The following is a 72,089-nucleotide window of genomic DNA, read 5'->3' on the forward strand; positions in this document are numbered from 1 at the left end:
ACTAAAGGGGTTAACTAGTGGGACAGTTTTATAGGTCAGGTCGTTCTGGACGCAGCGATACCAAATATGTACGTTTATTGTGGGTTTTTTTTTCTATAATATTTATGGGTACAGTATATATTTTTGGGGATTTAAATTGTTTTGTAAATATTTTTACAATTTTGGATTTTTTCCCCACTTTGATACTTTTTTTTTTCCCCCTTTTACACTTTGTCCCACTATGGGACTTTCACTTTTTGCAGTCTGATCGGCTGTATAGCATAGGGATGCAGCAGCATCTCTATGCTATACAGTCTGTCAGCGCTGCAGATGGAGAAGTTACTTTGATCGCGCAATGCGCATGATCAAATTAACTTCCTGCTGTCTGGTAACCCGGATGTCGTCATGACGACATCGGGTCACCATGACCACTTCAGGGACCCAGCACAGACAGAGCAGGACGCCGGAGAGGATGTAATTAAGCGGCGCTTTCCTCCCCTTGCTCCCGGAATGCGGCAGTCGACTTAAATCGCAGCATTTCGGGGGTTAATGTGCAGGGAGCGGTGCGGCACTGTTCTCTGCACATTGTTACAGCTGGCGGCGATCGCGCCCGCACAGCTTCTGTGAGGGCGCAATCGCCAGGGCGTATTAATACGTATCTGGTCCAATAGGCCCAGATACGTATTAATACTCCCCACGTCAGAAAGGGTTTGAAAAAAAAAAAAAATCACTTATCTGCACGGAGTTGTTAAATAACATTAGTTTGAGTGCTGCCCCTTATTTTTTTCAGAGATAGCATTTGGACCAAAAATACAGTCATGTGAATGAGCCCTTACTCTGATGGGCCTTGCCATAAGCAGAGTCTAACAGAACTCCTAACAGGCCAAATTTTCACTCGGAGGTCCTTGTTAGACCTCAGCTTGCCATGACAACCACTGGCAAACTGCGACTGCATTGCAGTTAAGCCATTGTGATGAGAGAAGGAGCCCCCCTCACTAACAATCATCTAAACGTCAGTTGCTACTACTCATGGCATTTAGAGGGATAAACAACCAGTAATGGTGCTCTGGACCGTGCTGTTGCTAGAAGAGCTTGGCTTTCAGTTAAACCGAACTCCAGCAGTGATCACGCTGGGCACAGCCCCTGTACCACACACGACCCCGAGGACATAATACATACATTAATGGCAATTACTTAGAAAACATGATTTACCAGTATGTCCAATGTTGGGAAGGTGTTACTTTAGGATCTTGGGGTATACATTATGTTAAATGAGGTCTATGATTACCCACATAATGTGATATCCATGTTGCCAAGACTCGGATGACCTCAGCTACCCACAATAAAATGCAATGAGCATTCCAAGAATGAACTGGAGAGAAACGACTTCCTACTTGTGATGAGCGAACGTGCTGGCATAACGTGTTATCTGAGCATGCTCAGGTGTTACCCGAGTATCTTGGGCGTGATCGGATAATATGATAGAGCCCCGGCAGCTGCATGGTTTGCGGCGGTAGACAGCCACTACACATGCTGGGATTGCCTGTTGGGAATCACCGCATGTGTTGTGGCTGACTAACAACCACAAACCATGTAGCAGCAGGGACTCGAACATATGATCCGAGCACGCCCAAGATACTCGGATAACACGTTATCTGAGCATGTTTGCTCATCACTACTTCCTACATTTCAACTAAATGTAGATTTCAGAGAATGAGGTCATCTTGTAGTGAGACGTACAGTCGTGTGCCATGTAGCTAACTTGCAAAAACCTGTTTGGAAAAAGTGCAAACGAGGCATATGAAAATCAAATGTTTTGCCTTACTTGTCCCAGATCTGCAGTAAACCACATCTTTTGAGATGGAGGCAATAGTTCCCAGTGGATTGTATGACAGCCCTTATTCATCGCCTTTGTGCCTTTCTCCATATTCATTATTCTAATTTGTGCCTTTTTTAAAGTCTATTTTATATGTACTCACCTTTTTGTTTTCCACTTCGTGGACAGAGTCTAGTGATTCCAGGTGTTTGCACCTAATTCGTTCATAAAAAGTCACAAAATGTGGCCCAATTCCGTTCCTGTCCACCCCTAGTATATTTTCTAGTGCAAAGTTTGGGAGAAATTTTTGCACCAAAAGTTACAAAAATAGTTCAAGAAAGGAAGAAATCCCATTTTTTCACTTTGCACCAAATTCATGCATCAAAAGGGCCATTTTGATTAATTTGGTGCCAAAATCGCAACTAATACCGCAAGATAAAAAAGGAAAAGGGACTTACAAATGAAACCTTGTGCACAGATAGGGCCCGATTCATAATTTGCAGATTTTTTTTTTTGTATGTTAAGGGCATGTTCTCATTCAGTATTTGGTTAGATTTTTACCTCAGTATTTGTAAACTGAAACCAGGAGAGGAACAATCAGAGGAAGTATAATAGAAACACGTCACCACTTCTGTATTTATCACCCACTCCTGGTTTTGGCTTAGAAATCCTGAGGTAAAATACTGACCAAATTCTCAACTTGTGAATGTGGCCTAACCCTTAGATTCAGCCTTTTTTCTATGACATTTTAGCGTTCAATATCATCCAGTGATTATCAGAGACATGAATACTTGCTGTAATATGGTTTAAACTGGTTAATGGAGAAAAGCAGCGGAATGTGGGTGGAAGAAGGAAAAAATAATGACATAAGCCTATACTTGTTACTGCCACGTCCCAATATTTTATCAGATGCTTTATCTCAATTTATGGGCAGGGGCAGGGATGTGTGGTCTTTCTAATGTTTTGGAAGTTAAAAGAGTTATTCGGTCTTAAGGCCCCGTCACACTTAGGTCATATCGTTGTCGGGATCGTTGCTGCGTCGCTATGTGGTCGCTGGTGAGCTGTCAAACAGGCAGGCTCACCAACGATCAGGGGAGCAGCGACATCGTGGAAAGAATCTTTCCACGATGTCCTGCTCCTGGTTACCAGCCTGCTGAAGCAGGAGCAGACTGGTAACCATGATAAACATCGGGTTACTAGGGGCACACGCGCACCTAGTAACCCGTTGTTTATCATGGTTACCAGCCTGATCGCTGCTCCCGCTGGTCACACACAGCGATGTGTGCTGACCAGAGGGAGGGCAACGACCAAAAAATGGTCCAGGACACTCTGCAGCGATCAGCGACCTCACAGCAGGGGCCTGATCGCTGCAAAGTATCACACATAGTGACATCGCTGGTGAGGTCGCTGTTGCGTCACCAAAACCGTGACACAGCAGCGATCTCGCTAGCGATCTCGCTATGTGAGACCGGGGCTTTAAACTACAAGTCTGCAGTCACTACATTGCTGCAGTTTTGTGAATCGGAACGGTGCACTGTGGAGGATTCTCCAGCACAGGGATTGGGGCGGTCATGTGACCACAAGTATGTAATATGCATACTCTTGGCCACATTCAGACCACACCGTTTCTGACCTCGCTCAATACACTTGCATTGGAGCGAGGCCACCCCATCTAGTTGGAATGTGGCCAGGTGTATGCATATCACATACTTAAGGTCACATGACCACCATTCCCCGCACTGACACTGTACAATCCATACAGCGCACACAATGTGAGGGATTCACTGATCAGCAGTTACAGAGTGACTGCATATTTGTAGCTCGAAACAGGACAACCCATTTAATCATGATGCATCTTTCCTGCTGTTCAGAATGTTTTGAGGACCCATATATTGGCTTAGGCTGCAGCTTATATTCTGGTGTCCTCCCTCCAAGTCAATTATGAGTTCAGGTAAATCAGGGCCGGCTCCAGGTTTTTGTGGGCCCCGGGCGAAAGAGTCTCAGCGGCCCCTTTAACACTTACCACGATTCATGATGCAGAGATACGGTGTAGAAATAGAAATATATATATATATATATATATATATATATATATATATATAGTACAATGCAAAGATTTCACTTCTTACATTACATGAGTGATAACTATTGTAAATTTCACATTAGCTCAGAAACCGGCGAATCGCTCCACACATACTGGCCCCCTTATAACGCTCCATACAGAATACTGGCCCCCATATAACGCTACATACAGAATACTGGCCCCCATAAAATGCCCCATACAGAATACTGGCCCCCATAAAATGCCCCATACAGAATACTGGCCCCCATATAACGCTCCACACAGAATACTGGCCCCCTTATAACGTTCCACACAGAATACTGGCCCCCATATAACGCTCCATACAGAATAGTGGCCCCCATATAACGCTCCACACAGAATACTGGCCCCCATATAACGCTCCACACAGAATACTGGCCCCCATATAACGCTCCACACAGAATACTGGCCCCCATATAACGCTCCACACAGAATACTGGCCCCCATATAACGCTCCACACAGAATACTGGCCCCCATATAACGCTCCACACAGAATACTGGCCCCCATATAACGCTCCACACAGAATACTGGCCCCCTTATAACGCTCCACACAGAATACTGGCCCCCTTATAACGCTCCACACAGAATACTGGCCCCCTTATAACGCTCCACACAGAATACTGGCCCCCTTATAACGCTCCACACAGAATACTGGCCCCCATATAACGCTCCACACAGAATACTGGCCCCCATAAAACGCTCCACACGGAATACTGGCCCCAATATAACGCTCCATACGGAATACTGGCCCCCATATAACGCTCCATACGGAATACTGGCCCCCATATAACGCTCCATACGGAATACTGGCCCCCATATAACGCTCCATACGGAATACTGGCCCCCATATAACGATCCATACGGAATACTGGCCCCCATATAACGCTCCATACGGAATACTGGCCCCCATATAACGCTCCATGCAGGATACTGGCCCCCATATAACGCTCCATGCAGGCTGTTCCCCCCAAATAATGCCCCACGCAGGCTGTTCCCCCCACATAACGCCCCATGCAGGCTGTTCCCCCCCCCCATAACGCCCCATGCAGGCTGTTCCCCCCCCCCATATAGGATGTCACCCCCCCCTTATAATGCCCCATGCAGGATGACACACACACACCCCCTTCCTTATAATGCCCCATGCAGGATGTCACACCCCCCCCCCCTTATAATGCCCCATGCAGGATGTCACACACCCCCACCCCCTCCCTTATACTGCCACATGCCTCCATACAATTAAAAAAAAAAAAAAAAAAAAAAATGAAATACTCACCTCACGTCTCACCTGCTGCCGCTGCTCCGGACTCTAGCGTCGCCGGCCTCATCCCGCTCTGTGGTGTGACTGCTCAGGAGAGAGAGCGGTGTAAAGATGTCACCGCGCCCTATGACCTGAGACGTCACAGTGCAGCAGCCGCAGAGGATGCAGGAGCTGCTGCGGAGGCACAGGGAGGGGTAAGTATGACGCCGGGTGCCTGAGCACTGACACCGCTCTCCTCCGCTCACGGGTCCCATAGCGCGCGGGGTGCCTGACGGTGAGGCCCCCCCCACCTGCTCAAGGCCCCGGCATTTGCCCGTGTGCTGACGCCGGCCCGGAGGTAAATCATACCAGCTATTGTGAGCACAGGTGAGGTAACAGAATGGAATTTTTTTCTTTAATTGAATTCTCTAATAGAAAGCTTTAATACACACACAGAAAGTCACAGCTAAGGTATCTGCAGCATAGATTTCGGTAAAACGCCAACCTTAATCTCCTAAGGCATGTATCTGCCATTTATGCTGAGTGCAAGCGTTGTGCTCGGACACATTACCCGCAAGCAAAAATGGGAGCCCCAGTAGCTCAGTATTTAAGAAAAATAGCAAATAGATAGTTATAATTAAATACTTATCTTTCAAGGAGGTCAAGAGTCAATATTCAAGACCAACAAATTGTAAAAAAAAAAAAAGAAAAAAAAATTAAAAATGCCTTTTTCTCAATTATCCTAGCAAATGAAGTTTAGTAATTATGGGTAGAGTAATAACATTCTGTAGGTCAGCAATAAAATACAAGAGCATATGAATATGCACTGCAAATAGATGTAATACCTATTACTAGAATATAACGCATGGAAATGGTAAGAACAGTTGACAAAAAATACTGATGAACCTGGAATACAAACATCACTTGCATGACTATGCGTTTTGGGTGAAGCAGCCTTTCCTATTGCTTGTAGGCATCGCTCACGGGTTGAAGCCATGTGCTCACATAACAGAAACCACATTTAGTGGAGAAATACTGTTTCCCTCTGTGTGAGTTTTCTGATGTTTTAGAAGTTCCGAGTTGGTGAGGAAACATGTTGAACACTCCGGGCAGGAATACAACTTCTCTATTGTGTGAGTCTTTTGGTGACTGAGCAGGTTGGAATGACGCCTGAAGCACTTGCCACATTCCAAGCAGCAGTGCGGCTTTTCACCAGTGTGTATTTTATTGTGATCAATAAGATTTGATACTCTTGAAAACCGTCTTCCACATTGCAAGCAAGAGTACGGCTTTTCCCCTGTGTGAATTCGATCATGTTTAACAAGTTCGGACTTGCTGATAAAACACTTCCCACACTGACAGCAGGAGAAGGGCTTCTGTCCTGTGTGGATTCGCTGATGGCTTATAAGATTGGAATTTAACTTAAAGCTTTTTCCACATTCAAGACAAGAATACGGCCTCTCTTCCATGTGAATCTTCTGATGCCGCAGGAGATGTGACTTGTATGGAAAATTCTTCCCACATTCAACACATATGAAACACATGGGATCTTTCTTTTTAAACTTGCGGTCACTTTTAGTATAAATCCATGAAGGACAGTCCACGATATTTTCTTCATCACCTGAAACAGGTTCATCTTTAACATGTGAAAACAAACCTTTACGAACACTATGTATAGGTGCACATGTGTCAGTGTACTGTTGGGGATCTGTACATATTTCTGAGCTGGTAAGATTCGCCGCTGCATCCAAAATAGACTCTTCCTTAGTATGCAAATATTTATTAGGGGATTGATCGGTGCGCACGTTGAGCCCAGTATTTGAAGCGTTTCCTCCACCACCTAAGACAGATTCCTCCTTAACATGAGAAGGTGAGTAATGTGTGTATTGTGCCAATTTATACATTTTAGTCTTGGTGATAGATGGTTCCTTGCATACAGCTGGTGTCTCCATAGTGTTCTGTGGACTGTCAACAATATCTGGGACATCAGATGCGTACTTTCCAGTTCCTATGGTAATATGGTTGTCAATCATATCATCCCGAGATGAAAGAGGGGAAGGAGACCCTCCTGATATTTCTGTATCAGTGAAATCTGTTAGGAAATGAATATATCATGTTAAGAGGTTAGAATCACTGTCACGCATTTGTAAGGAGTAAAAGGCTTCTTGCTATGACAAGCACTGTCAATCAATGGAACATCTGCAAGGCATAATGCATCTCCATACAAGCACAACTACTGAGCGCACAGATCGGTAATTGATCTAGTTATAGTCATCTTATAGAATATGAATAGAAACCTAATTCAGATACGTAGCTAGAGTTCCTAATTTATTTTCTCTTTGTTGCTCAGAAAAGTCACAGATTTGAACACTTTAAAGATCATTCTGCACACTGGAGCTAGTTTTAGAAATCTTCTCTTACCAGGTGATGTGCAGCTTTGGCCAGTTTCCATCTTGACGTCCATGTTACGATTCTTGCATCTTTCTAAATCTTCCCAATCCTCCATTGAAGAATCGTCTTCATCTTGAAAATGGTCTGGGGCCTGAGAAGGACAATGATACATACAGGTGAATGATGACTAACTGTATAATGTTTTTCAACCACAAATTTAGCTGTATACTAATACTGCTTTGCCCATAATGAACCATTCAGAAGAAATAATGACATGCTTAAGGTTGTATTAAATGGGTTATTGGGTATATATTATAGATGGCCTATTCTTAGTATGGGTCATTGATATCTAATCACTGGGGGTCCGATACTCGGTACCCCAACCCATCAGTTATTAGAAACGAAAGCAGATAGATGTAAAAAAAATAAATAAAAAAAATACAGATTTGTTCAAGCTGTAGCAGCCACTGTAGATCATTTTCAGACCAGATATATTATATCAGTGCTAGATATATATAGTAAACTAATTAGATCTCTAGTTTCACCCTATATAGCAGCACTATAAACAAGTGTGGGGGATGCAGAAGAGCGCACCGGCTCTATATGCCCCTCCTTCCTTCTCAGTACTCCTGCCGAGCTTCACAGAAGAATGCCAAACACCAGAATTTGAATTTCAATGTTACTACACCAGCCTGAAAAAAAACAAAACAAACAAAAAAAAAAAAAACAAACTGTTTGGCCAGATATATTTGGGCATTGATCGAATCTTCAGGATTTGGACTCTGCACGTCACAATTTACATTTTAATATCAAACAATTGAGAATCAACTGACGTGTAGACTTTCGGGCTTAATTAAAGGGATTGAACAAAAATATCCTGTGAAACATTTAGGAATTGCCACCATTTTTCTACAAAGCCTCCTCATTTCAGGGGCTCAAAAGTAATCGGACAAATTATCTTTACCATAAATAAAATCTTTATTTTTAATACTTTGTAGAGAATCCTTTCCAGGTAATGACTGCCTGAAGTCTGGAAGCCATGGACGTCACCAAACACTCTGTTTCCTCCTTTGTGAAGCTTAGCGGGACTTTCCTGCAGCTGATTTCAGTTGTTGCCTGATTGTGGGTCTTTCTGCCTCACGTTTTGTCTTAAGAATGTGAAATGCTGCTCGATGGGGTTAAGATCTGATGATTGACTCGGCTATTGCAGAATATTTAGTGCTTTTGCCTTAAAAAAAAACTCCTGTATTCCTTTCGCAGTATGTTTTGGTCATTGTCCATCTGTACGGTGAAGAGCCGTCCAATCAACCTTGCTGCATTTGGTTGAATTGAGCAGAAAGTATCTCCCTGTACACACAGAATTCATCCGGCTGCTTCTGTCTTCAGTCACATCATCTATAAACACTAGTGACCCAGTGCCATTAGTAGCCATGCATGCCCAAGCCATCACACTGCCTCCACCATGTGTTACAGAGGATGTGTTGTGCTTTGGATCATGAGTTGTTCCAAGCATTCACCACACTTTCTTCTTCCCATCATTCTGGTACAGCTGGATCTTCGTTTCATCTGTCTAAAGAATGCTTTCCCCGAACTGGGCTGGCTTCTTTAGATGTTTTTTTTTGGCAAAGTCTAATCTTTTTTTTATTTATTTTTATAAATGATGATTAGTTGTTTGCCCCTTGTGGTGAATCCTCTGCATTTGCTCTCATGAAGTCTTCTCTTTATGGTAGACTTAGATACTGAAAGACCTACTTCCTGGAGAGTGTTCTTCACTTGAACAGATGTTAAGGGGTTTGATCCACCTTGGAAAGGATTCTACAATCAATCATCCACCATTGTTTGTCTTCCGTTGACGTCCAGGCCTTTTTGAGTTCCCAAGCTCAGCAGTGCGCTATTTTTTTATTTTATTTTTTTTTTGCAGAATATACCAAACTGTTCATTTGGCCATGCCTAATATTTCTGCTCTCTCTCTCTGATGAATATCTTTTTTTTTTTTTTTTTCAGCCTAATGATGGTCTGTTTCTCTTCCATTGAGAGCTACTTTTAGTGCATGTTGTGGGTTCACAGCAACAGCTTCCAAATGAAAATCCCACACCTTGAATCAGCTCAAGACTTTTTAACTGCTTAATTGAAGACGGATTAGTACGTTAATAGCCTATGCAGCCCATTAAAGAGTTTTTGAAATAAATGTTCAATTACTTTTGGTCCCTTTTAAAAGAGGCAGCTACATATTAAAAGAACTGTAATTATTAAACCCTTACTCCAATTAGGATGTGAATATCCTCAAATTAAAGCCCATATTGATTACCAAAACATTCAAGATACAATTCTATAAACAGCTTAAATGGCTAAAGTTGTGTCCCTCATATACAGTGGTTATGGAAAGTATTGAGACCCCTTTAAATTTTTCACTTTGTTTCATTGCTGCCATTTGGTAAAATCTAAAAAGTTAATTTTTTTCTCATTAAAGTACACTCTGCACAACATCTTGACAAAAAAAAAAAAAACAAATGTAGAAATTTTTGCAAATTTATTAAAAAAGAAACTGAAATATCACTTGGTCATAAGTATTCAGACCCTTTGCTCAGTATTAAGTAGAAGCACCCTTTTGAGCTAGTACAGCCATATGTCTTCTTGGGAATGATGCAACAAGTTTTTCACACCTGGATTTGGGGTTCCTCTGCCATTTTTCCATGCAGATCCTCTCCAGTTCCGTCAGGTTGGATAGTGAACGTTGGTGGACAGCCATTTTCAGGTCTCTCTAGAGATGCTCAATTGGGTTTAGGTCAGGGCTCTGTCTGGGCCAGTCAAGAATGGTCACAGAGTTGTTCTGAAGCCACTCCTTTGTTATTTTAGCTGTGTGCTTAGGGTCATTGTCTTGTTGGAAGGTGAACCTTCGGCCAAGTCTGAGGTCCAGAGCACTCTGGAAGAGGTTTTCATCCAGGACATCTCTATACTTGGCTGCATTCACGTTTCCTTCAATTGCAACCAGTCGTTCTGTCCCTGCAGCTGAAAAACACCCCCATAACATGATGCTGCCACCACCATGTTTCACTGTTGGGATTGTATTGGGCAGGTGATGAGCAGTGCCTGGTTTCCTCCACACATACCGCTTAGAATTATCACCAAAAAGTTCTATCTTCGTCTCATCAGACCAGAGAATATTATTTCTCATAGTCTGGGAGTCCTTCATGTGTTTTTGAGCAAACTATGCGGGCCTTCATATGTCTTGCACTGAGGAGAGGCTTCCGTCGGGCCACTATGCCATAAAGGCCCGACTGGTGGAGGGCTGCAGTGATAGTTGACTTTGTGGAACTTTCTCCCATCTCCATACTGCTTCTCTGGAGCTCAGCCACAGTGATCTTGGGGTTCTTCTTCACCTCTCTCATCAAGCCTCTTCTCCCAAGATTGCTCAGTTTGGCTGGATGGTCAGGTCTAGGAAAACTTCTGGTGGTCCCAAACTTCTCTATTTAAGGACTATGGAGGCCAATGTGCTCATAGGAACCTTGAGTAATGTAGAAATTCTTTTGCAATCTTGGCCAGATCTGTGACTTGCCACAATTCTGTCTTTGAGCTCCTTGGGTAGTTCCTTTGAGCTCATGATTCTCATTTGGTCTGACATGCACTGTGAGCTGTGAGGTCTTATATAGACAGGTGTGTGCCTTTGCAAATCAAGTCCTATCAGTTTAATTAAACACAGCTGAACTCCAATGAAGGAGTAGAACCATCTCAAGGAAGATCACAAGGAAATGGACAGCATGTGACTTAAATATGAGTGTCTGAGCAAAGGGTCTGAATACTTATGACCATGTGATAGTTCAGTTTTTCTTTTTTAATAAATTTGCAAAAATTTCAACATTTTTTTTTTTTTTCAGTCAAGATGTTGTGCAGAGTGTACTTTATTGAGAAAAAAAAAAGAACTTTTTATAATTTATCAAATGGCTGCAATGAAACAGAGTGAAAAATTTAAAGGGGTCGGAATACTTTTCCGTACCCACTGTACTGTAGCACTATAAAAAAAAAAAAAATAAAAAACACAACCCACACTATAGAAGTTGGGTATCACCTTATTCGTACCAACCTGATTAATCATATAGGTTATTTTTACAGTACAAAGTATGCTGTACAAAAATGCAAAAGCAGAAAAAAAAATAATGAATTTTGTCACCATTTTCATCCCACATGGAATTTTTTTTTAACCGGCTTTCAGTATACTGCAGTTTTCAATGACACCGTTCATTTTGTCATAACTTTTTACGCAAAAAAAAAAAAATTAAGCCCTCATACAGTTGTCACTGAAAAAAGAACAAACACACACAGTTTAACATTATTAAAGACCATGTAATTTGACATTTATAGTTTACTGGGGATTTTTGGGCTTGTTTGTTTTTTTACTATAAATGGCTTGTTTTGTTCATTTCTATCTGGAAGAATAAGAGTGGAGTTTTAATTTTTAATTTAAGAGCAGAATAAAAATATCCTTGAAGTAAAAAAAATAACAATTGTCACACTCACCACTCTGCTCAGCAACTCAATGATCTTGTTGGCGAGTTCCAGAATCTTCTGATCATTGCTGTTTTCATGCATCAGTAAGTGAGACTGAGGTTCTGAGATCAGACGCTGGGTCCTGCTCCAACCTCCTGACATGTTGGTGTTAATGCTAGAGGTCAAATGCTTCCTGGACTTCTTTGTTGGACCATAATACTAAACATGAGAAATAAATGTTAAATATTCCACTTATCTGCGATCCAAGGTTAAGAACGGAGAATCTGCAATGTGATGTCATCTAACTCCTTGTATCTCACCTCTCCAGTCAGCAGATATATGATCTCCAAGGTAAATTTTAATATGTCTTTAGTCATGTGTCTTCTGTCCTTGTCCATGTCCACTTAGGTTCACAGACTGGAACTATTGAATGTATTGTCAAGTTTTTCCAGATTTCATATAAAGTTCTATTTAAAAAAAAAAAAATATATATATATATATATATATTAGTTGAAATCATTACTATCAGAAGAAATAAAAAATGAAAGCATAAAAAAAAAAAAAAAAAAAAAAGGCACCTTATCTCCCGGACCCATTCTGTTCTTACTCTTCGAGCATAGTGTCCCTCAGCGATCTTGTGACATTGTCCAACTTAATGTGAAAGCTGTGCACTCACGTGACAAACACTGTCATGAGATCATGGGGGAGACTGTGCTTATAGGAGAAGCAGTGTTGGTCCTGGAGGTAAGCATGCAGTGTTTCGATTTTATGATCAGCATTAACGTTATTAAAAAGGGGATGTCCACTTGTGAACAATCCCTTAAAAACTACAAAGGCAAGACAATAGGTTACTGTGCAAGTTTTAGGCATATGTGGAAAAGATTCTGCAATGTAAGAATGCAGGAAAAATACAAGTGATAATAGATTTTTATTTATTAACAAGACGTAACGTTTCCTTTGCCGACCATTGTCGGTCTTCAATGTTGCCTATTAATTGCCTGTATTTTATCATCATTGAAAATACCAGACACTTATTCAGCAATACCATCAGGGAAACTTCTGCTTGCCTCCAAATGGTTTCTGCAGCTGAACAATGATCCCAAACAGTGGTGTATATAGAAATCTCAGGGACCAATAGCAAAAGTTACATAGAAGGAGCCCACGTAACCTTCAGGATTTAAAGAGTGTTTGTGTGGACGAATGGGCCAAAATCACACCTGAGCAATGCATGCAACTAGTTTCTCCATACAAGAGGTGTCTTGAAGCTGTCATCACCAACAAAGGCTTTTGTACAAAGTATTAACTTACAGAAAGCATGTTCAATACTTTTTCCCTGCCATTTCTCATTATTAAAACATACCTTAAATTATAGACATCTATGGTTTGATTTCTTTGCCTGTGTGGACTGGTCGGGTTGTTACTGACATCTGGTGAGAATTTCATGTCAATAGCACCTTAACTTAGAAAACTGGTGATATGTTCCATACATCTACTATATAATCGGCTTATCCAGTCTGTCTGTCCGTCCAAGAAATCCCGCGTCGCTGATTGGTCCAGCTGCGGCCAATCAGTGACGCGGGATTTCAGAACAAGATGGAGGCCAGCGGCGATGCAGCCGGGAGATGACTGGCGCTAGCCGGTCATCTCCCGGCTGCTCGCAGCAGAAGTACCCCAACTGGCGGCCCAGGCGGCGCCGCTCCCCGATCCTCCCTTCACACTTGTCGTCGGGAGATCAGCGGCCCTAGCCGCCGATCTCCCGACAGTAGCCGCATGGAGGTCAGCGGCGATGCAGCCGCTCCCCGCTCCTCACTAACACGGTTCGCTGATTGGTCGCGGCCGGCGGCCGTGACCAATCAGCGATATTGGCGCGAAATTTAAAACACCGCTTCTCTGATTGGTCGCAGCCAGCCGGCCGCGACCAATCAGCGACTGGCGCAGCCCGGCTGCGAATTGGCGCCGGATTTGAAACACGCAGGCCACCGTCGGGAGATCAGCGGTGACGCAGCCGGGAGATGACCTGTGGCAGCCGGTCATCTCCCGACTGCTCGCAGCAGAAGTACCCCGACCGGCAGCCTCGCTCCCCGGCCCTCCCTTCACACTTGCCGTCGGGAGATCAGCGGCCCTAGCCGCTGATCTCATTACGTGCTGGCTGTGCATGGTCAGCGATGTTGTCACAAGCAGTATTGACAACATGACGTAATTACAAAATTCATTAGGGGCCCCGGGGGGATACATTGGGGGATTAATTTAAAGTAGTGCACAACCCATTTAAACACTGCTTCGCTGATTAGTCGCGCCCTGTCGGCCGCATACATATTCTAGAATACCCGATGCGTTAGAATCGGGCCACCATCTAGTATGTACATATAAAAGGTATCAATTAAATTTATGGTATCAAATAACTACAAATTTGCATATGTATTTGCCATGAAGCCCCTAAAAATTTCTGGTGCAAGCAATTACCTTCATAAGTCACATGCTTAGTGAAAGGAAGTCCACCTATGTGCAGTCTAAGTGTCACATGATCTGTCAGTATATACCGTATTTTTCGGACCACAAGACACACCTAGGCTTTAGAGGCGGAAAATAGAAAAAAAAATGTAAGCAAAAATGTGGTCATGATGAACTTATGGAGGGGGGGGGGTTGCTGTTGACACTGTTATAGGGGTAATATACCCCAATTTTATACTAATATCCCCTATCCTGATATATATGTCCCCAAGCTGGTATATATCCCCCAATCCAGGTATGCATGACCCCCGTCACGCTGCGAACACAAAAAAAAACAAAAAACAATTCTACTCCCCTTCTTTCCCTCTGCTCCAGCGCTGTTCTGCTGCCAGCAGCTGATCTTAGAGTGTGCAACACATGACGTCACTGCCATGCGCCCTCATACACTGTGGTCAGCTGCCGGAATATGCCCATGGGAGTGCAGAGCAATGAATATTCATTCTCTTTAACAGCGGGCACACCTGCGATGGCTGCAGCAGCCAGCTACTGCCTGTGACTTGCTCCTCCGCAGCCGCTCCCCTTCCCAACCACAGCAACAACCATAAAGGTACATCCAGACTATAAGACGCACCTCCCCACTTTACCTCCAAAAGTGAGTCTTATAGTCAGAAAAATACAGTGCACACCTTTTCTGAAAGGCCACAGAGACTGCAATACCATTAATCAAAAGTCACCACTAACCAAACAACACCATGAAGACGAAGAAGATCTCCAAACAAGTCAGGGACAAAGTTGTTGAGCAGTACAATCTCTGATGATGAAATCCATTACCATGAAATGGAAAGAACATGATACCACAACAAACCTGTCAAGAGAGGGCCGCCCACCAAAACACTCAGCCTGGGCAAGGAGGGCATTAATCAGAGAGACAGCACAGAGACCAAAGGTAACCCTTAAGGAGCTGCAGAGTTCCCAAGTAGACACTAGAGTATCTGTCTATACGACCACAAAAAGCCGTACTCTATAGAGGTGGCCTTTATGGAAGAGTGGGCAGAAAAGAGTTAGTTACTTACCGATAAAGGGATTTTTCGGAACCCATGACAGCACCGTGAGAGGGGGGATCCGCCCTTTAAGTATTGGAAACATACAAGCATAAAAGGGCGGCACCTCTCCCACACATCATTTGGATTACAGAGCACGAGAGGACCGCCAATGGTTATTGCAAAAAACACAAATTTTACCCGCACCACAAATCACAATCATAAATGTGAACTCATACACTAGTGAAAGTGCTCACCCACACATGATGGGAGGTAATATAAGGGTGCAGCCATGTGTTCCAAAAAATCCCGTTACCGGTAAGCAACTAAGACTTTATCAATCACCCATGAAAGCACCATGAGAGAATTACAGAGAAAAGTAAGAATTCAGGGAGGGACCACAGCCTGGAGCACCCTTCTTCCAAAGGTGAGGTCAGAAGAGGAACCCAAACCCAGTCTATAATGCTTATAGAAAGTGGAAGGAGAGACCACGTTGCTTCCTTACAGATCTGCTCGATTGAGACGTCCGAGCTCTCCGCCCAGAGGTTGCCACGGCCCTTGTACAGTGAGCCTTCAGACTTTCTGAAACTACTTTGCCACTTGCAGAATAAGCTAAAGAAATGGCCTCACTAATCTACCAAGCTCTTGTGCATTTTGAAGCTGTAAGCCCCTTCCTGGGTCCCGGGAAGGACACGAACAAAGAACTATCCTTCTTCCAGGAGTCAGTAATAGACAGGTACTTCAATAGACCTCTTATAACATCTAGCGTTTGATGCTTTTATTCCTTCTGATTCTTTAACCTATGAAACCGGGACACTACTTTAGGTAGGTAGGATGGATCAGGCTTCAAAATTACCCTGTCTTCCAGAAACTGAGTGAATGGTAGAAATCTGGAAAGGGCCAGAATGTCACTGACCCTTCGGGCAGATGTCAAGGCTACCAGAAGGGATGTTTTAAGGGAAAGAACTTTGACAGATACTGAATCAATGGGCTTGAATGGCAACTCTGTCATGGCTGCTAAGATTAGGATTAAATCCCACGGCACTACTCTTTCTTTTAAGATGGGCCTGGATCTAGATGTAGCCCTAATATATCTAGATACCCAATAATTCCATGCTATATCACAGTTATACAGGGCCCCCAGGGTTGACACCTAGACTTTGAGGGTGCTGGTGGATAGGCCTAGTTCGAGGCCTTTCTGCAGAAACTCTTGAACACGACCCACTGGAACCCCACCCTCAATCCTTGATCCCGAGGAAGTTAGAAATTCTCTCCATGTTCTGGCATAAATTCTGGTTGTGGCTACCTTCCTACTTTGAAGTAGGGTGGAGACAAGATTGGGAGAGAAACCTCTTTCCATTAAGGCTAAGTGCCCACGATGCAGAAATGCTGCATATTTTTTCGCTTCTCCCTGGCAGAAAAAACGCGTTTTTCCTGCCAGATAGAAGCGTTTGTCAAGCGTTTTTGCATGCATTTCTGCATGCGGGTTATCAAGCGCTTTTTCAAGCGATTTTATCACTTGGAAAGTGCTTGACAACTTGGTCACACTATATAAAACCATGCAACAGGCATGGATTTATATAGTGTGACTAAGTAATTGTTAAAAAAAGGAAAAGAATAAGAATGGTAAAAAATAAAGATTATACTTACCTTCCGATGGCCCCCAGTATTTTTTCCACCACGTCCGGTCTGTTGTATGGGTCGCGGTGGTGTGAAAGGACCAGCCTTGACGTCATTTAGTAACGTGACAGGTCACATGACTAAATGACGTCAAGGCAGGTCCTTTCACACCACCGTGACCCATACAACAGACCGGACGCATTGCTGAGGAGACCAGGGGACATCGGAAGGCAAGTATAATCTTTATTTTTTATTTTAAATTTTTTTTTTTTTTCTAATGGTACCTGTGTCTGGAGGAGAGTCTCCTCTTCTCCAAACCCAGGTACCATCCGCACATTGAACCGTATGATATCCGCTTGTGCAAATGTGTTCATACGGATATTATGCGGTTCAATGCAAGTCAATGGCGGCAATTACTCTGCGTGTCCGCAAAATTAATGGACATGCTGCGTATTTTTCCGCAATGATAATCCGCAATGGAAAATTTCCACAGCATGCGCACAGCACATACGGATTATCATTGGGGACCATGGGGCAAGTATTACTAAGCGTTTTCGCTGCAGAAATTCCGTGGCAAAAACGCTTGAAAAACGAATAGTGGGCACTCAGCCTCAAAACGCCCTCTCAAATTCCATGCCGTCAAAAGAAGGTTGGTTACTCGTGGATCGTAAATTGGTTCCTGAAAGAGGAGGTTTGGAACCTCCAGGAGGACCCACGGGTTGGTGAATAACATTGTCTTCAACCATGAGAATCATGGTCTTCTGGGCCAAAAGAGGGCTATTAAGATAATCCTTGCTTTGTCTTCTCTTTTCCTCCAATAGCCCTGAAGTACGGCAGCGTCTAAAAATCACTAAAGTTGACAAATGCCCTGGCCCGGATGGGAAACACCCGCGAGTACTGCAGGAATTAAGTAACGTCATAGATAGACCATTATTTTTAATCTTTAAAGATTCCATAATAACAGGGTCTGTACCACAGGACTGGCATACAGCAAATGTGGTGCCAATATTCAAAAAGGGGACAAAAACCGAACTTGGAAATTATAGGCCAGTAAGCTTAACCTCTACTGTGGGTAAAATCCTGGAGGGTTTCCTAAGAGATGCTATAATAGAGTATCTGAAGAAGAATAACCTCATGACCCAATATCAACATGGGTTTACGAGGGACCGCTCCTGTCAAACTAATCTGATCAGTTTTTATGAGGAGGCAAGTTCTGGACTGGACCAAGGAAATGCAGTGGATGTTGTGTATATGGACTTTTCAAAAGCTTTGGGCCCGCTTCTTTTTAACATATTTATTAATGACCTTGTAGGGGGCATACAGTGTAGTATTTCAATATTTGAAGAAGACACTAAACTCTGCAGGGTAATCAATACAGAGGAGGACAATTTTATATTACAGGAGGATCTATGTAAACTAGAAGCATGGGCTAATAAATGGCAAATCAGCTTTAATGGGGATAAATGTAAGGTAATGCACTTGGGCAGAGGAAATCAAATGTATAATTATATGCTTAATTGTAAAACACTGGGCAAAACTGTCACTGAAAAAGACCTGGGTGTATTGGTGGACGAAAAGCTCACGTTTAGTGGCCAGTGTCAGGCAGCTGCTGCAAAAGCAGTAGAAAGGTAGTGACATACCACGATCACGGGCGCCATATACTCCTCTTACCTGTCACCTGTAACAGCTGGATGCTTTCTTCTGTCTGGGGTCAGACTGCGCAGGCGCATAGCTTCGGACAGACAGACACATCTCCTGTTATATTATAGATGTACATGGAATATGTGCAGAATGAGCACATATCCCATATATACAACTGTATATTGTAGATTTAGATTTTGGGAGGAGACAGGAGAGCCATCCAGAATCTAGAACGCTGCTGCAACCATCATGTCCTCCCTCACTACACATACAGTATCTCTGTGCAGGGTCTTCTCTCCCCTCCTTTACAGTGACAACCATAGTGTCCTCCCTCACTACACATACAGTATCTCTGTGCAGGACCTTCTCTCCTCTCCTTTCTAGTGACAACCATAGTGTCCTCCCTCACTACACATGCAGCATCCCTGTGGAGGACCTTCTCTCCCCTCCTGTATAGGGACAACCATCATGTCCTCCCTCACTTCACATGCAGCATCCCTGTGTAGGGTCTTCTCTCCCCTTCAGTATAGTGACAACCATAGTGTCCTCCCTCACTACACATGCAGCATTCCTGTGGAGGGTCTTCTCTCCCCTCCAGTATAGTGACAACCATAGTGTCCTCCCTCACTACACATGCAGCATCCCTGTGGAGGGTCTTCTCTCCCCTCCTTTATATTGACAACCATCATGTCCTCCCTCACTACACATGCAGCATCCCTGTGCACGGTCTTCTCTCCCCTCCTTTATAGTGACAACCATAGTGTCCTCCCTCACTACACATGCAGCATCCCTGTGCAGGGTCTTCTCTCCCCTCCTGTATAGTGACAACCATAGTGTCCTCCCTCACTACACATGCAGCATCCCTGTGCAGGGTCTTCTCTCCCCTCCTGTATAGTGACAACCATAGTGTCCTCCCTCGCTTCACATACAGTATGTCTGTGCAGGGTCTTCTCTCCCCTCCTGTATAGTGACAACCATCATGTCCTCCCTCACTGCACATACAGTATCTCTGTGCAGGGTCTTCTCTCCCCTCCTGTATAGTGACAACCATCATGTCCTCCCTCACTGCACATACAGTATCTCTGTGCAGGGTCTTCTCTCCCCTCCTGTATAGTGACAACCATCATGTCCTCCCTCACTACACATACAGTATCCCTGTGCAGGGTCTTCTCTCCCCTCCTGTATAGTGACAACCATCATGTCCTCCCTCACTACACATACAGTATCCCTGTGCAGGGTCTTCTCTCCCCTCCTGTATAGTGACAACCATCGCGTCCTCCCTCACTACACATACAGTATCTCTGTGCAGGGTCTTCTCTCCCCTCCTGTATAGTGACAACCATCATGTCCTCCCTCACTGCACATACAGTATCTCTGTGCAGGGTCTTCTCTCCCCTCCTGTATAGTGACAACCATCATGTCCTCCCTCACTACACATGCAGCATCCCTGTGCAGGGTCTTCTCTCCCCTCCTGTATAGTGACAACCATAGTGTCCTCCCTCACTACACATGCAGCATCCCTGTGCAGGGTCTTCTCTCCCCTCCTGTATAGTGACAACCATAGTGTCCTCCCTCACTACACATGCAGCATCCCTGTGCAGGGTCTTCTCTCCCCTCCTGTATAGTGACAACCATAGTGTCCTCCCTCGCTTCACATACAGTATGTCTGTGCAGGGTCTTCTCTCCCCTCCTGTATAGTGACAACCATCATGTCCTCCCTCACTGCACATACAGTATCTCTGTGCAGGGTCTTCTCTCCCCTCCTGTATAGTGACAACCATCATGTCCTCCCTCACTGCACATACAGTATCTCTGTGCAGGGTCTTCTCTCCCCTCCTGTATAGTGACAACCATCATGTCCTCCCTCACTACACATACAGTATCCCTGTGCAGGGTCTTCTCTCCCCTCCTGTATAGTGACAACCATCATGTCCTCCCTCACTACACATACAGTATCCCTGTGCAGGGTCTTCTCTCCCCTCCTGTATAGTGACAACCATCATGTCCTCCCTCACTACACATACAGTATCCCTGTGCAGGACCTTCTCTCCCCTCCTGTATAGTGACAACCATCATGTCCTCCCTCACTACACATACAGTATCCCTGTGCAGGACCTTCTCTCCCCTCCTGTATAGTGACAACCATCATGTCCTCCCTCACTACACATACAGTATCTCTGTGCAGGGTCTTCTCTCCCCTCCTGTATAGTGACAACCATCATGTCCTCCCTCACTACACATACAGTATCCCTGTGCAGGGTCTTCTCTCCCCTCCTGTATAGTGACAACCATCATGTCCTCCCTCACTACACATACAGTATCCCTGTGCAGGACCTTCTCTCCCCTCCTGTATAGTGACAACCATCATGTCCTCCCTCACTACACATACAGTATCTCTGTGCAGGGTCTTCTCTCCCCTCCTGTATAGTGACAACCATCATGTCCTCCCTCACTACACATACAGTATCCCTGTGCAGGGTCTTCTCTCCCCTCCTGTATAGTGACAACCATCATGTCCTCCCTCACTACACATACAGTATCTCTGTGCAGGGTCTTCTCTCCCCTCTTGTATAGTGACAACCATCGTGTCCTCCCTCACTACACATACAGTATCTCTGTGCAGGGTCTTCTCTCCCCTCCTGTATAGTGACAACCATCATGTCCTCCCTCACTACACATACAGTATCCCTGTGCAGGGTCTTCTCTCCCCTCCTGTATAGTGACAACCATCATGTCCTCCCTCACTACACATACAGTATCCCTGTGCAGGACCTTCTCTCCCCTCCTGTATAGTGACAACCATCATGTCCTCCCTCACTGCACATACAGTATCCCTGTGCAGGGTCTTCTCTCCCCTCCTGTATAGTGACAACCATCATGTCCTCCCTCACTACACATACATTATCTCTGTGCAGGGTCTTCTCTCCCCTCCTGTATAGTGACAACCATCATGTCCTCCCTCACTACACATACAGTATCTCTGTGCAGGGTCTTCTCTCCCCTCCTGTATAGTGACAACCATCATGTCCTCCCTCACTACACATACAGTATCCCTGTGCAGGGTCTTCTCTCCCCTCCTGTATAGTGACAACCATCATGTCCTCCCTCACTACACATACAGTATCCCTGTGCAGGACCTTCTCTCCCCTCCTGTATAGTGACAACCATCATGTCCTCCCTCACTACACATACAGTATCTCTGTGCAGGGTCTTCTCTCCCCTCCTGTATAGTGACAACCATCATGTCCTCCCTCACTACACATACAGTATCCCTGTGCAGGGTCTTCTCTCCCCTCCTGTATAGTGACAACCATCGTGTCCTCCCTCACTACACATACAGTATCTCTGTGCAGGGTCTTCTCTCCCCTCCTGTATAGTGACAACCATCGTGTCCTCCCTCACTACACATACAGTATCTCTGTGCAGGGTCTTCTCTCCCCTCCTGTATAGTGACAACCATCATGTCCTCCCTCACTACACATACAGTATCCCTGTGCAGGGTCTTCTCTCCCCTCCTGTATAGTGACAACCATCATGTCCTCCCTCACTACACATACAGTATCCCTGTGCAGGACCTTCTCTCCCCTCCTGTATAGTGACAACCATCATGTCCTCCCTCACTGCACATACAGTATCCCTGTGCAGGGTCTTCTCTCCCCTCCTGTATAGTGACAACCATCATGTCCTCCCTCACTACACATACAGTATCTCTGTGCAGGGTCTTCTCTCCCCTCCTGTATAGTGACAACCATCATGTCCTCCCTCACTACACATACAGTATCTCTGTGCAGGGTCTTCTCTCCCCTCCTGTATAGTGACAACCATCATGTCCTCCCTCACTGCACATACAGTATCCCTGTGCAGGGTCTTCTCTCCCCTCCTGTATAGTGACAACCATCGTGTCCTCCCTCACTACACATACAGTATCTCTGTGCAGGACCTTCTCTCCTCTCCTTTCTAGTGACAACCATAGTGTCCTCCCTCACTACACATACAGTATCCCTGTGCAGGACCTTCTCTCCCCTCCTGTATAGTGACAACCATCATGTCCTCCCTCACTGCACATACAGTATCCCTGTGCAGGGTCTTCTCTCCCCTCCTGTATAGTGACAACCATCGTGTCCTCCCTCACTACACATACAGTATCTCTGTGCAGGACCTTCTCTCCTCTCCTTTCTAGTGACAACCATAGTGTCCTCCCTCACTACACATACAGTATCTCTGTGCAGGGTCTTCTCTCCCCTCCTGTATAGTGACAACCATCGTGTCCTCCCTCACTACACATACAGTATCTCTGTGCAGGGTCTTACTCCCTGTGCACATGAACATTACCAAGCCACCCGTGGGAGCCATGTTGTTGGCGATGTTCCTCCATACAGCTATACAGCCTGCAGACCTGGCTGACACGCTGAGGAGATGACATACACAGCCGCAGCTCCCTCACCTGGTCCGGGTCGGTCACCGGCGTCAGACGAGAACACAAGCTGCTGCCGGAATGAAGTCGAGTTCATAAGATCATCTCCACAAGGGAGGGAGCACTTCCGGGATGGAGTCGCGTTGGTAAATACGTCATTCCTTCTGGACGGGTGTGGAGGGTTGGGGCTTCCAGCTGCCGTCCACTGCGCAGGCGCCGGCAGCGCTTATCTGCTGTTTACAGATGTGTAAGGAGACATAATGAGTAAGGGCCAGCCGGAAGATGGATGTGCTCTCTCCGCCTCCATTGCGCCCATGCCGTTAGTAAGCAGCCATACTGGTGCAGCCCAATACTGGTGCTTTGTATTTCCTGATATAGAAAAGCATGAAGCAATTGTTTCTAGCAATCAGCTGTGAGGTGGTTGTTGCTATGGACAACTGCAGCATGCTTTCTCTGGCATGTGGGTTTTACTCATGATTGGCAGAAGGTATAATGCCTTTCATTCTCCTGCCTTTGCTGGTATCACAGGCAGTGCTTCATTCACACTAGTGTTCGGCCGCATGTCCGTGTCCGCGGTGAGCCGCAGGTGCCCAGAGACGCATAGTGGACATCGGATTCCTACAATTCCCATCCACTATGCTGTAACATCTGGCCGCTGCGGATTGTACACAGCACAAGTGCACTGCCTGCAATCCGCAGCAATTACTGATCGTGTGCACGTACCCTTACATTCTATTTCACAGCTTCTTGAAATGGAAGAGAACGCTTGTGTGAACCAGGCTTAAGAAGCAGGCTGGCAGGTAGGATAAACAGGCAAAGAAAGGGAGTGTATAAAGCTGTGGTCATGCATGCACACTACCACTCTATTCACACGGACTTCCCACCGATCATACATTTATAATCTATTCTGTAGATATTTAATATAGAATTAGTCATTTTAAACGTGTGTATATATAATTTTATTTATTTATTTCTGCTATAGATTACTGCATCCAAGGAGTTAAACAATCAAAGATCAACTTTTTTTTTTTTATCAGTGCCTGGTGACCCAGGCTGTTAGCATCAGCCTTGGAATCAGGACTTTAGGTCACAGAGCACTCTAATCTTAAAGGGTTTTTCAAAAAGCTAGCTAGCATCTATCAATCTCAGGATCATTGGGGGTGCCAGTGGTCAGACACACAGCAATACCTAGATCGGGGTTCTAGATTCCCCACAACACGTCTCTGCAGCCCCATCTTGAATTTATTGGACGTGCACATACTTGGCCTCTGCTCCATTTATAGTCAATGGGACTGCCAGGAATAGCCAGTGGCATATCTAGGGTTGTGAGGTAGGTAGGGCATTTGCTCTTGGTGCAGCTAGCAGGGGAATACAGTCAGGCCACTTAATGTGGCGGTTTGAGATGGCCCCAGGCTTCGGTATACCACCTCTCGGAGTGGAATTTGGACTTTCTCTGAGACGGTTGTCAAACTAACAGCCGGATCCCAGCGTTCAATCGTACTCACGTCTTTCAGACTCAAGTATTATTGAAGCCCTGAGCACCGGTATGACATCAGGCCGACATCAGCAGTGTCATTTCAGGTGATCACACTGCTGCCGTCACAACCTGCGCCACAGAGGAAGTGATTAGCGGCAAGGTAAGCACTTAAATTGAGCTAAAGACAGGTTTTAGCAGCAGGGGGGATCTTGTGAGGAGACAGTATGGGCAGAAGAGCGAGGAAATGGAGGAGATAGGATGGGTGGGGAGACAGTATGGACACAGTATACAGACTTAGTGGTGTGGGGGGGCAGTATCGATGGGACAGTATGCAGAGAGGGGGAGTCAGTGTGAGGAAGAGACATAGTATAAAGACCGGCTAGTGTGGGTGGCAGAAAAGAGAGTGGGTAGCATAAAATACACAGTATGCAGAGGGGGTGTGTGAGGAGGGACTGGATAGTATAGGGGGGGACACAGTGTGAAGAGAGGGCCAAGTATGGAAATGAGACAGTGTGGGCATTGTGATTTTGTGCAGGGAGCACTGTGAGTGGCAGTTGTTGAGAGGCATTGCAGAGGGCAGATATTGTCATTCAGGAACATTATAATGTCATTACTATTAGTGATGAGCGAGTATGTTCTGTTAACCCTTTTGCCGAGTATGCTCGGGCCGAGCACCGAGTATTTACAGCTGCTCGGTGAGAAGGTTGAATCGTTCCCGTGTGCATGATTTGCAACTGTTTGACAGCTTAATTACATGTGAGGAATGTGTAAGAAATAGACATTCCTCCCATGTATTAAAACTGTCAAACAGTCGCAAATCATGCACACGGGAGCGATTCAACCATATCACCAAGCAGCTATAAATACTCGGAACTCGGCCCGAGCATACTCGGCGAAAGGGTTAACAGAACATACTCGCTCATCACTAATTATTATATTTAAGTCGCCATTTTGGGCTGTGCTACAGAAGACCAGAAAAGATGGAACTCTGTGCCGAGCGGTCGATGTGAAAAGTCATCATGACATCTGGACCAGATGGTGAAGAAAAGAAAGAGAACGACTTCAATCAGAGAAGATGTCATCTATAAAGTTCCTGGATGTAAATGTTTATTTGTGATACTGACTACGTCTCATCAGTACTGTGCTTCCTGATTGATCTGCAGTCTGATGATAGTTGTTAAAAACTTCCAGTATCTCCTTACCATTGTTATGGACATACTGGGAATTGTAGGTTCATGCGATACAATTGTATATGGCGCAGACCTGACATCACAATTGATTGCTGTACTAAGCCAAGCGATATATTCATGTACTAATGATGGTTCTGGTACTGTTTTCCTGTACTGATGGTGGTTCTGGTGATGTATTTCTGTGCTGATGGTAGTTTGTGTGCTGTATTTCTGTACTGTGCAGTAATATGGCCACACGGTAGCTCAGTAATTAGCTCTGTTGCTTTGCAGTGCTGAGGTCCCGGATTCAAATCCCACCAAGGACAACATCTGCAAGGAGCTTGTATATTTTCCCTGTGTTTGCCTGGGTGTCTTTTGGGTTCTCCCACACTCCAAAGACATACTGATAGAGAATCGAGTTTGTGAGCCCCAATAGGGACAGTACCGATAATGTCTGTAAAGTGCTGTGGAATTAATGGCGCTATACAAGTGAGTAAAATAAATATTTGAGTGTAAGAAATGTACTTTGCAATTGTGTTCACAGTCACTGAACTTCCACTATTATTGGACATTATTAAGAAAAAAAAAGAAAATTTTGGTTTGTACTGCCATTTTCTGAGAACCATGACTTTTTTATTGTTCCATCAGCAAGGCTGTGCAAGGGCTTTATTTTGATCACTTCTTATTGCATTTATTTGCAGTGTTGCTGCTTCCCGAAAAAAAAGCAATTCTGGCATCTTGATTTTTTTCTTGTTTACATGGTTTACCGATCGAGTTAATTAATTTCACATTTTGATAGCTCAGACTTTTACGGATGTGGCAATACCAAAATATGTATATATTTTTTACATTTCTTCATTTTTTAAGGGGGGGGGGGGTTCGAATTTTTATGTTTTATATATTTTTAATAATTAAAAAAACTTTGGGGGACATGAACCTGCGATTGTATGTACTATATACCATAGCATTGCTGTAGTAAAAATCAGCATCTCCTATGACATCATAGGAGAAATAACATAGCAGGCCTCCTGATTGTCATAGCATACCATTGGCTGCCTGCGATTGCGTCGCAGGGAGGTTGATCGGCGCCCAAAAGTACACCCGAGATGAGTCGCTGTGCTTAAATGCTACTGTCAGTGATTGACAAAAGCACTTAAGAGGTTAACAGAGGGATCAGCCGTAGCGTAGTGCCGGTTATAGTCTGTCTGGTCTTGGGCACTCTCATAAAAATGAATTGTTCAGCAGAGCGAATGATCGACCTGCGCTCCATTCACACAGGGATTTTTAGAGCCCCTTTTCTTGGGGTTGGTGGGAGTCCCGGCGGTCAGACCACAGATAGGAAACAACTTGAGAATACCTCTTTAATATTAAAGTAGATGGCCACTTTCTTTGGTTAGTGTGGTGTTCCTTACAGACTGCATAGCCCTTTTGTCCATACAATGGCTGCTGGTGGAGGAGCACATGACCAGATCTGGCCATCAGTCTCCTCCAGTTGTAAAACACCTCACATGGGAAAGCTGCTTTTCTACTGGAGGAGGCTGATGGACAGGTCCATTCATACAGTGGTGGCCAAAAGTATTGGCACCCCTGCAATTCTGTCAGAGAATACTCAGTTTCTTCCTGAAAATGATTGCAATCACAAATTCTTTGGTATTATTATCTTCATTTAATTTGTCTTCAATGAAAAAAACACAAAAAGAATTGTCCTAAAGCCAAATTGGATATAATTCCACACCAATTGCCAAAAGTATTGGCACTGTTTGAAAAATCATCTGATGCTTCTCTAATTCGTGTAATTAACAGCATCTGTAACTTACCTGTGGCACCTAACAGGTGTTGGCAATAACTAAATCACACTTGCAGCCAGTTAACATGGATTAAAGTTGACTCAACCTCTGTCCTGTGTCCTTGTGTGTACCACATTGAGCATGGAGAAAAGAAAGAAGACCAAAGAACTGTCTGAGGACTTGAGAAACCAAATCGTGAGGAAGCATGAGCAATCTCAAGTCCATCTCCAAAGACCTGAATGTTCCTGTGTCTTCCGTGCGCAGTGTCATCAAGAAGTGTAAAGCCCATGGCACTGTGGCTAACCTCCCTAGATGTGGACGGAAAAGAAAAATTGACGAGAGATTTCAACGCAAGATTGTGCGGATGGTGGATAAAGAACCTCGACTAACATCCAAACAAGTTCAAGCTGCCCTGCAGTCCGAGGGTACAACAGTGTCAACCCGTACTATCCGTCGGCGTCTGAATGAAAAGGGACTGTATGGTAGGATACCCTGGAAGACCCCACTTCTTACCCCGAGACATAAAAAAGCCAGGCTGGAGTTTGCCAAAACTTACCTGAGAAAGCCTAAAACGTTTTGGAAGAATGTTCTCTGGTCCCATGAGACAAAAGTAGAGCTTTTTGGGAAAAAGCATCAACATAGAGTATACAGGAAAAAAAAAAGAGGCATTCAAAGAAAAGAACACTGTCCCTACAGTCAAACATGGCGGAGGTTCCCTGATGTTTTGGGGTTGCTTTGCTGCCTCTGGCACTGGACTGCTTGACCGTGTGCATGGCATTATGAAGTCTGAAGACTACCAACAAATAATTTTGCAGCATAATGTAGGGCCCAGTGTGAGAAAGCTGGGTCTCCCTCAGAGGTCATGGGTCTTCCAGCAGGACAATGACCCAAAACACACTTCCAAAAGGACTATAAAATGGTTTGAGAGAAAGCACTGGAGACTTCTAAGGTGGCCAGCAATGAGTCCAGACCTGAATCCCATAGAACACCTGTGGAGAGATCTCAAAATGGCAGTTTGGAGAAGGCACCCTTCAAATATCAGGGACCTGGAGCAGTTTGCCAAGGAAGAATGGTCTACAATACCAGCAGAGCATTGTAAGAAACTTATTGATGGTTACCGGAAGCGGTTGTTCGCAGTTATTTTGGCTAAAGGTTGTGAAACCAAGTATTAGGCTGAGGGTGCCAATACTTTTGTCTGGCCCATTTTTGGAGTTTTGTGTGAAATGATCAATGATTTGATTTTTGCTTCATTCTCTTTTGTGTTTTTTCCTTGCAAGCAAATTAAATGAAGAGAATAATACCAAAGAATTTGTGATTGCAATCATTTTCAGGAAAAAAGTGAGTATTATCGGACAGAATTGCAGGGGTGCCAATACTTTTGGCCACCACTGTATGTTCCTCCACCAGCAGCCATTGTATGGCCAGAAGTGCTGGTCCGTGTATGACGTAAGCTGCCCTAACAAGAGAAAGTGGCCGACTTCTTTAAGTATGTAATAGTTTACGCTACGGGCCTAAAAATGATAGCAACTGAAAACTTGTTATTTGTGTGTAAAATAATATTTCTGAGGAAAACTCCTCTAAGTGAATATTCCAGTGCCACCTCATTTATGTATGAAGAATGTGAGACTTCCCTTTAGTGTTTTAGCTTCATATTTATTGGCAGTAGTCCTTCAGGACTTCAAGACCATGTCGAATTTTTTGGATTATTGTCCATGTCTTAAAAGGGAATCTGTTAAAATGGCCAGAGGAATTAGGATACAGCGTGGAGAATACACTGCTAGAAAGTGAATACTGATGAGCCTGGAAGTACAATGTGTTGGGCCAATGCACTTCCAGGCTCATTTACAACGACTTCTAACCAGGCTTTCTCTACACTGCAGCACATCACCTTGGGGCCATACATGTATGCATGAACATGTATACTGTTTGGTTACACCAAATATCCTGACAAGTTTCCTTTTAATTAGGTTGGAGCTCCACTATTGGCCACATCCTACATGTTTAAGATTAATCCAATTAACCTCATACAGTACAGACCAAAAGTTTGGACACACCTCATTTAAAGATTTTTCTGTATTTTCATGACTATGAAAATTGTACATTCACACTGAAGGCTTCAAAACTATGAATTAACACATGTGGAATTATATACTTAACAAAAAAAGTGTGAAACAACTGAAAGTATGTCTTATATTCTAGGTTCTTCAAAGTAGCCACCTTTTGCTTTGATGACTGCTTTGCACACTCTTGGCATTCTCTTGATGAGCTTCAAGAGGTAGTCACCGGAAATGGTTTTCACTTCACAGGTGTGCCCTGTCAGGTTTAATAAGTGGGATTTCTTGCCTTATTAATGGGGTTGGGAACATCAGTTGTGCTGTGCAGAAGTCTGGTAGATACACAGCTGATAGTCCTACTGAATAGACTGTTAGAATTTGTATTATCGCAAGAAAAAACCAGATAAGAAAAACGAGTGGCCATCATTACTTTAAGAAATGAAGGTCAGTCAGTCCGAAAAATTGGGAAAACTTTGAAAGTGTCCCCAAGTGCAGTTGCAAAAACCATCAAGCGCTATTAAGAAACTGGCTCACATGAGGACCGCCCCAGGAAAGGAAGACCAAGAGTCACCTCTGCTTCTGAGGATAAGTTTATCGGAGTCACCAGCCTCAGAAATCTCAGGTTAACAGCAGCTCAGATTAGAGACCAGGTCAATGCCACACAGAGTTCTAGCAGCAGACACATCTCTTCAACAACTGTTAAGAGGAGACTTTGTGCAGCAGACCATCATGGTAAAATAGCTGCTAGGAAACAAAACTGTTTACCAAAAATAATCAGTTGGGCAACAAACATGTAATATGTGACAATGCAAGTCGACAGCAGAAAAATCCAGCTTCAAGGATTCTCCAAAAACACAGCTTTATTGCATAAATATAAAAATCTGTGACAACAGCATGAGTTTCACAACCCCTGGGGGGGAATATGGTCCATTGCAATGACTAAAGGCCTTACCGTCTGAAACGCGTCTGCTGGACCATATGCTGTTATCACAGATTTTTATATTTATGCAATGAAGCGTAGTTTTTGGAAGATCCTTGAAGCTGGATTTTTCTGCTCTTGACTTGTATTCCTGCTACACTGCTGGTTTCCTGAGCTTTGGATTTCTTATGGGTGAGCTGACTTATCCTGTTTTTTTTGTATGCGACAATGGAGAGAAAACAGTAACCTTAGTTTTTGTCATAAGTTACACTATTACTCCTCAACCAGTAGAATATATTTCATTTATTCCCCATCCATATAAAACATTCACATAAAATTAGTAAGAATTATGTTACAACAATAAAAATTTATTTTGCACTCCACAAAATCCGAAACCGTCCCATTTAAAGCCTAAACCTAGCCATATAAACGGATTTCAGATGGCCGTATTCTGAACAATCTTTTTGTTTTTAGTTGGTCTGTGAAGGTTATTATCTATGACAACAATGGCATAAGGAAATCGACAAATCACTGATTGATATCTACCTTGCTATGCTGCATGGTCTAATGCGATGCAGAAATGTTGTTCATCATGAACTTTTCACCTACAGCACCTGGCTATAACCAAAAACAATCCAATATGGTAGATGAATAGATCTGCCTTTGATCTGTCAAATTTGTTCTGTGTCACAAAAAGTTGGCAGAAACTCGCTTCTTTTTTGGCTGCTCAAAAACTCAAATTTATGGCCGTTCATAACCTATAACTAACTCAACTCTACTCATTGTGTACAGTATATATTCATGTGTCAATACTGCGATATCTCATTTCTCCAGTATCAATCTCTCAAGTATCCAAGAAGGTAAGGTAGAAGGTCTTTGGTGGGGTCCTAACATGTATAGCAGCATTGTATGTCCTTGTGCCTGCCTCTGACAACGGTGATTTCAATGCTGTCATCCCAGTAGTTTCAGGTTTGGAGTAGACGACAGCTCTTTGTTTTTAAATAGGAAAACCTGAGTTTAAAGAGATTGCACATTGGAACGTTTGTTCTTAGGCCTCTCCTGAGATGCTCCCTGTAGTGTGATCACCAACTGGTCTAACCATGGGCAGAACCATGGAAGTCAGATATAGACTCCTGTAAGAAAAAAAATAAGCATTACTTTATATTCCCATATATTACACACTCAAATAGGATTTTACAGTATTGATATATAGGTCCTGGGGCTTGGGGGCACAGCTCATGTATATAATGACTCACTTTGTGGTGTGACATGGAAGAAACATGGGACCTTTATCACAGTTCCTTTCCAACAGACATGATGCCAACTGCTGCAACCACTATATACAGTATTTTCCCTCTGACTACTACAGCGTCTTTGAAAAGCTGCAATAAATCTCTCTCTCTCTCTCTCTCTATAATATATATATATATATATATATATATATATATATATATATATATATATATATATATATATATATATATATATATAAATCAATGCAACTCCTAACAAGAATTTGGGTTCAAAGAACACACATTTTACAGTTACCCATCTACAAAACAAAAAAAAATCTTATCCACATGTCAACTCGGGCACCTTCTGCAACCCCCTTGATTAAAGAGGAATAATGAAGACATGCAGGTAAGAAAGCTCATTGAGCAGGGTTCTTTATGAAAGTGAAGGCTTCCCCCCTCCCCCCCCCAATAAAAATCTTGTCATGCACTGTCACTTTCATCCTATGTGTAAAACTCAAAGTGCATAGTTCCAGTGTTACTCTACCTATTACTGGAGTGCATGGCTAAGGCCACAATTAACAAGGAAGGTGAACATTCTTTTGTCAAAGTAGAGTTCTACCTCTATCATTAAAGCAGCTGACCAGTCACAACATGTAGATGACCTATCCTTGGAATAGGTCAACAATATGAAATAGTTGGGGGTCCGACTCCTGGCACTGAGCTCAAGGATTAGCTAGATCGGTGATGCGCACTGTTGACGTGATGTCACCACTACATACAAAATACTGAGACAAGAGGAGCGGTGGGGAGCCTGTGATGGACCCAGGAGGGGGAGTACCTGCCGAGTTTGCTGTTTTAGATATTTTCCAGAGATACCTGAAAATAGACTACCACTTTCCTGAAAATAGACTACCCCTTCAAGTGTTAGGCAAACGTCTTAAAATAGGACGTCAGTATGATACCAGAATTACACTAGTGGCTACGGCTACATCTACTTAACAGACAACCGTCCTCCAGTGTCTAAAGCTGACGGGTCCCTAGAGTCACATAATGTACCATAGGACCCTTTTTAGCCCCTCACAAAAAAGGATCAAGTGATGCAGATGGTGTCTGAGGAGGTATACGTTGCAACCAATTTAATTTGAAGCTTACAGTACTAAGACTACAGCACCTACCAAACAACTTCCATAACAAGAACAGCAAGAGAAGCCCTAAGCTCAACACCTGATCAAATGGCCCAAAATATAAGCCACAAAGAGAAGATGGAGGTAACAACCTGTATAAACGGTCAATTTATTCACCCATTGGAAAACACCGGAGCCTTTCTCCAGCTTTAGGGCTGCCTCTATCTCCTTCCTGTGGATCCCCATAACAATGATCGCAAAGAACACTTTATGGGTTCCGTGATAACATATAAACCTGACACAGTGGTCTGTTGGACAATGGTGGATAAAAAGCAGTCAGTACAGACCATTGCCAGTGTCTTTACCACCCTCCAGAAAAGGAAACTCGGATGAAGAACAAGCAACACTTTATGGTGGTATGCAAGTGCTGACTCTTATACGTTTTTTGGGAGATGGAATCATTCTTATCTCATGCTAAGAAAACTGTCATATGTGGCCCTTGTGAAGGTAAAAGCAGGGGAGAATATTGGAGCTAAATGCACATAAAATGTTAAAGAGTAACTGTCGCTTTAGTTTTATTTTTCTAATATATCAATAGTAAAAGTGAAGGAAACAAACTTTGTAGAGAGAAATCTGATTCTTTTTCTCATGGGCTGATCTTTCATTCTCAATTCATGAGTAAAATCAGTATTAAAGGGAATCTGTCATTAGGTTTTGCTATGTAATGATGGAGTGACAGAGACCCTGATTCCAGTGCTGTGTCAGTTTACTAGGTGCAGCAGTCGTGATAGAATCAGAGCTCGGAATGTTAAGCCCTGTAACACACACACAAACACACACACACACCACTGATGGGCAGCTTTCTGTGTACAATGTATATTGACAGCTGCTAATCAGTGCTGTTGGCGAGGTTACACAGAGCAGTTGACGAGGAAGTACACGACACCTAGTCCTGTAATGATAATCTCCTGCTGATAAAACACTGATTGTATTGAAACAGCAAAACACAGCCAAATAAGTGACACATCACTGGAATCAGGGTCTCGGCTCCTACATAGTGGTGCTGTCAGATGAGATAGCAAAAACCTGCTGACAGATTTCTTGTCAGTGAGTGCAGAATTTCACGTTACCGAGATAGAGGGATAACGGTTGCTGTTTCTAAAACTGTATGGAGAGAAGAGGAGCTAGAAGCAGACAAGACATTCTGCTGCACATTATTCTAAAAGGACAGTTACACTTTACGTTTTTAATGAAGATAGGTTTGAGACAGAACTTTGAGTTCCTGCCCTTGAAAAAACAAGAAAAAGTGTAAAATATTTACTGATGAACAGATTGATGCCGAAGAAGCTCGGAGTTGCATGAAAATCCCTTTCCACACTCAGGGCAATATTGCAGTCTGTCTCCAGTGTGAATCCTTTGATGCCTCACGAGAGCTGATTTAAAGGAGAAGCATTTCCCACACTCAGTACATGTGTACGGTTTCTGTCCTGAGTGCACAGTCATATGCCTAGAAAGCTCTGATTTGCAAGCAAAGCCTTTCCCGCATGCAGAACACGTCAGTGCTACGTCTCCTCGGTGGACTACCCTTTGATGCTTAGAAAGCCCTGACTTTCTCATAAAAAGCTTGCCGCAGTCAGGGCACATCAGAGGATTGCTCTTGAAGTGGCTTTTCTGATGCTGTAGAAAATGTTCACTGCTGTAGAAGCATTCTCCACATATAGAACAAGAGAATAATTTATCTTGGCTTCCAAAATGCTTGTAGTCAGTTAGGTTGGAGTCTCCTCCTGAACTATCTCCAGCATCAAGCCCAGTTTCTGAAGTGTCTCCAGCTTCGGCATGTACCTTTTGGTGTAATATGAGGTGAGCATTTGAAATAAAAGTTTTACCACATGTGGAACAGTCGTAAAGCCTCTGGAATGCATGTGTCTTCTGATGCGTGACTAGTCCTGAATGGCTGTAAAATCCTCGGCCACATATTGAACAGGAATATGGTTTCTTGATATGAATTTGGTGGTGGGTGACAAGATCAGTTGTATTGCTGAAACATAATCCACAGATGCGACATTTAAATTCTTCTTCTCCACTAAGATGTGGTTTTGGAATGGGCTTTCGAGTAATGGATTTTCTCCCGTTTAGTCTTGAACATTTGCTTTCTTTAATGTGACTCCGTTGATGGGTGTCCAAATCTGACTGAGACGGAAGACACTTTCCACATTCGCCACAGATAAAAGATGGAGAGTCTGGATCATCTACTAACTGGTTAAGGATTTTTGTAGAAGGTTTGTTACATTGTGAGCCATTGTACTTTTTAGCATCTTTATCATGTGGTGTTTGGACGCTAGAAGCTTGATGCAAGCTTTTACCAGAATTTTTAGGATTCTCCAAGACAGCTTGATACCTTACTTTTGCATTATCAGACCAATCACAATCTCCAGTGACATCAGAATGGGTTGGGGAGTGGTCTGGGATGGTAATAATATCAATGACTCGATGATTCTGACCTTCACTTGAGATGGATTTTCTAGCTATAGATGGAGAATGTATGGTATGATCAACTGGTATATAAATGTCAGCATCTATGATTTCCTCTTCATGACACCCCAAAACATCTATGTTAAGAGTACAGGATGAATATTGTTGCATATGATCTGTGGGTTTGTAAATCGCTCTGCCCGATATGTCTTCATTTTCGTCGCACAAGATGATTTCTTCATGTACGTTATTTAACAAAATATTTGAATTTGAAGCACATATTGAGAGGTCTGCAGGTGAATGAAGATTAGAACAATCTGTGGAGGAATCAGAGATAACATGTTCTTCTGGGAAGTCCTCAACATTTTTGTGACCTGTTTAAAAGAAATAGATTTTAAGTAAAACTTCCAAAATGATATCAGATCCTGATTACTAACGCTTAAAATATCCCTTACCCATTGTAGTGGGGAGGCAGAGGGTCTCAGACATTGCATCTTGGTACAGATCTTGGTGTCTTTCTAAATACTCCCACTCTTCCATGGAGAAATACAAAGCAACATCATGACATCTTACAGGAACCTAAAATACAATGATACCTTCATGGTCCAGATACTTCCATTAATGATACTACATAAATTCCCAGCGTTCCCAGCAGTGCTCACCTCTCCCGTCAGCAAATGAACAATCATGTTGGTCAGGTCTAAGATTTCCTGAAAGTTGTTTTTCTCCTTTCTTCTAGAATGAGGTAAATGATCCCCGAAGGTACTTAGAGTCTTCTTCTCAATAACATATTCCTATAAATTTAGTACCAAAATTGTCAGCCCTCCATATGAGAAGCCATGATTTATGTAAAAAATGTATGTAAAATGTAAAAACCATTGTGGAAGCATTTCTCACCCCTCCAGTTAACAAGTAGATCATCCTCAAGGTCAGACTTAATAAAGTCTCTGTCATTTGATCTCCGTCTTTCTCCATCTTAAACTTGGCAGACATATGCTATGGTTGGACAGAAACAGATGCACAGGTTTTTTCACACAACCTTTGTTTAATAGATGCACATTTCCTGCAGATTGACCCTGTTAAAAAAATAAAAGAGGAGAAAAGTGTAATATGTCTTGTAAGTGACAGGGAAAACAGCGGGCTAGTACATCAAAGGCACAAATGTGCAGTCGAAGGCTGCTGGGGCTGCAAAGCAACGCGAAAAAACAGAAATATGCAATGGCACTCTGCACGTGGCAAGAAATACACAACCATATACATGTCAGGTTCTTAGTGATTCTTAGTGTAAATTTAATAAAAATAGTCTGAGCCCCTCAGCCCAGAGAAGGCAGCTTCTTCAGATGAGACCCCACAAAAAATTAATCTCCCTTAGGGTATATATATACACACACACACACACACACACACACACACACACACACACACACACACACATATAATACAGTGCTGGCCAAAAGTATTGGCACCCCTGCAATTCTGTCAGATAATACTCAGTTTCTTCCTGAAAATGATTGCAATCACAAATTCTTTGGTATTATTATCTTCATTTAATTTGTCTTCAATGAAAAAAAACACAAAAAGAATTGTCCTAAAGCCAAATTGGATATAATTCCACACCAAACCTAAAAAAGGGGGTGAACAAAAGTATTGGCACTGTTTGAAAAATCATGTGATGCTTCTCTAATTCGTGTAATTAACAGCACCTGTAACTTACCTGTGGCACCTAACAGGTGTTGGCAATAACTAAATCACACTTGCAGCCAGTTAACATGGATTAAAGTTGACTCAACCTCTGTCCTGTGTCCTTGTGTGTACCACATTGAGCATGGAGAAAAGAAAGAAGACCAAAGAACTGTCTGAGGACTTGAGAAACCAAATAGTGAGGAAGCATGAGCAATCTCAAGGCTACAAGTCCATCTCCAAAGACCTGAATGTTCCTGTGTCTTCCGTGCGCAGTGTCATCAAGAAGTTTAAAGCCCATGGCACTGTGGCTAACCTCCCTAGATGTGGACGGAAAAGAAAAATTGACGAGAGATTTCAAAGCAAGATTGTGCGGATGGTGGATAAAGAACCTCGACTAACAACCAAACAAGTTCAAGCTGCCCTGCAGTCCGAGGGTACAACAGTGTCAACCCGTACTATCCGTTGACGTCTGAATGAAAAGGGACTGTATGGTAGGATACCCAGGAAGACCCCACTTCTTACCCCGAGACATAAAAAAGCCAGGCTGGAGTTTTCCAAAACTTACCTGAGAAAGCCTAAAACGTTTTGGAAGAATGTTCTCTGGTCAGATGAGACAAAAGTAGAACTTTTGGGGAAAAAGCATCAACATAGAGTGTACAGGAAAAAAAAAAGAGGCATTCAAAGAAAAGAACACGGTCCCTACAGTCAAACATGGCGGAGGTTCCCTGATGTTTTGGGGTTGCTTTGCTGCCTCTGGCACTGGACTGCTTGACCGTGTGCATGGCATTATGAAGTCTGAAGACTACCAACAAATTTTGCAGCATAATGTAGTGCCCAGTGTGAGAAAGCTGGGTCTCCCTCAGAGGTCATGGGTCTTCCAGCAGGACAATGACCCAAAACACATTTCCAAAAGCACTAGAAAATGGTTTGAGAGAAAGCACTGGAGACTTCTAAGGTGGCCAGCAATGAGTCCAGACCTGAATCCCATAGAACACCTGTGGAGAGATCTCAAAATGGCAGTTTGGAGAAGGCACCCTTCAAATATCATGGACCTGGAGCAGTTTGCCAAAGAAGAATGGTCTACAATTCCAGCAGAGCATTGTAAGAAACTCATTGATGGTTACCGGAAGCAGTTGTTCGCAGTTATTTTGGCTAAAGGTTGTGCAACCAAGTATTAGGCTGAGGGTGCCAATACTTTTGTCTGGCCCTTTTTTGGAGTTTTGTGTGAAATGATCAATGATTTGATTTTTGCTTAATTCTCTTTTGTGTTTTTTCCTTGCAAGCAAATTAAATGAAGAGAATAATACAAAGAATTTGTGATTGCAATCATTTTCAGGAAGAAACTGAGTATTATCTGACAGAATTGCAGGGGTGCCAATACTTTTGGCCAGCACTGTAGGCCCAATTCGTCAAAGCTTTTATGCCCAAAAAATGGTGAAAAAGCTTTGAAAAGTCACAAAATGTTGGGGCAACTTTGAGGTGCGCAAAAATGTAGCATCTTTTGCTGTTTTCACGCAAGTTTCTCCCAGCTCCACTGAAATGGATGTAACTGGGGCAGGGCAGGGGGAAAAGATACCACAGTTCGTCTTATCATGACGAGCCATGGGAGCAATGGCGTTCCTTTTGTCAGAAATCTCACTCCAGTCCCTCTCAATATCCTAGCCGCATCAATAGGCTCATTAAAGAGAACCTGTCAGCAGGAGTTTGTCAACTAAACTACAGGCATGGTCATATTTGCTCTTAGATACATTCGCTGAAGGATTCTGTTTTGTAGCTTTTATGTTATCTTTATGTGAGGTTTTCATCTAATGATATCTTCGTGCATCAGGGCGGCCTGTGGGCAGGGTCTTATCTTGGTGCTCTGGTCCCTTATTCATCCTCCTGTGTGAATGATAGGTCACTTATCCATCAGTTAGCCCTGGTTCACCTGAATTCATACCTTTGGGAGAATACCTCAAATAAATAAGTTAATTAATTAGGACCAATAACTTTCACTAAGAAAATCTGGGAAACTTGCATGAAAAATTCCCGCTGACGTTCGAGCACTCCCCCTTGACCACCTGTTTAATCCTACATTGCCTGATAGTCTGAAAAGCAGTCTAAGTCATGGTTCAACTTTTTAGTTCTGCTGATATAGTGGATATCCACTCTAGGGTTTTGCTGCCTTCTGATGTACTACAATCACCGTTTAACATACCCTTAAACTCTCATTATTGGTATCTGCAAATCAGACACTATATGGCGAACACGGGGGAACATATAAACTCCTTGCAGATGTTGTCCTTGATGGGATTTTAACTCAGGACCCCAGCACTGCAAAGCAACAGTGCTAACCACTGCGCCACCGTGCTGCCAATAATACACTTGATCACTTCAAGGCGGCTTAGAGTCTTTGGGATATATATTGGGTATACAGAGATTGTTAATAGATATGGTCACGAAGGGTAGTTCTCAGAGTTAATCATACTTTTTTTTCCTTATCCCCTCCCTTCTGTGTCAATGTCTTGTCAAAATTTTTGTGTTAGTACGAACTTAAGATGCGGACGTGAAAGTCTTGAGTCCATTCAGTCCTGATGGTAGTTTGCTATATTGAATGTTATGACTTTATGCTTTGTATTTTTGTAAATATACTTTGCAATTTCCTATTGAACAATTCCACAAATATTTAATTAAAAAAAAAAAAAGGAAATCTCACTCCGGCCCTTGACACTACTGGAGAACAGCTCACAGGAAAGGACAAAAATTCATAAAAACATCACAGAAAAAAAACAGCCTTACCAACACCATGTCAGATTACCAAAGCACAAGCAGGACGCAGCAGACCCCCATGATAAAGGCAGGGGCCGCACAGGTGGAGAACTGGAGAACACCAGCAGTGTTTTCCTCAAGCGATTTCTTGGTCGTTTTTGAGGCGGCTTGGATTCCACCATCTTTTTAAACTGCATACATTAGCTAGTGGGCGGCTTGCAAGCAGAAGCCGCCAGGATAATGGACCGGGTCACTTCTTTTAGCCACTTCACAAAGCTCAACAAGACTGAATGTATGAACAGCAAGTCTTTTTCACATTGCAGCACATATCTTCATTCTTTTTTAGCATTAACCCCTAGGCCTACCCCTCCAAAGTGAACTCTGGTATGATCTAGCTATATCTTGCTTGAATTATCTTTCATTGTCTTAATTAGCCACATACTTTACTACAAGTGTTTTATAGCATATTGTGTATTATCCTATATTGTAATTTAGAGTGTAAAAAAAGTTACAATCGATAGATGAGTATTTATAGTATAGAGCGGTGACTCAGATAAAGAACAATATAACAATGTAGACAGGTGCAGAATTAAACATTTTATTATGATAAGACTCACCAGTCAAGACTTCTAGTACTACAAACCTAGTCACCATTTTTGTATGCAAGCATTCAATACCTGGTTAGGTGCTCAGCTTAGGACTCTATTGGCTGGAATGGCAAGGTGTCATGGGAGCAGAAAGTCCTGATCAGGGACTAGTGCATGCACAACAGCAGTAGCTATTTAACTAACGGGCATGTTCCCAGAGATGCCAGCCATCACAAAGGGGAGCACATTGCATATGCATACCAATGAGACCAAAAAAGGGTTGTCCGGGATTGACACAAAAGTCTGCAGACACTCAATGTGACTGCAGACATTTGAAGCATGTGGAGTGCACGCTGTCAGGATTCCCTGGTATTGCAGGTGTGAGTGGTCACGTGACCACATAAATCCAACTAGACGTGCTCAGTCTCTCACGATATAAGTGCATTGAGAGAGGCCACGTCAGTCTGGTCAGCACAAGTCTGGAGGTATACAAATAGCATACAGGCAGGCACATGACTGCCCACTCGCATCGGCAATACCAGGGAATTCTTACAGCGTGCAAGCCACATACTGTCAAGATTCAGAAGTCTGAAGTCACAGTGTTACTGCAGTCATTTGTTCAAGTCTGGACAACCCTATTATAGAAAGATGGCTTTCAATCATGGTACCACAGAGTGCTTACAACCTCTGCTTTCAGTGCTGTGAGCAATGATTGTAATTCTGTAATTGCTCCTTGTACAGCCTCCATGACTTAAAGCCGGCAGCTCTCGGGAAGAATAAAGGTAAATTTCTCCTGGTAGCCACACTTTCAGCAAGGCTGTCGGCCAGTATTGGAACACTATTAATCTGCAGGTTAATAATGTTTGTGGACACAACAGGTTCCCTTTAACCCCTTTCTGGCCCATGACATACTATTCCGTACCTGCGCCCTGGGACTTAAGAGCCAGGTACGGAATAGTACGTCATGGCGATCGCGCCCGCGATCGCCGCCGGGTGTCAGCTAGGGTTAAATCCTAGCACTGCAGGTTTTCATTAGATGCAACTGCCTAGCATTTTACTAGAACCAGGGCCTGTGTTCACTAGGTGTGTCAGTCTGCTGGATGAAGCAGAGTCGAGTGTGCTGCAGCTGGTGAGTGACCAGCCAAGATGTGAGCTGTAGCTGAGAGAGACGTGCTGGGGTCCTCTCACAATGGAGACTGCATAGGTCAGCTAGGAAAGCGGAGCAGTCTGTGTGTAGGAGCTGCAGAGAACAGTGTGGAAGCTGCAGCCTATTCAGTGAGAACTGTTAGAGCAATTCTAGGATTCAGCATATATGTCAAAACAGTGGATTTCCCATGTAATATCAAAATAGGAGCAACATACATGACATATACATGCCTAGGAATGTAAGAATAGCAGACCATTCGGAAAATTAAAGAAGAAAAAACCAAACACATTGGTCATAGCATACTATCAGAACAGTATGTTAGTATAAAAAAACTTTATTCATAGTCCATGGTTTATGGTGGCACTGTAAACCAAAAGTGCACACACGAATATAAAAACAAAATAAAATAAATACATCAGTTTCAAATCCCTTGTAGTTCTATGAAAGCAATAAAACTGCACTTGTTTGGACCAAACAGAATTGCCTGTGTGAACGTTACCTAATGCCCATCGGAGAGCGTGAATCACTGCACTATGTATAACTGTGCTGTAATTTCATACATATTCTACAGGACTAGTAACTACCACTATAGTGGCATGTAAAAGTTTGGGCACCCCTGGTCAAAATTACTGTTATTATGAACAGTTAAGCAAGTTGAAGATGAAATGATCTTTAAAAGGCCTAAAGCTAAAGATAACATTTCATTTGTATTTTAGCCAAAAAATATATATATTATCTTTTACATTTTAAAAATGCCAAAAGGAAAATGGGCCGATGTAACAGTTTGGGCACTCTGCATGGTTAGTTCCTAGTAGCGCCCCCTTTTGAAAGTATCACAGCTTGTAAACACTTTTTGTAGCCTCTTTTCAACTTCAGCTTTTTTTTTTTTTTTTTTTTACAGATGGTGTTATGTTTGCATCAAGAATTTGTTGAAATTTCATTGAATCCAATCTTTCCTCTACCCGTGAAATGTTCCCCATGCCATTGGCTGCAACATAACCCCAAAGAATGATTGATCCACCCCATGCTTATATTTTGGCGAGATGTTCTTTTCCTGAAATTCTGTGCCCTTTTTTTCTCCACACATGCCTTTTAATCATTGTGGTCACAGAGTTCTATTTTAACCTCATCGGTCCACAGGACTTATTTCCAAAATACATCAGGCTTGTTTAGTTGTTCTTTTGTATACTTCTGACGCTGAATTTTATGGTGAGGATTCAGGAGAGGTTTTCTTCTGATGACTCTTCCATGAAGGCCATATTTGTACAGGTGTCTATGAACAGTAGAACAATGTAACAACAGAGTCTGCTAAATCTTTCTGAAGTTTTTTTGCAGTCAAAAGGGGGTTCTGATTTGCCTCTCTAGGAATCGTACAAGCAGCTCTCACTGAAATTTTGACCTCCACTGTTCCTGCTGTTAACTGCCATTTCTTAATTACATTTCGAACCGAGGGAAGGGCAACTTGAAAACGCTTTGCTATCTTCTTATAGCCTTCTCTTGCTTTGTGGGCCTCCACCATTTTCATTTTCAGAGTGCTAGGCAGCTGCTTAGAAGAACCCATGGCTGCTGTTTTTTTGGCACAAGGTTAGAAGTCTTTCACACGTCCTGATATTTCTGGTACTGGAAAAACCAGTACTGGAGATACCCATGTCTGTGTGTGGCAATCGTGTGCCGTATCAGTATCACACGTACCGGCGCCTTAGAATCAGCAGGCAAGTTAGCGCTGTTCCCAGGTGTTGGGTGCTGAAGGAATCTCTCATCATTGTCTCCTACTTGAGCTGCGATCAGCGCGAGCAAGGGACATTGATGAGAGTTGTATTCAGCCCTCGCTGTATAAATAGAGTGTAAAAATAAGAATAAAATAAAAAAAACACATGATAAATCACCTTTTACAACCTAATTCCCGGAAGCCATTGTCCCCTGTAAACAAACCCCCCAAAAAAATATACACAATATCCCTCACCTGTCCGAAGTTGAAATAATCCAGTGTCCCACGGCGTAATCCATCTGTGCAACGCTGAGGAGCAGGGGAAGATGACTTGCAGCCAGCGGACCCCTGAACTGCGCTGAGCTCACTGAGTGACAGGGCACCGCTCAGACAGCTCAGCGCAGTTCAGGGGCCTGCTCGCAGCATCAAGTCTCTTATCAGGGGACAATGATGAGTGATTCCTTCAGCACCCGGCGCCTGAGAACAACGCTAACTGTACTGGTGATTCCCAAGCACTTGTATGTGTCACACTGATGACACACGGATGTCATCAGTGTGGGACTTTTTGTGGCCCGTGCTGCTGATAAACGGGTATGTCAATGTGTTTTGCCCATGGACACACGGTCCGAGGAAACACACTGATATGTGCGCAGACCCATACATTTGAATGGGTTTACGTGTGTCAGTGTCTCCAGTACGTGCGGAAACTGTCACCCCACATTGGAGACACTGACGTGTGAAAGACGCCTTAGCATAGGCTGGGTTTTTATAGAGCAAGGAAATTTGCATCACCTGGCCTTTCCTAACGATGGTGGTGAACAAGCCATAACCCTAACAGGCTAATTAAGAGAACCTTGGTCAAAGTTATCTCAGCACACCAATCTCCAAGGGTACTCAAACTTTTGCATCAGCCCATTTTCTTTTTTGTGATTTTTAAAATGTAAAAAATGATAAATATATATATATATATATATATATATATATATATATATATATATATATATATATACACACACACACACATACACATACACACACATATACACTGCTCAAAAAAATAAGGGGAACACTTAAACAGCACAATGTAACTCCAAGTCAATAACACTTCTGTGAAATCTACCTGTCCAGTTATGAGGCAACACTGATTGTGAATCAATTTCTCCTGCTGTTGTGCAAATGGAACAGACAACTGGTAGAAATGAACGGCAATTAGCAAGACACCCCCTATAAAGGAGTGATTCTGCAGGTGGTGACCACAGACCATTTCTCTGTTCTCATCCTTTTTGGCTGTTGTTTTGGTCACTTTTTCATTTTGCCATTGCTCTCACCCTAGAGGTACAGTAGCATGAGGTGGTGTCTACAGTACATCCCACAGAAGTTGCTCAGGTAGTGCAGTTCATCCAGGATGGCACATCAGTGCGAGCTGTGGCAAGAAGGGTAGCTGTGTCTGTCAGCACAGTGTCCAGAGCATTGAGCAGATACCAGGAGATGTGGAGGGAGCCATAGGAGGGCAACAACCCAGCAGCAGGACCGTTACCTCCTCCTTTGTGCAAGGAGGAACAGGAGGAGCACTGCCAGAGCCCTGCAAAATGACCTCCAGCAGGCCACAAATGTGCATGTGTCTGCACAAATGGTTAGAAACCGACTCCATGAGGGTGGTATGAGGGCCCGACGTCCACAGATGGGGGTTGTGCTCACAGCCCAACACCGTGCAGGACGCTTGGCATTTACCACAGAACACCAGGGGATTGGCAAAGTCGCCACTGGCGCCCTGTGCTCTTCACAGATGAAAGCAGGTTCACACTGAGCACATGTGACAGACGTGACAGAGTCTGGAGACGCCGTGGAGAGCGATCTGCTGCCTGCAACATCCTTCAGCAAGACCAGTTTGGCAGTGGGTCAGTAATGGTGTGGGGTGGCATTTCTTTGGAGGGCAGCACAGCCCACCATGTGCTCGCCAGAGGTAGCTTGACTGCCATTAGGTACCGAGATGAGATCCTCAGACCCCTTGTGAGACCATATGCTGGTGCGGTTGGCCCTGGGTTCCTCCTAATGCAGGACAATGCCAGACCACATGTGGCTGGAGTGTGTCAGCAGTTCCTGCAAGATGAAGGCACTGAAGCTATGGACTAGCCCGCCCGTTCCCCAGACCTGAATCCGATTGAGCACATCGGGGATATCATGTCTCGCTCCATCCACCAACGTCACGTTGCACCACAGACTGTCCAGGAGTTGGCGGATGCTTTAGTCCAGGTCTGGGAGGAGATCCCACAGGAGACCATCCGCAACCTCATCAGGAGCATGCCCAGGCGTTGTAGGGAGGTCATACAGGCACATGGAGGCCACACAGAATACTGAGCATCATTTTGACTTTTTTTAAGGACATTACATCAAAATTGGATCAGCCTGTAGTGTGTTTTCCCACTTTAATTTTGGGGGTGACTCCAAATCCAGGCCTCCATTGGTTAATAAATTTGATTTCTATTGATGATTTTTGTGTGATTTTGTTGTCAGCACATTCAACTTTGTACAGAACAAAGCATTCAATGAGAAGATTTCATTCATTCAGATCTAGGATGTGTTATTTGAGTGTCCCCTTTATTTTTTTGAGCATATATATATATATATATATATATATACACACACATACACAGACAGACAGTACAGACCAAAAGTTTGGACACACCTTCTCATTTAAGGATTTTTCTGTGTTTTCATGACTTTGAAAATTATACATTCACACTGAAGGCATCAAAACTGTGAATTAAACACATGTGGAATTATATACTTAACAAAAAAGTGTGAAACAACTGAAAATATGTCTTATATTCTAGGTTCTTCAAAGTAGCCACCTTTTGCTTTGATGACTGCTTTGCACACTCTTGGAATTCTCTTGATGAGCTTCAAGAGGTAGTCACCGGAAATGGTTTTCACTTCACAGGTGTGCCCCGTCAGGTTTAATAAGTGGGATTTCTTGCCTTATAAATGGGGTTGGGACCATCAGTTGTGTTGTGCAGAAGTCAGGTGGATACACAGCTGATAGTCCTACTGAATAGACTGTTAGAATTTGTATTAGGACAAGAAAAAAGCAGCTAAGTAAAGAAAAGAGTGGCCATCATTACTTTAAGAAATGAAGGTCAGTCAGTCTGAAAAATTGGGCAAACTTTGAATGTGTCCCCAAGTGCAGTTGCAAAAACCATCAAGCGCTACAAAGAAACTGGCTCACATGAGGACCGCCCCAGGAAAGGAAGACCAAGAGTCACCTCTCCTTCTGAGGATAAGTTTATCCGAGTCACCAGCCTCAGAAATCGCAGGTTAACAGCAGCTCAGATTAGAGACCAGGTCAATGCCACACAGAGTTCTAGCAGCAGACATCTCTTCAACAACTGTTAAGAGGAGACTTTGTGCAGCAGGCTTTCATGGTAAAATAGCTGATAGGAAACCACTGCTAAAGACAGGCAACAAGCAGAAGAGACTTATTTGGGCTAAAGAACACAAGGAATGGACATTAGACCAGTGGAAATCTGTGCTTTGGTCTGATGAGTCCAAATTTGAGATCTTTGGTTCCAACCACCGTGTCTTTGTGCGACGCAGAAAAGGTGAACGGATGGACTCTACATGCCTGGTTCCTACCTTGAAGCATGGAGGAGGTGTGATGGTGTGGGGGTGCTTTGCTGGTGACACTGTTGGGGATTTATTCAAAATTGAAGGCATACTGAACCAGCATGGCTACCACAGCATCTTGAAGCGGCATGCTATTCCATCTGGTTTGCGTTTAGTTGGACCATCATTTATTTTTCAACAGGATAATGACCCCAAACACACCTCCAGGCTGTGTAAGGGCTATTTGACCAAGAGGGGGAGTGATGGGCTGCTACGCCAGATGACCTGGCCGCCAGTCACCAGACCTGAACCCAATCAAGATGGTTTGGGGTGAGCTGGACCGTAGAGTGAAGGCAAAAGGGCCAGCAAGTGCTTGCACACTCTTGGCATTCTCTTGATGAGCTTCAAGGGGTAGTCACCGGAAATGGTCTTCCAACAATCTTGAAGGAGTTCCCAGAGATGCTTAGCACTTGTTGGCCGTTTTGCTTGGGTGAGATGAGCTGCCTAATTTTTATCTGGAGATAAACATATTTACTATACGGACAAAAGTACAGCTCTTAATTATTGAATAAAGGTTTTTATTCAGTTCCATTTCCACAGGCATGTAAAATCCAGCCCCAAGCCATGCAGTCTGCCTTTACAAACATTTGTGAAAGAACAGGTTATTCTGAAGACCTCACTGAGTTCAGATACTGTAAACAAGTCAGTTCTTGAAATTTCCCCCCCTATATATTCCATGATCAGTTATGAGTGATATTATTGAAAAGTGGAAGCATTTAGGAGACACCGCATCTCGGCCATAAAGCATCAGACCACAAAGTTACAGAGCGGGGTCGCCGCGTGCTCAGGCACATAGTGCATAAAACTGGCCAATTAACCAGAACCCATGGGACTATTTTTTTTTTTTTTTTTCTTTTTTTTTTACACTCCTCAGCATTGCAACTGTAACACCAAGAAGGAAAAGTCATAGTCATTCTGGAAATCACAGGATGGATAGAAATAATGAAAAATGGAAACAAAATTTGCAAAACATCTCGATTTATTCATTAGAGTATAAGTGCCAGATGCAGAAATCCCTGGACTTATATGCATTGGCTACTATCAATGAAAGGTTATTAGAGGACTGGGGGTCTGCAATACCAAGACAGGTTATTACACTTGGGGTTATTTAGTGTGGAAAAAAGAAGACTTATTACTATGTACAAGTATATGAGGGGACAGTACAAAGACCTGTCTACTGATCTTTTTACTCTGAGGCCAGAGACAGGGACAAGGAGGCATCTTCTACGTGTGGGGGAAAGAAGGTTTAATCATAATCTGTAAGAGCAGTGAGACTATGGAACTCTCTGCCACATGATGTTGTAATGAGTGATTCACTACTAAAATTTAAGAAGGGCCTGGATGCCTTTCTTGAAAAGTATAATATTACAGGTTATATATACTAGATTCCTTGATAGGGCGTTGATCCAGGGAACTAGTCTGATTGTCGTATGGAGTCTGGAAGGAATTTTTTTCCCCAATGTGGAGCTTAGTGTTTGCCACATGGGGTTTTTTGCCTTCCTTTGGATCAACATGTTAGGCTATGGGTTGAACTAGATGGACTTAGTCTTTCTTCAACCTTATAAAAAAAAAGAAAGAAAACCTACGATGAGGTTATTGATGGTTGCCTGAGCAATGTTCTGCCATGCTGAATGCACTTGGGCGCGCAAATCATCAAGATCCCTGCTGGCAGCTCCCTTTGTTATTGCCTACTAATAACGTTACAGATGTTGGGAGAAAAGTCCAGAGGCCATGGTAGCACATTTAGCCCATGCAAGCTGCTCACAGTAGCATGGGTAACATGTAGCTTGGTGTTGTCATGTTGAAAAACGGCTCCTGTCACACTCTGGAGAAATGGCCATACCACTGGTTTTACCACTAAATCAGTGTAACAATGAGCTTTTAGTGTACCTTGAATGAAGACTAGAGGGTCCGGCAACTGTACATTATAGAACTCCACACCATAAACACAGAAGTAGAACTGGTGTGATATTCCCACGTGAAGGCCTCTTCATGGCATTGCCCAAGAATGGAGCTTAGTGATCCATTCTGTACTGCAAGCGAAATTATATGTCGCATACCAAGCCTAGGACGTCACACAGTGTCTACAAAAACCATCTGAAGGCATTTGCAAGACTTTAGACTATGTAACAGATGTCCAAACACAGGTGTTCCACTGACCTCACTCCACCACTATCAAAGGCTATCATAGTACAGAGCAATGGAAAATGGAATGGAAGTCTATGTTTTTCAGCAATGAGTCCCGCTTTTCTCTTCCATGCAATGATAGCCGGAGATTGGTCTGGATATCTCACATGGGAATGCCATGAATAAGCCTTCTCGGGGGAACGTGCAAGTGTTACAGGAGCCGTTTTTCAAAACAACAATACCAGGCCACATTGTTGCTCGTGCTACTGTCAGCAGTATACGTGGCCTAAATGTACTATCATGGCCTGCAACATCTCTGGACTCTGGAGCACATTGTTCAGCAATTGCAAAGTGAGCTGTAAGCAGTGGATCTTGATGATTTGCCCAAGTGCATTTAGCGTGGCAAAACATTCCTCAGATAACAATTAATAGCCTCATTGATAGCAGCCAAAACGTGTACGTGTGGAGATTTCTGCTCGTGGTGGTTAAACTTAAAACTGGATAAATCGAGATGTTATGAAAAGATACTCATGAAAGTGATGATATGGCCATCACAGACCTCTGATCTTAACATCAAGTCTGTCTGGGATTACATGAAGAGACTGAAGGATTTAAACAGATCTGTGGTTCGTTCCTCAAGATGCTTGGAACAACCTCCCTTCAGATTCCTTCAAAAATTGTGTGCAAGTGTACCTAGAAGAATTAAATTAATGTTGCTTTGAAGGCAAAGGGTAGTCACACAAAATATTGATTTTGGATTTCTCTTTTGTTCATGCACTTTGCATTTGTTAATTGATAACAAACAATTATGTTTTACTTTGTTGCTTTTTTTTTTAAACTTGCCTAAAACTCTTGCACAATAATGTATATTTGGTCCAAAGAGCAGCATATTTGATATCGATATGTATACAATATGCCATTTTACACAATCAATACATTAAATAGTATATGGAGCATATAGTGCAATATATTGTATAGATTAAAATGGCAAATAGAGCAGTAAAATATATGAAAGGTATATGGGCGGTCCTAATAAATAGGTTTAAAAAGAAGGCTATGTGATGCCTCTGATAAAAGTTGGAGATGTAATTCGGAGGTGGGTAATATGATTCATATTTGGTGGGCATGTCCTGTTATCAACAAACGCTGGAGATCAATTTTTGACCTTTTTAATAAACTCTTTGATACAAACCTACGAAATTCCCCAGAAGCAGCATTACTCTCTGTTCTCCCGAAGTCTATTTCATCAAAAAAAGGACTCTTTCCAATATTTCTGACCGCAACAAGACAAGTCATCCCTAGACAATGAAGGTCATCCACACCTCCCTCTAAGCTAGTATGGGTTGAATCTGTGGACTTCTTAATATGCATGGAAGATCTAATAATTTGAGATGATTGGTTCTGTTCTTGATCCCTTGAATACATGAGGGCTTGGTTACCTTGGTCTTTCCTTTAGACCACTTCATAGTGAATTTAGTAATGACATAAGCTTATTGATGTTTGAGTTTGTTTATCCTCCTTCTCCTACTGGGATTCCCTAATGTGTTTTGCCTCTTTTTATGTTCTCGTCCCTCCACCCCCCAATTGCTTATGTGTGGCATTATTCATTATATATCTTACAAGATTGGATACTAGAGTGTCTTATTAAGTAGACTGTTAAAGTAATTATGTTATTACACTCTACTATGCAAATTTTGATGTTTTCCATATGACTTGCTTATCTGTTGATGATTGTTATCTGATAAATAAAAGTTATTGAAACATAAAAAGAAGGCTATGAAATGTTATAGAAGAAGTTCACAGAGTAGTATTTTGTTATATGGAATGTATATAAAATGTTATGTCATAAAAGCGATATACACAGCGGAATATGGGATCCAACGTTGTACAAAGGGTATACAGAAAGGTAGATTTGGTATGTATCTAATGAAAATTTACTCACCAATATTTTTGTTTTCTGTAGTCTTAAGGCAGAACAGAAGGGTTAGATTTCACATGACTCCTATTGAACAGAAAAATATAAGATTAATTAGCAATTGTATCTGGCAGTGTGACTTCCCTGAACCCCTTGAGACAATAATCACACGTTCTTGATACAGTAAAACAATGTACTGGGAGAGATCTATTGTGCTACCTTTGGACTACAGGAAACTACATTTTGGGAGAGTAAGTTTTCATTTCGCAGGTCATCCTCAGACAGCACAGAAGGGTTTTCCAAAGCAACAATTAAGGCTCGGAAGGACTGGTGACTTTTATAAGCACTTATTTCCCACAGATGAAGTTTAATGTGGTATTGACATTTAGACATATCGGGTCATGACCATACTACACATTTGTATATTTGATTAACTGAAATGTGAGCTCCAGATGTGGAGGTGGGGCTGGAAGAATAAACTTCAATTTGCAGTGAAGAATCCAGACCTTCCAGTTGGTAACACTTGGAAATTATGTTTCTGATCCAATGAGCCAAGGAGCTTAATACACCTTTGTTGTTGGAGAAATAAAGCTCAGAATTTATGAAATCTTTGATTATATCTAGATATCATAAGACAGATCTGCTGAAACCTAAGGAATGTAATTTCTCATCAACAGGATTCTCACAAAGAACTGTAAAAAAGAATTCTTGATCTATAAGAAAGCCACTTTGAGAAGCAATGCTAGTTTTGAGGGCTAAGAAATAACAAAAGCCTCTGGAATATGGCTCCCTATAAAAATAGGTTTAGATTTCACAAATCTAATGGGCAAAGGAGAAGATAGATACTCAAGGTCAATATCTTGCAGGGCCTCAAATTGAGATTCAAGATGTGGGTATCCGACAACTAAAGAAAGATCCCTAGAAGGAGATGCAGCATGAACATGATGTCTTCTGATCTTTACTGTTTTTAAGAAACTTTCAACGAGTAATTTAAAAAAAATATTTTCTAGAAGAGAATTTAAGTTGAGTAGACTTTTCTGGATACCTCCCTGAAGGAACTGAACGACAACAGGGACTAAAGTGGGAACAAGATTTTTTAAATGAATACCATTCTGCAAGAGGTTTTCCAGATTCAGTTATAGATATTTATTGTGTTGGACCTCTGGGCTGCAGGCAGGGTGTAAATCACCTCATCAGAAAATCATGCTCTTCCGAAGCTACTCCATTTAGATTCAAGGCCATAAAGGTGAAGTTATTACAGGTCTTGGTGAACAAATCCGTTCTGAGACAACAGGTTCTTCCTGAGTAGCAGCATTCTCCTTTTGAAAATGTCTACAAGAGTAGGAACCAAGTCCTTCAGCCCAAAATATTATCTCGGCTATAACCACTGCGTTCTCCTGCTTGACCTTTTGTTATGAAAACAGCAGAGCAAAGCCGCTTTATGCTGTTGTATAATTGCAATAAAAGTTAAAGGAAGTTATAGAAACAGTGTAGCAAAGGAAGCTACATTGTTGGTTAACTCCTGAATTGCAGAAACACCTTAGCTCACTGTGTTATGCAAATGGTGTACCTCCCATTAATATCTATGGGAGTTGTGCAAACAGCAAATCACAGAAGCACTGGGCTGTTTTCGTAACCCTGCCTCTGGTGGTGGACATAACCTAGAAGCAGTTATTCCTGCCTTGGCCATGAAAGGCACGGATAGGAATAATTCTTTGATTCCATAAGTGTTACAGAAAGTTAAGTAGAAGAATACAGGGGCTATAGATGGTGTACTATTTTGGCCTCCAAGGGCTTTGTTCCTAAATAGTGGAATATCTTCTGCCAGTAGAAATTGATGGCACTTACTCCATGAGGGTAATCCATTTTGCTGAGGGAACAGAACACTGGAACCATCACATTATTCTGTCAACAGGTTTTTGCTCCTTAATTTAAGAACAGCATAATGTAGAGACTGAGATCCTGATTACAGCGACGTGTTACTTACTGAGCAGCTTGCTGTAGTTTTGATAAAAATCACTGTTTTATCAGTAGATTATCACTAGAGAACTAGTAAACCTGCCGCTATGTTTTCCTCCATATTGATGAGCTCTCCATAACCCTGCCCCCACTACTGATTAGCATCTTTATAGTTATGCACCATGTCCAAAGAAAGCTGTCAATCAATGGTGTGGGTGGGATTATATGGAGCTCAGCATTCAGAGAACTGGGAGATCTGATGAAGCTTCGCTGGGATCTCTGCTACTATATCATGCTGCTCTCAGAAAGGAGAGCAAAAGCCTGGTTACAGATTTCCTTTAAATCCATCTGAGGGGTAGCCATTTTCTAGATTATCTGAAAATTCAGAGGACGGAGGATGCATTCTGTGAGGTTCAACCAACTGCTTTCACATTAACAACTCACCCAATATGGACTGCTGTGATACTCCTTACTATCTTCTCTGCCCATTGCATAAATATTTATTTTTTTATTTTACTCACTTATTTAGTGTCATTAATTCAACAGCACTTTACAGACATCATCAATAAAGAACATTATTTGACAGTCCTGGGCTCCTGGTTCCTCCCTGCTTGTTTAATATAGACCACTGCCGGTAGTGATGAGGCATTAAATAAATACAGAAAATTAAATAAATTCTGTAAAAACCAAATCCAGGCAGCAAAGATTGAGGCAGAGAGAATCATTGCCAGAGAAAGAAAGAATATTTTGGGATTATTTTTAAACTACATAAATAGTAAAAAACTAAAAAATGATAGTGTTGGCCCCCTTAAGAATAGTCTGGGTGAAATGGTGGATGAGGATGACGATAAAGCCAATATGCTAAATGATTTTTTTTCAACAGTATTTACACAAGAAAATCGCATGACAGAAAACATGATGAGTGATAACAAAAATTCTCCATTAAATGTCACCTGCTTAACCCAGCAGGAAGTACGGCGGCGTCTAAAAATCACTAAAGTTGACAAATCCCCGGGCCCGGATGGGATACACACGCGAGTACTGCAGGAATTAAGTAACGTCATAGATAGACCATTATTTTTAATCTTTAAAGATTCCATAATAACAAGGTCTGTACCACAGGACTGGCGTATAGCAAATGTGGTGCCAATATTCAAAAAGGGGACAAAAACCGAACTCGGAAATTATAGGCCGGTAAGCTTAACCTCTACTGTGGGTAAAATCCTGGAGGGTTTCCTAAGAGATGCTATACTAGAGTATCTGAAGAAGAATAACCTCATGACCCAATATCAACATGGGTTTACGAGGGACCGTTCCTGTCAAACTAATCTGATCAGTTTTTATGAGGAGGCAAGTTCTGGACTGGACCAAGGAAATGCAGTGGATGTTGTGTATATGGACTTTTCAAAAGCTTTTGATATGGTTCCACACAAAAGGTTGATACATAAAATGAGAACAATGGGGATAGGGGAAAATATATGTATGTGGGTTAAAAACTGGCTCAGTGATAGGAAACAAAGGGTGGTTATTAATGGAAAACACTCAGACTGGGTCTCAGTTAACAGTGGGGTACCACAGGGGTCAGTATTGGGCCCCCTTCTTTTTAACATATTTATTAATGACCTTGTAGGGGACATGCAGAGTAATATTTCAATATTTGTAGATGATACTAAACTCTGCAGGGTAATCAATACAGAGGAGGACAATTCTATATTACAGGATGATCTATGTAAACTAGAAGCTTGGGCTGATAAATGGCAAATGAGCTTTAATGGGGATAAATGTAAGGTAATGCACTTGGGCAGAGGAAATCAAATGTATAATTATATGCTTAATTGTAAAACACTGGGCAAAACTGTCACTGAAAAAGACCTGGGTGTATTGGTGGACGAAAAGCTCACGTTTAGTGGCCAGTGTCAGGCAGCTGCTGCAAAGGCAAATAAAATAATGGGATGCATTAAAAGAGGCATAGATGCTCATGAGGAGAACATAATTTTACCTCTATACAAGTCACTAGTGCGACCACACTTAGAATACTGTGTACAGTTCTGGTCTCCGGTGTATAAGAAAGACATAGCTGAACTAGAGCGGGTGCAGAGAAGAGCGACCAAGGTTATTAGAGGACTGGGGGGTCTGTAATACCAAGACAGGTTATTACACTTGGGGTTATTTAGTGTGGAAAAAAGAAGACTTAGGGGTGATCTTATTACTATGTACAAGTATATAAAGGGACAGTACAAAGACCTGTCTACTGATCTTTTTACTCTGAGGCCTGAGACTGGGACAAGGGGGCATCTTCTACGTCTGGAGGAAAGAAGGTTTAATCATAATCACAGACGCGGATTCTTTACTGTAAGAGCAGTAAGACTATGGCATGGTGCTGCCACATGATGTTGTAATGAGTGATTCACTACTAAAATTTAAGAAGGGCCTGGATGCCTTTCTTGAAAACTATAATATTACAGGTTATATATACTAGATTCCTTGATAGGGCGTTGATCCAGGGAACTAGTCTGATTGTCGTATGGAGTCGGGAAGGAATTTTTTTCCCCAATGTGGAGCTTAGTGTTTGCCACATGGTTTTTTTTTGCCTTCCTCTGGATCAACATGTTAGGCTATGGGTTGAACTAGATGGACTTAGTCTTCCTTCAACCTTAAAAACTATGTTACTATGTTGTAAATGGATGAAGATTTCTCTTTGTTCACCAAGAACCCATGGTTCTGTAGAAATCTCAAGGATATCTCCAGATGGGAGCAGGTCTTCTGAGTGTCTTTCATCAATGAGTAGTCCAGGTGCAGTGCTACATAGATGCCCTTCAGTCTGAGTTCAGTTGTTAGGAACACTGCATTTTTGGTAAAGACTCTTGACGCCAAATTAAGCCCTACGTTTTTGGTGGTTTTTAAACACAAAACAACTGCACCTGTTCCACACTGTCCCAGAACAGTCTGTATGATTTTACCATGATTACTATGAAATCACAACAAAAACTCTATGCTTTTGCCGTGTCTCAGGTAATTGTGGGCTTTTTGGCTGCAAGTACAGTAAATCTAGGGGAACTTGTATAGGTATTTTGGCCTGAGGAAGCACTCAGAGTGAGGAGTAACAGAGACAAAGCAGGTCAGAGGGGCTGTTGCTGTCTGCAGTACTGGTGTCCCAGGGATTGGGGAGTATTAAGAAGGATGGTGAAGCAGCATATATTCTGTTCAATTTCATGGAGATGTGGTCACATACTATATAAAGAATTTCTGGGGGTTAGGGGGTAAAATATGTTGTAAAGAATTGCTGTGGGCTCAGTGATTATGACATGGAATGTCTAAGGAGGGGGTCATAAGCAGGTCTGTGGAGTCAGAGTCGGTATAAAATGGACCTACTCCAATAATATATAATAAATTGGGTACAGTAGTACAATGCAGGATGTGCTGTAAATGTTTTCATAAGAATTTGGGAAAGTTATGAAATGTCCTATAAATGTCTGTTCTGTTCCTGATGTAAGGGTCTCTGCTTAGGTGAGATGAATCTGTGCTGCACTTTATGTACACGCTCAGTAGTGAGGCCGTGCTGTGGAGACGGACATCAAGGGGGCGAAGATTTGGCTTACTGACTCCACAGCCCTGGACTCAAGTGTATATAATGAATTGATGGGAGGGCAGAGTCTACATTATAATCCATTATTGGGGATACTGTATATTTTATAGATTTGCTGAGGGAGCTCAGTGTGTAGTGCAAATATTTGAGGGGGCACAGTGTGTATTACAATTTATGACATTATGATGGGGGAACAGTATGTACCCAGTCATTTTAGGGGCACAGTGTAAATTATAGTTAATTTCTGAGCTATAATGAATATTCTTTATTTCTGGCGCATTACATACATTATAATTCATGTTATAGGGCACTGTAAATTATTAATTTTAGGGGTATAGTGCATATTGTAATTTACAGTGTGTATTATAATTCTTTTTAGGGGTTACTGAGTATTTTTCATTTCTTGGTACGTGGTAGATTAATATTTATTTCAGGCAACAAACTGTGTGCTACAGAAGACACTGCTTGTTAACCTGGCACAACAATTAGAGGAGGAATCATTTTCTCCTATTTATTACAACGCAGGTATCCCTCACACCAGGTAAGGAACTTGCTAAAAATATGAATCCCAACCCTGGCTACCCCTACTCTGCTATGTCCTGTGAGGGTCGTACGGCTCGGTGTGTTTTCATACAAAAAAAAAAAGTTACCTATCAGCACTGATCTCATCTTCAGAGGGAAAGACAAAGATTAAATGTAGGGGGTGATTCACAAAACTCCAAAATCTTTTAAATCTCATGTTGTAATCTGATTTCCTTTCAGGATTGCAACAATCCTACTGAACAGTCGTTACAAAATTGGGTGTTCGGGGAGACCTCGCACGGCCATGATCGTGTCTGGGAAATCCGGCATAATTGTGTGAATCATCAGATTCATAGACTTCACCCTCTGAGATGAATCAGAGCTGGCAGCAGGTTACAAGGTTTATTAACCCGTCTGGTTATACAGGAATGAATGGGCTCCTGAAATGCGTCAGTTGTTCTGATCTGACCCTTGTAAAAAAAATACGGATTCATCCGTAGCAAAAGTGCACAATTCAGACACCTTCGATTCCTATCTATCGGTAATGGCTGCCTACAATTTGTAACCATCCTATATTTACTCTTCCTCCCCCTCTTCACTACCACCGAAGCTGGACATATATAACAAAGCACACACTTGGCAAAGAATGCATGAACAAAAGCACAAAGGAGGAGGCACAAATCACCAGAAGAAGCAGGAAACACACTTACATTTTGCCACAAGTAAGCTCTCCTGCCCAGCTAAGCACGCCATTACAGTACTGCTGCTTAAGCCCCCGCCCAAAGTCTCATGAGATTACCAAAGTCTCGTGCATGCTCAGTAAGCACAGGCTGAGAAAATCCCAGAGAGCATGCTCAGGAGACATACTGCACACTACTACAGCATGCTGACAGCAGTCTGAACTGAGCATGCTCAGAAGCTGCCAACAGGAAGCTACGGACATGGAAAAATAGCCACCAGAGATCCGGTCTTCACGTGTTATTTACATAAAAGGAAAAAAGTTAGAAAAAAAAAGTTAGAATTAACCCCTTAATGACCGGAGCATTTTCCGTTTTTGTTTTTTGCTCCCCTTCTTTCCAGAGCCAGAACTTTTTTTTTTTTGTTCAATATGACCGTGTGAGGGCTTATTTTTTGCGGGACGAGTTGGGTCGGGTGTTGCGGGCACATGTCAGCTGTAAGAATCGGCTGACATGTGCCCCGTTCAGCGCGGGCTCACCGCCGGAGCCCCCTCTCAATCAGCCTTTCCGACGCGATGCGTACTATTACTGACCATGTCAGAAAGGGGTTAAAAGAGATAGATAAGCATAAGTTAAAAGGCGTATGTGGGACCCCTATGAATATGACTGCCCTGAGGCTTTATTTACTAGAGACATTCTGACAGTCAAACCGGCAGCAGAAACTCATTCAAATCCACAAGCGGATAAACCATAGGATTACTACAGGTGAACACACATTCATTTTTTATAGCCAAAAACTTATTGCAAAGCAACAACACTTGCTGTATGTGGGGATATAACCCCTTAGTGACCAAACCAGTTTGTAGATTAATGACCAAGCCTCATTTTTTAATTCTGACCAGTATCACTTTATGAGGTAATGACTCTGAAACACTTCAATGGATCCCCCTGATTCTGAGATTATTTTTTCGTGACATATTGTACTTCATGATAGTGGTAATATTTCTTCAATATGACCTGTGTTTATTTCTGAAAATATCGGAAATTTGGCAAAAATGTTGAAAATTTAGCAATTTTCAAACTTTGAATTTTCATGCCCTTAAATCAGAGATACGTCACATAAAATAGTTAATAAATAACATTTCCCACATGTCTGCTTTACATCAGCACAATTTTGGAAACATAATTTCTTTTAGTTAGGAAGTTATAAGGGTTAAAAGTTGATCAGTAATTTCTCATTTTTACAACAAAATTTACAAAACCTTTTTTTTTTTTTTAGGGACATTGAGTACGCCGATACCATACCCCATATGTGGGAAAAGCTAATGTTTGGGTGCACAGCAGGCTTCGGAAGGGAAGGAGCATCGTTTGACTTTTTGAATGTAAAAATAGCTGGAATAGAGTTCGGACGTGTGGCGCCCCTGCGGGTTCAGTCGCCACAGAGGTACTGCATCTCACCCAAAGGTGTGGTATCCCACTCTCAGGTAAGGATGGAGTACGGCCCGGGACCCTAACACCTGCATCCAACACTACACTACTCCAGGCCAGCAGGAAGGGCATGATGCTCTGCTACACGGCTGAGCCCTGTCCCTGACTGGAGTGGGGGGAACCAAGTGAGGGGGAACCATGTAGTGGGTTGGGAGTGGAGGGGGGAGCACTTGTTAGGAAGATGTAAAATGAGAAGCCATCTTGAAAGACGGAGAGAAGTGATTAGTCAGAGTGAGAGTTCAGAGCAGGAGCTCTGCTCAGGAGGAGGGCCTAGTGAGAAAGGCCCAGGACAGAAGGACGAGAGAGGAGCAGGAGAAAGGCTCCAGGAAGGTAGAAAGGATCCTAGGGGCATGGGCAGTGCGGATGCCACCCGTGCGCCCGAGTCTGCAGAGAAGTGGAAGGATCAGGTCGCAGGAGGGGACCGGCCCCTAAACTAGCAGAGGTCTTCAAGTCTCACTAGATAACCGGAGGCTGCGGCATTTCAGATGCTGCAGCCAACAGCCACGTCTAATCTCTAAAAAGGAGGCCGTAGAGGACCCAGGGGACAGTGAAGACGTCGCCCGACAAGGTCCGCGGTCACTGGCTTAGGACACTGGATGTGCAGGGAGACGGCCAGCAGGAACAAACAGAAAGGGGTCCCGTTACGTACTCCGGAGGTACCTGGGAGTTTGCTGAACCCCTCCCTGAGTAAACACAGGACGGCATGGAAAGTTACTCTAGTACTGGTAACTGGAAGTCTAAAATCGTGAGTAAAAACCCTGAAGACTGCATCCCACTGTCTCTGTGAATTATTACTACGCCATCATCCTCTGCACCACCCTGCACACCTACTTCACCTACAACATCCCCACTACTCTGCCCTGGGGCCCGCTTCACCTGTGGGAAGTGTTTCATCTCAGCTGCCACACCATCTATCCCCCAGGGTCCACACAGCAGCGCTGGTCACCCCTGACCAGGCACCACAGGTGGTGTCACGAACAAACTATAAAACAAATCCCCTTTTATTGACCCCCCTGGGTCACGGACCGGGTCACCGCCACTGTGACATCTCCCCTAGCAACGACCGGCCTGACACCGAGTACCCCACGGCCCAGGGGGCGCGTCAGATGCCATGTCGCGTTTGGAGAGCCCCTGATGTGGCAACAGAGTGGAAACCCCACACGTGACACCATTTTGGAAACTACACCCCTCAAAGAACTTATCTAGATGTGTGGGGAGCACCTTAAATCCCCAGGTGCATCACAGAAGTTTATAACGTATACGATTTGTAACGATTTTTTAGACAGACAGATAATGTTTAGTATAAGAAGAGGGGAGCCCCATATACCAATTTATATAAGGATGAGTGCAATATTCTGCATTGTATATAGCAACAATAAAGGGGAGAAGGAAAGAAACAATGCAAAAAGGATATGCACATTAACCCCTTTATGGCCCAGGGCGTATTAGTACTTATCTGTGCCCTGGGCCTGATACGTATTAATACACCCTGGCAATTTCGCCCGCAGAGAAGCGGTGCGGGCGAAATCGCCGCCGTGTGTCAGCTGATTGTTACAGCTGACACCCTGTGCTATGTGCAGGGAGCGGTCTCGCACCGCTCCCGGCACATTAACCCCCGAAATGCTGCGATCGAAATCGATCGCAGCATTCCGTTGGCAAGAGGAGGTAAGCACTATAGTTGCCTTCTCTGCCGGCATCCAGCGGCATCCGAGTCCGGTCCCGGATGTTGCCATGGTGACCCGACGTCATCATGACAACATCCGGGACACCAGGAGGCAGGAAGTTGCCTTGGTCATGCGCAGTGCACGACCAAAGCAACTTCTCCCTGTGCAGCGCTAACAGGCTGCATGGCATAGGGAGCTGCTGCTCTCTATGCCATGCAGGCGATCAGGCTGCAAAAAGTGAAAGTCCCATAGTGGGATAATGTGAATAAGTAATAAAACTGTCAGAAAGTAAAAAAAAAAAAAATATATATATAATATATATATATTGTACCCATAAATAAATAATCTTATGGAAAAAAAAAATAAACCAATAAAAGTACACATATTTGGTATCGTAGCGTCCGGAACGACCTGACCTATAAAACTGTCCTGCTAGTTAACCCCTTTAGTGAACACGATAAAAAAAAAATATAAAAAACGAAACATAAAACGATGTTTTATCATCATACCGCCAAACAAAAAATGGAATAAAACGCGATCAAAAAGACGAATGTAAATAAAAATAGTACCGCTGAAAACGTCATCTTGTCCCGCAAAAAACAAGCTGCCATGCAGCTCCAACGGCCAAAAAATTAAAAAGTTATAGCTCTCAGAATAAAGCGATGCAAAAACAATTATTTTTTCTATAAAAGTTTTTATTGTGTAAAAGCGCCAAAATATAAAATAAAAATACAAATGTAGTACCTCTGTAAACGTACTGACCCAAAGAATAAAGCTACCTTATCAATTTTACCACACACAGAACGGCATAAAAAAAAACAATTCCTGAATTGTTGATTTTTGTTTATTCTGCCTTCTAAAAATCAGAATAGAAAGCGATCAAAAAATGTCACCAATAAAAACGTCAACTTGTCCCGCAAAAAACAAGCAGTCACATGACTCTGTTGGCCGAAATATGGAAAAATTATAGCTCTCAAAATATGGCGATGTAAAAACTAGTCTGCAAAAAAATGCGTCTTTTAGTGTGTGACAGCTGTCAATCATAAAAACCCGATATGAATCTGGCATCACTGTAATTGCACCGACCCAAAGAATAAAGTCGTCTAATCACTTATACCACACGAGGAACAGCGTAAAAAATAAACTTTAGGGTTGTGCTAGAGTTAGGGTTGTGCTAGGGTTAGGGTTGGGGTTGAGTTAGAGTTGGGGTTGGGTTAGGGTTGGGCTAGGGTTAGGCTAAGGTCAGGGTTGGGATTTTTTCAGAAGTAAAGAAAAAAAAATGACAACTATATGGTGACTAATGTTGAGCGCAAGTGCTCGCTACTTGAGTTTGCATCGGGTGCTTGGGTATGCACCGAGTATAGTGGGTGCTCGAGTGACATACTCGAGTCTCCGCCCCAAATGTTTTGCAGCTGTTATACAGCCCAAAAAAACTTGCGGGGATTGCCTGCCATGCACGAGCGATCCCCGCATGTTTTTTTTTGGGTGTCTAATAACCGTGAAACATGCGGGGCGGGGACTCGAGCATGTCACTCGAGCATCCGCGATACATGGTGCATACCTGAGTACCCGATGCAAACTCAAATAGCGAGCACTTGCACTCAAGACGAATTACAACTTGGGGGTTCAGGGTGCTCACCACACATCTAGATAAGTTCCCTGAGGGGTCTTGTTTCCAAAATGGTGTCACTTGTGGGGGGTTTCCACTGTTTAGGCACATCAGGGGCTCTCCAAACGCAACATGGCGTCCGCTAATTATTCAAGCAAATTTTCCATTCAAAAAGTCAAATAGCGCTCCTTCCCTACTGAACCCTGCCATGCACCCAAACAGTGGTTTTCCCCCACATATGGGGTATCGGCTTACTCAGGAGAAATTGCACAACAAATTGTATGGTGCAATTTCTCCCGTTACCCTTATGAAAATGCAAAATTGGGGGCTGAAAAACATTTTTGTGGGAAAAATGTGCAAATTTTATTTTTATGGCTCAATGTTATAAACTTCTGTGAAGCACCTGGGGGTTCAAGGTGCTCACCACACGTCTAGATAAGTTCCCTAAGGGGTCTAGTTTCCAAAATGGAGTCACTTGTGGGGGTTTTCCACTGTTTAGGCACATCAGGGGCTCCCCAAACGCAACATGGCGTCCGCTAATTATTCAAGCAAATTTTACATTCAAAAAGTCAAATGGCGCTCCTTCCCTTCCGAGCCCTGCTGTGCGCCCAAACAGTGTTTTTTTCCTCACATATGGGGTATCTGCATGCTCAGGGGAAATTGCACAACAAATTTTGGGGTCCATTTTTTCCTGTTACCCCTGCGAAAATAAAAAAAATTTGGTCTAAAGCAACATTTTTGTGAAAAAAGTTAAATGTTCATTTTTTTCTTCCACATTCCAAAAATTCCTGTGAAGAACCTGAAGGGTTAATAAACTTATTGAATGTAGTTTTGAGCACCTTGAGGGGTGCAGTTTTTAGAATGGTGTCACTTTTGGGTATTTTCTGTCATAAAGGCCCCTCAAAGTCACTTCAAATGTGATGTGGTCCCTAAAAAAATGGTTTTGTAAATTTTGTTGTAAAAATGAGAAATCGCTGGTCAACTTTTAACCCTTATAGCTCCCTACTAAAAAAAAAATTTTGGTTTTAAAATTGTGCTGATGTAAAGTAGACATGTGGGAAATGTCATTTATTAACTATTTTGTGTATTTCTCTCTGATTAAAGGTCATAAAAATTAAAATTTTGAAGATTGCGAAATTTTCAACATTTTCGCCAAATTTTCAATTTTTTCACAAATAAACGCAAGTGATATCGAAGAAATTTTACCACAATCATGAAGTACAATATGTCACGAAAAAACATTCTCAGAATCAGGGGGATCCGTTGAAGCGTTCCAGAGTAATTACCTCATAAAGTGACACTGGTCAGAATTGTAAAAATTGGCCTGGTCATTAACGCACAAACCACCCTCGGGGGTAAAGGGGTTAAGTAGCAGACCATAAATATCAAGCAAGTTTAACAAATTTTATTGCACAACTAAAAACAAAGACCACAGACCATATTGTAGACCATGTGCAAAAAATAGTTATTGCAAGTAATATTGATCCAGAAAATAAAGGATCAAAACCAATGCAACCCCATAATATCATGTAAGAATCAAAATATAACCACAATAATCATAATTTTTCAAAAATAAACATGTATGCATATAAGCCCAAACCCAGGCATCCCTGGAGAAGGGTAGCTGATTATTATGCCCAAACTGTACAGATACACATAAGGGTATGTAGGTGTATACCAGGGCGTGATAAATCAGGCTCAACTGAGCCGAGATGAGACCTGATCCCAAGGGACTAAAGGCCCCGTCACACTACGCGAGATAGCTAGCGAGATCGCTGCTGAGTCACAAGTTTTGTGAAGCAACAGCGACCCCAGCAGCGATCTCGCTATGTTTGACACTTAGCAGTGACCAGGCCCCTGCTGTGAGATCGCTGGTCGTGTCGGAATGGTCTGGACATTTTTTGATCGTTGAGGTCCCGCTGGGTAGCATGCATCGGTGTGTTTGACGCCTTACCAACGACCTTGTTAGCGACTCAGACACAGAGACACATAGGCGTGCATCGTTATACAGATCGTTACGGGTCGCCGCATCGCTGCTGCATCGTTGGGAAGATCTGACTGTTTGACAGCTCACCAGCGACCACACAGCGACGCAGCAACGATCCCTGACAGGTCGTATCATTGTCGGGATCGCTGTAGCGTCGCTAAGTGTGACGGGGCCTTAAGTCAAATCAAATACCCATAGATGCAAATTAAAACAGGAAAAATAAATTACTGAGTGGAATACCAATTGGGGAAAGCAAATGGTATAAAGTATCAAGGTCTACATGAGGCGCACACGTATGGCCGTCCAAGCAGCAGATCCTGTCAGCAATTAGTCAGTATGCATATATGTAAGCCGCATAATGACCTTACCCAGGTGCAAGTGACGCACCATCCCTGGTGCCGGAAGAAAGGGGATCGGAGCCAAACCAGAGTCACATGTATCCAGTCATGTGACTGATCTATCACATGCTGTAGGAAGAAGAGGGCAGAGCCAAACCAGAGTCACATGTATCCAGTCATGTGACTGATCTATCACATGCTGTAGGAAGAAGAGGGCGGAGCCAAACCAGAGTCACATGTATCCAGTCCTGTGACTGATCTATCACATGATGTAGGAAGAAGAGGGCGGAGCCAAACCAGAGTCACATGTATCCAGTCATGTGACTGATCTATCACATGATGTAGGACGAAGAGGGGCGGAGCCAAACCAGAGTCACATATATCCAGTCATGTGACTGATCTATCACATGATGTAGGAAGGGGGCGGAGCCAAGTCAGAATCACATGTATCCAGTCCTGTGACTGATCTATCACATGATGTAGGATGAAGAGGGGCGGAGCCAAACCAGAGTCACATGTATCCAGTCCTGTGACTGATCTATCACATGATGTAGGAAGAAGAGGGCGGAGCCAAACCAGAGTCACATGTATCCATATGAGTCACGCCCCCTCACAATGATGTCATTCCAAATGGGGTAGAGGGAGAATTGGTATAATATGGGTGACACTAACAGAAATGGCAAATGAAGGACAGCCAAACATGGCCCTACACTTCAGTAAGGCTATGTGCCCACGATGCAGAAATGCTCCGGATTTTTCCTGAGAGTTTCAGCATCTCCCTGGCAGAAAAAACGCATGCAGATTGTACATGCGGATTGTACATGCGGATTGTGCATGCGGATTGTGCATGCGGATTGTGCATGCGGATTGTACATGCGTTTTTCCTGCCGGGGACAAGCGGAGTGAAGCGTTCTTCACATGCATTTCCGCATGCTGGTTGTCAAGCGATTTTAGCATCACTTGGAAAAGTGCTTGACAACTTGGTCACACTATATAAATCAATGCAACCGGCATGGATTTATATAGTGTGACAAAAAAGATTAAAAATGGTAAAAAAAAACATTATACTTACCTTCTGATGGCCCGCGGTCTTTTCTCCGCTGCGTCCGGTCTAGCATCTAGTGTCTACGTTGGCTTGCGGTGGTGTGAAAGGACCTTCCATGACGTCGCGTGACCCATCATATGACTAAATGACGTCATGGAAGTTCCTTTTAGACCATCGCGAGCTGCCGACAAGCCAGGATGGATCGCTATGGAGACCGGGGGCCATCAGAAGGTAAGTATAATGTATTCTTTTATTTTAATTCTTTTTTTTTTACAGGTACTATGGTACCTGGGTCCGGAGGAGAGTCTCCTCTTCTCCAAACCCGGGTACCATCCGCACATAGAATCACATAATATCCGCATATGCACATGTAGTGATGCGGATATTATGCGTTTCAATGCAAGTCAATGGCGGCGAAAACGCAGCGATTCCGCAAAATAATTGGTAGTGCTGAGTATTTTTCCGCAATAATAATCCGCAGCGGAAATTTCCGCAGCATGTGCACAGCACATGCGGATTATCATTGGGTAACATGGCAGACCTTCTACCAAGCGTTTTTTAAGCGTTTCTGCAGCGGAATTGCCGCTGCGGAAATGCTTAAAAAATGCATAGTGGGCACACAGCCTAAGTGTTCACATCTAAAAGCATGTGTGGTCCAAAGAGACCCCAATTGCATATACCTGCGCCATACCTATAGCACATGAAACCTGGCCATACACTTCAATACCTGTTCACATCTTGAAAGCACACATGGTCCAGAAGGGACCCCAATTGCATGTACATGTGCTAGATCTATGTCACGTAAAGACTTGTGTGTCCAGGTGCACATGGGCACACATGTCAGAATGACAACATGTCATGTCCAGCAACGCTATTATGGACATGAGCATGTACAGCCAGATGTCCGAGCACAGAAAGCCACACAATGTATAAACATATCAATAAGTGGCATCATCAGACCACATTGCGGCGTTAAACACGCAACCGTGTAAAGCCCCAACACACAGCCAGGATAGTATAGACAATTTGGTGAGCATCTACACTCCACCCGCCAGAAAGTCAGTGGCATATGAAAATCCCAAACTAATCATGACATGAATGTGTATGAAGAAGGAATAAGTCATGATGTTCAGGTAAGAGAAGACATCAAAGTGGATTAATCCCAGTAAATAGAGATCATAGTGCCTGGATCAAAAAGCGCCACAGAGGCAAATCAAATCATATACAGGGTCCCATCCCAGGTACCAGATATTTGAAGGGGCAACATGTCAGATAGGATGAAAAGAGGCACAAACATCAAGGGTTAGAGTTCCAGAGTCAATCAAAATATCCAAACAAGAGGTGAGTTACGCAGACCAATTACATCCATCACAAATGCCATCCGATCCCGAGAGTCCAGATGTTTGGTAAAAGCAGCAAGCGGAATAATTCCGTAAGGAGATGTGAGCGTCACTGGTTCATATTCATCCCAGAATACCGGTGTATAACAGTTCCTCGTTAAGCCAAGAGGGGGCAACAGACCGTAATTGAAAAATCCACCTCGACTCCATGCGTAGTAGCAAATTCTGATTGCTGCCTCCCTTGTTGTTATAATGGATCTTTTGCAAGCCAAAAACAGAGACATGGGGGAGGCTGGAGCCCTGAGGCCGGGCCCGTGGGCGAAAACCCACATGACGTGAGTTTGGTGGAGGTGGGGGCACAGGTGAGATATTTTAAGGTAAAAGGTAGGCGGGGTCAGGTTTTTTCCCACGCAAGCAGGACAAAAGAAGACCTGACCCGTGACCTCCAGGACAACAAAAGCCCCGGCCTGTGACCTCTATGGCGACCGCCAAGGACCTACTGGAAGCCATCCGGATGGCGGCCAGAGGACACCCCTCAGGATGGATCGAGGCTCAAGTAGCCAGCATGTCGGGACAGCGATTTGACGAATTCCCATCTGAGGATCGTGCACCGGAGCGCCCAGCAAGACACCCCCCCCCCACCCCGTGCATTTCTCACCCGATGTGCCGAGGACAAAGCAGCGAAGAAGGAGTCCCTCCAGAGACGCTTCAGCCCAGGCTGCATCTCCAAGGTATTCACGTTGGGCCCGGGAGGAATCACAAAGTGCGGCCCGGCCCACCTACCGCTTTTGTTGGCAGAATAGACGTCCGCAGAGGTGACATCACCGGAAACGCGTCATCACCCGTGGCCTGCTGATGATGCACAGGGTTGTGCGAGCGATGCGGTGGGCTGTTGCCACGAGGGGCGCATGAGGCGGCCTGCCCACGTCGGATCAACCACACCGGACGCCGCGAGCAGGAGGAGGACCGGGAACTGATGCACCCGCAGATGTGGGCCTCACATACCTGACTGACAGACATCACGACCGGGTAGCGGCGGTGAGAGTAACAGGGGTTTGCGGCAGCAGAAGCAGGCCAGAGTCAACCAGGGACCTCCCTACAAGGGGTCATAACAGCACACCAAGGTTCCCTACAAGGGGTCATAGCAGCACACCAAGGCCCCCTACAAGGGGTCTTAGCAGCACTACCTGGGCATGGCAGTCTTACCTGGGAGGACCTGAGGCGCGGTCTCCTGGGATACAGGGTTGACCACGACGGAGGAATGGAAATACCCCTCTTAAGGACTTCACATGATCAACCCAGAACTAGTGGGGAGGGGGCAAGGGGCGATACACAAACCCCATTAATCCCCTTACCACCACCCACAAGGTGTATAACACCAAGAACTTCAACACCGGAGGATCGTCTGGATACGGGATTTCCAGCCGGTGGGGTGGGTTCCCCCATGCGGTCTGGTCAGTATGGCTCTCTGTTCCATCCTTTTCCGTCCATTTTCATGCCACAGGTTAATGTGGGCAGACAAGAATTAGTGGAGAGGCCAATAAGCGTAGGGATCGGCATAAGAGGCTCTCCAGACAGTTTAATACACCCCCATGGGGGCGCGGGAGTTCAAAGCCTGCTAGCCACATTGAAGGACTATGTAGCCAGGATAGAAGGAGAAAATAGACTTCCGGCTCAGGCCAGGGCATGGGTTGGTAACAATGACACGCATCCGCTAGCCGACAATAGTTCACTGCCACAGGGTTCAATCTCCATGTCGGTACAGACGGAAAGGGATAGGGGAGAAACAATCCATCTGGAGGGGAGGGCAAAAGGGGAGGTTTACATTTGCTTTGAGGGCCAGCTAGGGGTTCATCTAAAGAAAGAAGTTAGAGAGCAAATATGGAGGGATGAGTACGTGGAGATATTTTCACTGCTGCTGCTAGAAAAATTTCAGCTGGATAAAAAGGGGAGCAACGATCGCAAAAAAGAAGATGAGATGAAGCGCACGTGGTGGTTAATCCCACAGACCTTCAATAACTGGATGCAAGCATTTGCCATCATGGCAAGCGTCATAGGCGAAAAAGCTCCAGAAAACTGCTCGACCCTTTTTTGCTATCAAGACTACATCGAGGAAGCCTATATGGTATACGGGGGTCAGAACTGGCTGAAATATGACAAGTAGTTCTGCCAGAGGAAGGCAATTAGGCCAGCGATCAGATGGGATCAAAAAGACAAGGGTCTCTGGTTGAGGGTCATGGCACCAGTTCGTTTCGGACATACATTTCACAACTGGGCCGCTCCATCCGGACCTTCAGGAACCTCAGGGGCCACAACTCAAGCTGTTCAGACGGGGCAAAAACAGGGAGTATGCTGTCAATTTATCGAAAGCCAGTGCAAATTTGGAAACAGTTGTAAGTTCAAACATCTGTGTTCCTTTTGCTATGGATCATCCCACAGGGCAGGAAAATGTTTCAAGAAAGGAAGGGTTTAGTTAACCAGCACTGCCATTCGTATCCCACTCACTAGAAAAAAACTACAGTCTGCTTACCGTCACCCGAAATTAGTGACGTAAAAATTTGAGAAGGAAGTCTCTCTGCGGCGCATGACAGGTCCTTTTACCGATTTACCACTGAACAATATACAGTACAGACCAAAAGTTTGGACACACATTCTCATTTAAAGATTTTTCTGTATTTTCAGGTCTATGAAAATTGTACATTCACACTGAAGGCATCAAAACTATGAATTAACACATGTGGAATTATATACTTAACAAAAAAGTGTGAAACAACTGAAAATATGTCTTATATTCTAGGTTCTTCAAAGTAGCCACCTTTTGCTTTCATAACTGCTTTGCACACTCTTGGCATTTTCTTGATGAGCTTCAAGAGGTAGTCACCGGAAATGGTCTTCCAACAATCTTGAAGGAGTTCCCAGAGATGCTTAGCACTTGTTGGCCCTTTTGCCTTCACTCTGCGGTCCAGTTCACCCCAAACCATCTCGATTGGGTTCAGGTTTGGTGACGGTGGAGGCCAGGTCATCTGGCGTAGCACCCCATCATTCTCCTTCTTGGTCAAATAGCCCTTACACAGCCTGGAGGTGTGTTTGGGGTCATTGTCCTGTTGAAAAATAAATGATGGTCCAACTAAATGCAAACCAGACGGAATAGCATGCCGCTGCAAGATGCTGTGGTAGCCATGCTGGTTCAGTATGCCTTCAATTTGGAATAAATCCCCAACAGTGTCACCAGCAAAGCAACCCACACCATCACACCTCCTCCTCCATGCTTCATGGTGGGAACCAGGCATATAGAGTCCATCCGTTTACCTTTTCTGTGTCGCACAAATACACGGTGGTTGGAACCAAATATTTAAAATTTGGACTCATAAGACCAAAGCACAGATTTCCACTGGTCTAATGTCCATTCCTTGTGTTCTTTAGCCCAAACAAGTCTCTTCTGCTTGTTGCCTGTCCTTAGCAGTGGTTTCCTAGCAGCTATTTTACCATGAAGGCCTGCTGCACAAAGTCTCCTCTTAACAGTTGTTGAAGAGATGTGTCTGATGCTAAAACTCTGTGTGGCATTGACCTGGTCTCTAATCTGAGCTGCTGTTAACTTGCGATTTTTGAGGCTGGTGACTCGGATAAACTTATCCTCAGAAGCAGAGGTGACTCTTGGTCTTCCTTTCCTGGGGCGATCCTCATGTGAGCCAGTTTCTTTGTAGCGCTTGATGGTTTTTGCAACTGCACTTGGGGACACTTTCAAAGTTTTCCCAATTTTTCGCACTGACTGACCTTCATTTCTTAAAGTAATGATTGCCACTCGATTTTCTTTACTTAGCTGCTTTTTTCTTGCCATAATACAAATTCTAACAGTCTATTCAGTAGGACTGTCAGCTGGGAATCAACCAGACTTCTGCACAACACAACTGATGGTCCCAACCCTATTTATAAGGCAAGAAATCCCACTTATTAAACCTGACAGGGCACACCTGTGAAGTGCAAACCATTTCTGGTGACTACCTCTTGAAGCTCATCAAGAGAATGCCAAGAGTGTGCAAAGCAGTTGTAGCATCGGCGTCTCTGCCCCTTGCTAGGCCGAGACGCCGTCCCTCTCACCTCCCCGCTCCTAGCGCGGCATCCTCCAGCGCTTCTCTCCACACTGCTGCCGGTGCATGCTCCTTCCCCGGCAGTGTGCTTAGGGCGCGCACGCGCTCCCCCTCTCTTAAAGGGACCGCGCGCGCCGTCCTAAGGAGTCCCCGGCCAATTGCCGGAGGACCTCCCATATATAAGGCACCTCCTCCAAAATGGAGGTGCCCGAGCAAAGTTGTTTGCACTGTGTCTGATCTGTGCTTCAGCCTTCAGGTCCTGCTGCTAGCCTGACTCCTCGTCCTGCCTGCCAGCCTGTTATCTGCCCGTTACCTGCCGAGCCTGCCAGCCTGCTCACCTGGAAGCACCCACCAATTACCTGCCAGTTACCTGCCTCGTCTGTCTGCCCGCTCACCTGGGAGCACCCGCCTGTTTCCTGCCCGCCTGCCTGGAGACCCTGCCGTCACTTGCTGTGACCACGACCTGGTAAACCTAAAGACGGCTACTTGTCCTGCTTTCTCGAACTGTGTCCACCTGTCAGCTACCAGAGACTTCCGCCTGCTTGCCGTATCCATCCGCCATACCGGTCTGTCCCAGCCATCTGACCCGTGGGAGCCACCTGCTCTCTTACAAGGTCATCCCCAGAGTAGCACCTAGTCCCTCAGTCCGGATCCTCCCTGGTCACGGTGTCGTGTGCTGCCACGATCAGGGTCGGTTTGGGTGGATACTTAGCCACGCCCCTCTGGGTCCCTCCTTGCTCCTCGGCACAGAGGTTCCACCACCCGGACCCGTAACAGCAGTCATCAAAGCAAAA

At 43.6% G+C, this 72,089-nt stretch overlaps 2 protein-coding genes across 4 annotated transcripts; both read right to left on the minus strand.

Moving 5' to 3' along the window:
* Nucleotides 1-5,363: 5,363 nt before the first annotated feature.
* On the minus strand, nt 5,364-23,364 carry LOC141273812 (gastrula zinc finger protein XlCGF48.2-like). Of its 2 annotated transcripts, XM_073686185.1 has the most exons (6): nt 23,208-23,357; nt 14,475-14,582; nt 12,332-12,478; nt 12,042-12,230; nt 7,557-7,677; nt 5,364-7,227 (listed from the first exon to the last, which is right to left on the minus strand). In XM_073686185.1, the coding sequence occupies exons 3-6, from the start codon at nt 12,407-12,409 to the stop codon at nt 6,137-6,139; spliced, it is 1,479 nt and encodes a 492-aa protein (XP_073542286.1). In that variant the 5' UTR covers nt 12,410-12,478; nt 14,475-14,582; nt 23,208-23,357; the 3' UTR covers nt 5,364-6,136. The 2 variants fall into 2 exon arrangements, with proteins under 2 accessions (XP_073542286.1, XP_073542285.1); XM_073686184.1 differs by lacking the exon at nt 14,475-14,582 and having other exon boundaries at nt 5,367-7,227; nt 23,208-23,364.
* A 7,566-nt stretch (nt 23,365-30,930) lies between these two features.
* LOC141273806 (uncharacterized) lies at nt 30,931-57,869 on the minus strand. 2 transcript variants are annotated; one of them, XM_073686177.1, is made up of 7 exons: nt 57,770-57,867; nt 51,020-51,079; nt 36,312-36,490; nt 36,077-36,208; nt 35,870-35,993; nt 34,264-35,788; nt 30,931-31,716 (listed from the first exon to the last, which is right to left on the minus strand). In XM_073686177.1, the coding sequence occupies exons 3-7, from the start codon at nt 36,405-36,407 to the stop codon at nt 31,632-31,634; spliced, it is 1,962 nt and encodes a 653-aa protein (XP_073542278.1). In that variant the 5' UTR covers nt 36,408-36,490; nt 51,020-51,079; nt 57,770-57,867; the 3' UTR covers nt 30,931-31,631. The 2 variants fall into 2 exon arrangements, with proteins under 2 accessions (XP_073542278.1, XP_073542279.1); XM_073686178.1 differs by lacking the exon at nt 51,020-51,079 and having other exon boundaries at nt 57,770-57,869.
* Nucleotides 57,870-72,089: the final 14,220 nt, after the last annotated feature.

This window comes from Phyllobates terribilis, unplaced genomic scaffold (genome assembly GCF_046119375.1).
Source record: "Phyllobates terribilis strain yellow unplaced genomic scaffold, ASM4611937v1 Scaffold_5__5_contigs__length_657084704, whole genome shotgun sequence".
NCBI classification, from domain to species: Eukaryota; Metazoa; Chordata; class Amphibia; order Anura; family Dendrobatidae; genus Phyllobates; species Phyllobates terribilis.

Excerpts from the sequence above, each read along its gene's own strand:
- LOC141273812 (XM_073686185.1), bottom strand. The coding sequence starts at position 12,409 with ATGGACAAGGACAGAAGACACATGACTAAAGACATATTAAAATTTACC. Across the intron at positions 12,231-12,331 it reads TATATCTGCTGACTGGAGAG|TATTATGGTCCAACAAAGAA; the intron begins GTGAGATACAAG and ends TCTCATGTTTAG. Across the intron at positions 7,678-12,041 it reads TTGAGTTGCTGAGCAGAGTG|GCCCCAGACCATTTTCAAGA; the intron begins GTGAGTGTGACA and ends TGTCCTTCTCAG.
- LOC141273806 (XM_073686178.1), bottom strand. The coding sequence starts at position 36,407 with ATGTCTGCCAAGTTTAAGATGGAGAAAGACGGAGATCAAATGACAGAG. Across the intron at positions 36,209-36,311 it reads TCTACTTGTTAACTGGAGGG|GAATATGTTATTGAGAAGAA; the intron begins GTGAGAAATGCT and ends CTAAATTTATAG. Across the intron at positions 35,994-36,076 it reads TTCATTTGCTGACGGGAGAG|GTTCCTGTAAGATGTCATGA; the intron begins GTGAGCACTGCT and ends ATTGTATTTTAG.